This window comes from Syzygium oleosum, unplaced genomic scaffold (assembly GCF_021117445.2).
Source record: "Syzygium oleosum isolate NSW1041296 unplaced genomic scaffold, Sole_v2.1 Sole_v2.43, whole genome shotgun sequence".
Taxonomy (NCBI): domain Eukaryota; kingdom Viridiplantae; phylum Streptophyta; class Magnoliopsida; order Myrtales; family Myrtaceae; genus Syzygium; species Syzygium oleosum.
The window spans coordinates 1,573,344-1,645,432 of NW_026607527.1; the positions used below are offsets into that span (position 1 = coordinate 1,573,344).

Sequence of the window (72,089 nt, forward strand, 5' to 3'; positions counted from 1 at the left end):
AGATTTGGGCGAGCCATGTTAACCCCAGGCGAGGGTTAGCGAGGCCTCGCCTAAGGCTGGCGTCGCCTAGATCTGGGCATCCTCACCCAGGCCTAGCGCGGGTTGCTGGCCCTTGCTCAAGGTTAGCGAGGGCCAACCACCCTCGCCTAAGGCTGGTGACCTCCGCCGGCTCCTCCAGCGATGGGCGGTGGCGGTAGCGCCCATCGGCGAGGCTCATTCTCTCTCTCTCTCTTTTTCAATTCTATTTTTCAAAATAAAATGTTAGCCTTTTTGAAATTTTTAATCAATGTAAATAAGATTTGAATAAGAAAATAATAAAAATTCCATGTAGGAGACATAAATTAATTTAAAAATACTACGACATCATTTTCCGTTAGAAAAATTGATGGTATCAACGGAAGGACTTAATTGCACCAATTGGATTTGATTGCATTTTTTGAAAGTTTTAGGATTCAATTGCACTTTCGCAATAAATTTTAGGACTTCTAAAGAACACATCCCAATAAATTATTATCGTAGATATATTTGTTGCATGTAACTTTAACATCTTGTAATATATCTGTATGCTTTATATTTATTATAGTATACTTCATAATATGGTTGTTTAGCATAATTATTAATGACTCAATCGTATACTTTTTAATTATACATATTTCATTATTTGTTGCAAAATCATAAATAACACATTATGTAAAATAGTTTAATGAAGTATTTACTAGTCACTTCAATGTTTCATATGGTTATATCTACTTTAATAATCTTACATATATACACACACACTTTACTAATTTTAAATATAACAAGGAAACTATATCATAAAACAGCACAATTATTGTATTATCATGACCATCATAATACACATGAAGTATATTATGCGACGATCAACTACACATCATACAACTACATATAATTCATTACATGTTTAGTAACATAGTATTAAGGGTTAATCTATTAGAGAGCAAGGCATTTTTGACATTTTTTTATCACTTTTTCTTTATTGTTACTAAAGAAAATAATGGCTATTCAATCACTTAAATCCAACGGACTGAATTGTTTATTACATGGCAGCATTAATTATTACTACAACAATAACTGATCTTTTAAACCTGAACTTTAGAATCAAATGGAATTCACAGTTTTCTGTATATATGGAAAAGAACCTTTCATTAATTTATGGGTTGATACCATGAAAACCCTAAACTGATATAACTGCAATAAATTTACCCTAAAATAATTTTTTGACCACCAAAGCTCCAAACCGGTACACCCGTGACAAATATACCCAAAACTAATTTTTTGACCAACAAAAACCCCAAACTTGTACATTTGTAACAAATTTACCCTACGTTAGTTTTCGTTAAATTGGATTAATACCATAAAAAACACAAATAGGTACACTTGTGATAAACGAAGGGTAAAACTCCAAACCAATACACCTAACAACTGTCACTTGTCATCCAACTCAGGAATTTGATAGTAAAATTCAATGAAAACTAACAGATGGTAAATTTGTCACATGTATACCAGTTTGGAGTTATTTGTGGTAAAAAAAAAGTTAGTTTGGAGTAAATATGTCAGAGGTGTACAAATTTTGGGTTTTTCGTGATATTAACCCTTAATTTATAGACCATCATGTTCGGATACCGAGAGAAGTACATTTTGAGCTCAACAACAAGGTCTCTGCCAAGGAAGTTGTCAAGATAGCATCCAGCCCAAGGATCCGCCAGATCTTGGGTTGGGTCTCGGTCTGTCCGACACGAAGGTTGTCCGCTGCATTTTCCTAACGTTCGCACACTGTGTCGCAGTGTTGCACTCGATCCTGCTCGTCGTCGTTTCGATCAAATCGTTAATCGTTGCTGATAAACAAAGTCGCTCTTAAGGAACTGTTATTGTTCCGCCACACGCTCCCCCACGAGCTCATATACCGCTAGTCATGGCCACGGTTCGGAACTGGCGGTTCCGGTTCGTGGCCATGTATGAACCGGAACCGGCCGGTTCCGGGCCGGTTCCGGTTTCGATTCCTGCCGGTTCCGGTTATCTTGTTATTTATTTTTATATTTTATTTTTTTTTGGCCCGCTGCCTGCAAAGGCTGCCCGGCAACGGGCCACGCGGAGGCTGCGGGCGTGCGAGCCTGCCGCAGGTTTTCTATTTTTTTTTTATTTAATTTTTTCCGGGAACCGAAGCCGGGCTCGTAGGTCACGGGCCGATTCCGGTTCCGAACTGCGGGCCCGGGTTTGACCGGGCCGGTTACGAGCCGAAATCGGCCCGTGGCCATTGTCACGCCCCGGACCCCACCGAGCCCGCGACATCCCGTCCATGGTCGAATTGAACGCGACGTCCCAGGACGCGTCGCCGACCCAAACGAACATCAGAGATTAGGCACACGCGGAAACAAAATAAAACGACTCAGACAATTAATAATGACGAAGGGTTGGCAATAGCACGAAACAATAACTGTAATTCCTACACTTGACAGATACAAACCACGTTCAAAAAAAGGCAATCCCCAAGCTAGACCACAACAACATAACCACGTTCATCAAAAAGGGACAGTGGTTCGAAAACTTAACTCCTCTACAAAAAGGGGGAAACTCAAAGTACCGGGCACTTGACCCATCTTTGATCTCCGAGATACCCTTGCAGCGTCTCCAATCACTCATGGTCGCGGATCTGAAATGGTTATATAATAACCGTGAGAACGAGTCTCAATAAGCAACCCCCTATACCCCACGTAGGCCAATGCGTACCCAGACAAGTCGTACATGCAATCTACCCCATAACATGTAAAATTCGCATCATTGTACTTACCTCGTCATCAAGCCCATGCCAACTCTACACGTTAGTCACAACGTGATAATACAATAATAGTAATTAAATAACACATCACAATCGCTCAAACACCAACCACACTTGCACTCAATCCAACTAATTCAACCAGCCAATTCAATCACACGCTCAACCAGCCAATTCAATCACACTGAATTCGCATGCGTGGTCGAACATCTTTCTCACGACCCGCGCCACTGTGCCTCAGGTCCATTCTCACTGCCCGCGCCACTGCGCCTCAGGCCCATTTGGCACACCGGCCATTCATGCTTTCACACGGACCGCCGTCAACACGTCCCAAGTCCGTAGCCCTCCGATCAATCCGGGCTCAATTCTAATGACCGACGTAAACACGTCCCGGTCCAACACACCTTTAACGGGCCACCGTCAACACGTCTCAAGCCCGCATCCATTTGGCACACTAACCATTCATGCCTTCACACGGACTGCCGTCAACACGTCTCAAGTCCGTAGCCCTCCGATCAATCCGGGCTTAAAATCGACAGGCATACACACGCCATTCAATTCAATCAATTTCACGCCAATTGCATCAAACGATCCATATTCACAACTCAATCCAATTCACAATTCGCCACGTCAATCCACAAACCCGACGTTCAAGTCGGCCACATACGATCACCCAAATCATGCACATTATTTTATCCAATCCAATTAGCACAATTATATCATAATATAATTAAATTAAAACACGCCCTAGCCGCTCTAAACCCGAGACAAGTCTATAAAATACCCAAAGTACTAGGTAGGGTTTAGGAAGTCACTTACTTGTTTTTTTGGCCCGGAGAAAATTGGCTCGGGCCCAAAATGGCCCGGGTGAACAGTGCCGAACTAGGCGCGGGTGCGGGCCAACGGGCACGCTGGTCGGCCAACACAGGCACGGTGGCCGATCGGCGTGCCTAGCGCGCGGGTGCGATGGCCGAGCGGCATGCCCGGGGCACACGGCCGAGCGGAACGGGCGACGTGCCCGGGCGACGGGCCGGCTGAACGGGCAACGCGCCGGGGGTGGTGAGGGCGAGAGGGAGAGGGGGAGAGAGATTGAGGCTTAGAGGGGGTGACGGCGGCGAGTTGGCTTGACGAGCTGGCGGCAGGCGAGTTGGCCGGCAAGCAGCGACGACGGGGACAGCTGGGCTACGCGGCGGCGACTCGCGGCAGCGGCGGCGAGCCGAGCTCGCGTGCCTGGGAGGAGAAGAAAGCCGAGCCGAGGCGGAGCTACCGGGCGACGTGACGGCGCGACAACGGCACGAGGAGGACGTCGGCGTCGGCAGCTGGTTGGGCGGCGTCGGACGGAGGCGGAGGGGCGGTCGAAGGGCGGTCGACGAGCAGGATAGAAACGAAGCAGAACCAGTCGGGGTCGGGGAAGGAAGAAGGAAGAAGAAGAAAAGAGGAAGAAAAGAAAAGAAGAAGGAAAAAGAAAGGAAGAAAAGAAAGAGAGAGAGAGGAGTGGATGGGTCTGACAGGGGGGGACAGACGTGCGCAAGGGAAAAAGGTGACCGGGGAGAGAGAGAGAGAGAGAGAGAGAGAGAGAGAGAGAGAGAGAGAGAGAGAGAGAACCAAAAGTCAAACACAATAATCGTGATCCAACGGCCCACGTTCGAACTCGAAAATGATCTAACGGTCCACAAAAACCCTAATTAAAAAATAGGAAAAATGGTCAAAAGAAAATAACTCAAAATACACTACGAGGGAGGTCTACTAGTCCAAATCCGCACCCGGTCAAAAATCCACTTTTCACATATCCCGGGCAATCTCGAGGCTGGCCATAATAATATCGACACCGTCCAATTGAATTCGTCCCAGAACTCCGAGAAATTCGACACCAAAGTTTAGGCTTTAAATAACGGCCAAATTCGATCAAGTGCGATTCTAGCGAAATCTCTAATTTAAAAATAATAACCGAGAGTAATCAGTTCCCGGGCGAGATTTTACTATAAGCACACTGACTAATTACACGTTTTATAAATCCCAAAAATGGGTCGAAAATCGGAATGTCACAGCCATGACTATATACCGCTGTGTGGTCAGGTACGGGTATAGAGATTCGAGGATGGAATATGAATTGTTCGAGGAGATGTTGGTGAACCATTTGAAGGAATTTATATATGAGGAAGGGCTCAAGTTCAACGTTTTGCCTTCGCCTGAGAGTGATCAAAATGTAGAGGTAGGGATTAGTGAGGAAGTGGCAAAAGAGGTTGAATTGGTGGATGAGGCGCTAAGAGAAGGGGCAATATATACATAATGGGTGAGATTGAGATCTTGGCTTCGAACCGGTCCGGCGTGGCTCAGAAAGTGCCGATCAATTATTTTTTCAAGTGGATCTAAATATTTGTGAGGTGGCCGAAATTCATCTTCAATATCCCGCGGAAGTGGCTCATCAAAGTCTGGATTAAGGATCCCGAATTGGGTTGTACGTTGTTGATCATGATGCTACAAGAGCATATGTAATTGGCAAAAAGATGAGTCTCCTTTAACATTGGCCATGCACTTGTGTGTACCTTTAAGAAGGGTATGCTTAGAAAGTGAGATCAACCGTGATGTCTTTAAGAAATATTTATGATTCTATGAGTTCATGCCCTTTTAATAGTATCCCTTCTACTTGATGTTATAAAGGGATAAAGCCATGAATGATCTTTGAATCTGTTCACATTGTTCAATGATATCCCCCTACAAATTTAATGGACTAAATGAATGTGTTTTACTCCAGATTTCTAATCACGTGATCATGTTGAACCTCATGTTTCACATATAACTCCTTGTCGCGACCTACCTCACGAGGGCTGAACTCGGTGAAGCGGGTTTAGAGGTAAGTGTTCATGAAACGGTTCATATGGCACATCATAAAATACGGCTTACCGAAGCATTGATCTTTTGGTCATCCATATGGTCCATTGGTCATGAACGTGGATTTTCCCTAAATCCATACCTCGAGTGACAGCGGATCGATTTTATCTTTTTTTAGGAGTCGCCACTAGCCTAGGTCGGGGGTCAGCTACAGTACCCAACCGAAACGCGGGAGTTTCGTTTCGGTTTCTACGAAAACCAGAGATCATGAGTTCGGGGACTAGCTTACGTTAATATTTCTATTAACGCCCTTTCGGTACTGCTAAACTTATCATGGTTGTTATCTAAGCTGTCATGCATTTATTTTTTAATATTTTCATGTTAAAGTTTTAGTCCACTAAGTGATCATGCATCTTGTTTTTTGTGTTTTCATTTAAGATTCTAAACTAATCCTATCTTAGTCTCGAAAAGAAAGAAACAACCAATTATATTGAAAGGCATTGCGTAAAGTAAACACTCAAAGTATTAAAAGGTCGAGCTAATTTTAGGTGCGAGAAAGTAAAACCCGCAACTCGTCGGGTGTTTATTACAACACGAATTAAAAACCCGAGACATAGTTGGGAACAAATGAATTTGAACACAAATTGAAACCGGATCGGACATCGGTCTATCACCACCATCAAGTGAACACAAATTGAGACCGGATTGGACATCGGTTTATCGCCTTGGTCTTTTACAATTTTGGATTATCCCCTCCATGGACCGCCTCTCGAGTGTCAGTGTTTAGATTCACAACATATATTCACGACAAACAATGCACAAAGGAACAACCAAAGAAAAGCAATGGTGCAAACAATTCGCTAATCAAGCACGGGCCTTGTGATCGGCCTTTGTTTTTCATGCATTTCGATTCACCACCCACCTAATCATCTAACATTATTTGATTAATGGTTAACGATAATGGGCTACCATTTGCATTCACAAAACGGTAACTCATATCAATTAACCCCTAAAGTTGGGTTCTAAATGACCATAATAGGCTACCCACCGAACATGCACCGGGCCTAACATCCATCTAACAAACACATGCATAGCAATGAGTAAAACATGCATTCAAGCCCATGGGCCTTGTTTCTCAACCAATAAAGCAATGGGAAGTGGGCTTCACAAGGAGACCACTTATTCAGTTATTATCTAATTCGGATTACTTTTGTTCAGATGTGATTAACTAACCTAATGATGTACACATGAAGTGATTCAGGTGTCATTAGAAAGATTATGTCATGAGGATCAAAAGTTAAGAAGACCATTTTTTCTAAATCCCACCTATTTTCACGAAACAGACAATTTCACTCTCGGTGACAGACTGGACCCGGTTCTGTTAGGGATTTCAAAATAATGGCGAGAAAAATAACAAACCTTATTAAAACCGTGTGAAAAATTTTAGAAAATTATGATTCTCCGTGTGTGACAACTTTCATGTTTTGAGTTTTTGCTAAAAAAGTCCTCCAAATTTTTATAAAATTCATTTTTTACCGAGGACTCACTTGCAAATCAAATTTTAACCCGAGAAGACCTTATATGAAATTTTTAGAAAATTGACCCTTTAAAAATTGCTATTGGGCCCTCAAAATTTCCAGTCAACATAATGAGACCCCAATGAACAACTTTTTAGTTTTGAGTTTTCGCAAAGGAGGACTCTAACTTTATCAAATTCGGAGAAACATCTTTTGGATTCCAAAGGAATGAAAATCAGATCTGAACACAGATACTGATTATATCATAAAAATTCATTTTGAAAATCCAAATGAATTCAGATTTTGATGAAATTAGTATCACTGGAAATATATCGATCTCAGTGTGAACTTTTGTGAAGAAATTTTTTTCATATTTTGAACACATGAATTTATACAAATCGAAGAACACATGAAGGTCAGTCAGAAACTAGTCTGTCACCAGATCTATGCATATATTGCGTTGCAGATCGTACAATCCTAACATGCTTGGAATTTTATGAAAATTTTATGATGAACAGATTAAGATGTGTTCTACGACTTTCATGAAGAAAGTTTCTTCAAAAAACGATCATATAAAATCAGAAAAATCATAGAATAGCACAACGTCAATCAGGAAATCATCAGAACAGACTTGAACATCACATTCCAGATTCTGATCCTAACTTCCGAAAGAGTTTTGACCTAGTAAACTAAGTCTGATTGAGGCATACAATATATCAAATCGAAGCTTGAGACGTGTTTTACGACTCTCTAGTTTATCACTTCGCAAGATTTCGACATTAACAACTGAAATCAGCATCTCAAACATGCAGGTTTCTCTGTACACGAATTTACAACATCCAAGTGTACTTACCTTGTTCAGGAGTGTTGCTGAGCTCAAGTGAGCTATTTTGGCCACCGATAAACTCCGGAATGGCGCCAAATATAGCTCCCGATATCTACGTCAAAAGGTAAGAATATCGGCGTAAGATTGCGATCTAAAGATGAAGAAGTAAAATCAAGCTCAAAGTTGAACTCCAGTGGCTTTTCCGGTGAAAGCTGGCCACCACAGCTTCGTGACAGGGCTAAGGATGATGATTGCAAGCCTTAGACCGCCTAGGAAGGACGCCGGAATGCCAGAATCGCCAGAATCATCGGCTGGATAGATCACCGGTTCGGCTGCCGGTGATGCAACCGAGAGAGAGATGGAGCTGATCGGAGATGCTTCGGCCACCAGCAGATGTGGCCAGCCTTGTGACTGGCTTTAGGACGTCCAAGGGGCTACCGGAATGGCGACGGTGCGCCGGAAATCGGCCGACAAGTGGCCGGCGTGAGCAAAGAAAACTCAAGGCCAAGAGAGGGAGAGGGAGAGAGATAACGTGAGATGGAGAGAGAGAAAACAGTTCTGAAAATGTGAGAGCCTTTTAAATTTTGGAGGGAAAAAAGCCTATATACTCCCCTTAACCTTGAATCCTAGCTCTTAGATTGATCCAATGGGCTAAAATGCATCATTAATGATTAAGAATATTCCTTAAGGGTAGGAGTGTCAAAAAGACCCTCGCTGGCCCGGCTCGGCCCTAAAATTTAGGGTATTTTGGGGTTGGGCCTCAGTTTTTTTGGGGTAGGGCTTTTAGATATGAGTATTATTAGAATTAGGGTAGGGTCAAGCCCGATCCATTGACACTTCAAAACTATTCACTCTCCCCTTCTCTCCCTTTTCTCTCCTCTCTCTCTCTCTCTACGTACAAATCCCTTTCTCTCCCTTTTCTCTCTCCTCTCTCTCTCTCTCTACGTACAAACCCTAGATCTAGACAGAAGTCGCAGAACCACCAAACCCCACTCCCTCTCTCTCTCCCTCTCCCTCTCTAACCCTAGATCTAGACGAGGTTGTGGTCTGTCGAACGGCATGAAATCGGCGAGGAGGACGAAGAGGATGGCGCCGCAGGACCAGGCATCGGCCTTGGATCCATTGTAGCCGCGGCGGCAGACCACCTCTAGGGCGGTGTCGGCTGGGGTCCCGCAAGCCGTGTGGAGGAGCCCGTCCCCGATTGCTCAAGAAGTCTTCGAGAGGCCGAAGTCGAGAGACCTTGAGCGCACTGCGGCATCCGGGGAGTAGGTTACGTGGCTTGATGTCGCGGTGGAGAAAGAGCTCGCCGCGGCCAGCGAGCTCCATGACGAGGTAGATCTTGGTCCGATCACCGCAGTAGCGCCGGGGGTCGGAGGAGGGGAGCGGCGGCGGGGACTCGGCGGCCACCGTCCGGTTCATGCCCTCCCGAAAGTTGGGAGTTCTTTGGAGAAACGGCGCGCGAGGCGGAGGAGCCGCCCGTCCATAGGCCCTTCAAGCGAGAGAAAGGGGTGCGGCGCAGACGAGGCGCGGGGAGGATGTTTTGGCGTTGTGGCCGCAGCGACCCGACCCTACCCGACCCATCTCCCGAGCTAAATCTTGAATAGGGTCTTGGGTAGGGGCGGGGCGGGTCAAGCGAGACCCTCTATGTTTTGGGTCGGGTCGAGTATCAGGAAAGCCCGATCTGACCCGACCCATTGACACCCCTACTTAAGGGCTAAGGATTGATGACATGGCATTATGGATGGACATGATCAATTCTAAATGAATGGCTATGATTGATTTACTTACCCCCTAATTAATTTGCTTAATCCTTAAGGAAGGGCATTTTAGTAATTTCATTTAGGGGCATTTTCGTAATTTTCAATTGAGGGCATTTTTGTCATTTTCGGGGTCAAAGGGATGTGGCTGGCCTTGGCTGGTCGGAATGGATTGTGGATCGCCGGATTTTCGACCGGAAAATGGCCAGTCCGATCAGACCGGTTCAATTTGAATCAAACCGGGTTGAACCGGTTTATCCCGAGTTTGGCCAGGTTGAACCGGTTCAATCCTTGATTCCATTTGTTCCAATTTTGTACAATTTGATCTCTATCATGATTAATTGACCCCATTAATATTGAATTCGATCAAATTGGATTGAACCGATTTGAAATTCATGCACAAATTGATCCAATTTAACTTGTTTAGCTCAATTGTTCTTGAATTTGGGTAATTGCATGGCCAAGCTAGACTAACAAATTTAATTGAAGTTCAATTAATCAAATTGAGCCTCAATTCATCAAATTGGATGTTAGTCAAGAGTGGGTCAAGTTGAATTGCACTAATTGGACCAATTACTTTTAGACTTCTCAATCGTTAGATCACTAAATTGATCAAATTGGATCAAATTCATGTGAATCTTCCAAAATTGATTTTGAATTTGGATTTAATATAAGAAATTAGGCTCATTCAGGTCTCAATTGCGCAAATCATGAAGAATCGATCCAAATCACTGATTAGGGCTTAAATTGGGGATTTTTGCGTTTGGCTTGGAATCACAAAATTGGTTCCAAAATTGAAAGTAATACAACCTCTAGATCAAATGTCATGAAGGAAACTAACCTAAAAAATGACTAGAAATGAAGTAATTTCATTTTTGGCCGATTTGAACCAAATTCCGCAAATTGGGAAAAAGTTGATTCTAAACCGATTTTTGTAAAATTTCAAATGCCAAAGGCAAATTGAATGTAAAATAAGATGATTTTTGGATTTTTGTATTTTTCAATTTTTTTGGTCAAAGGTTTGACCAAAAGTTAAACCCTAGTTGACTTTTCACTAGGAGCTTGATTTTATGATCAAATCTTTGAATTTTTCTAGAATTTCCACTTCTAAAGTGAAATTGGACTTGAAAGGAATCTTTTTATGTGAAAAGCCCTAATTTGACCTGGGGTTGACTTTTGGTCAAAGGGTTGATAAAAAGTCAACTCGAAAGTCAACCGTTTGACTTTTCGGGTTTTTGCATGAAATGAGTAGAAAATTGTCTATAGAAGCTAGGCCAACAAACAGAATTAAAAAAAACAACACTTTTTGTTCAAGAAACGGGTTCTGTGCCGATCGGAAACCATAATCTCGAATTTTCTAGCTTTTAATGACGCGTCGGCTAAAAATTAGATGTCAACACTCCTATAAATCAAATGGTCATTTATCACCTTAGTCTTTTTCCTTTTGGTAATTTAGAACTGTCAAGAAGAAAGTACCTCTCACACCTAAGTGAGCTATGAAAGTAATCGTCTTACAACCGCAATAGCACAATGCAAGTAAAAAGAGAGGATTCAGAGAGAGCAATTTACACTAGATTTATTTGGAAAACCTTTTCTATGTGATAGGAAAAATACCACAGCATAACGGAATTCATTAATCAAGCACCCCACTAACATGCTAAAACAAGCTCCCCCTTCTACAAGCCACAACACCACCAACTCCAAATCAATTACAAAACATGTGATAGCCAATCTCTCTAAAGCAAACACAACCAATTACTAGGAAGTTTGGTACAATCTTGCAGAGGAACAATAAGAAAACTTACACTTGTGTTTTCAATTTGAGTACAAAGCAATCTTGATTTATAGAAAACCTTAAACCCTCTTTCTCTCTTTTCTCTCTTGTGTTCATGACCACCAGGACCACCACTAGCAAAAAGCTCTTCTATTGAAATAAACGCATTATACCGACCAAAAAAAATAAAATAAGTAAACGCATTATAAGGCAATGGGCTTAAGTTACAGCTCATAAATCTGGTTCATTTAACAAGCACACAATACCCTAATAGCAGCTATTTTTATAGATTCCACTTATAAAGTATTTTAATTGTTTTCAACTTAAAACATTTTTTCTTAGGGGAACTAGTTTGTTTCTATGTAGCCCCAAACAGTTACTTAATCAATATTTGTAGCTGACTCAAGTTCCTCACTTTCGTGTAAAAGAGCACATTGCAACTACTCACATAAGTTCATAAAATGTTAGTCTGAAATGGTTTTACACATAACTAGGTAACACACTCACCATCGGGCCAAGAAATGATGAATTTTCTTCCATGAAGGAAGGTTAATATCACTATTTATAAAAGCAAACTCCAGATATATTCAATCTCAAACATGAATAAGAAAAACTCTTAAACTCCATTTATATATGCAATTTCTTCCTATAGTGTTCTTTTTTAACCAGTGAGAAAATTGTCCAAAAAAATCATAAACTTAGCCCATTCAATCCTAAACCTTTCAATTGTGTCAATTTAGTCATAAACCTTTTGATAATTTGCCAATTTAATCACAAACCTTTTGACGATTTGTCAATTTAGTTCTAAACCTTTTGACGATTTGCCAATTTAGTCATTCTGATCAATTTTGGCGAGAAATCGCTGACGTGGATGCAAGTCATCATATGTGGCACGATCGGAGTTGATGTGCGCAAGTGTTCACATTTTTTAAAATATTTCTAAAATTTTTGAATTTTTTCTTTTTTTCCTTTTTCTTTTCTTTTTCTTTCCTTCTTCCTTTGGCCAGCAAGGCAGACGCGGCTAGCCTCAGGCAAGGCTTGACCTTGCTGTCGTTGGGCAAGGGTCAACCTCACCTGCTTGGCAAGTTTCGACCCTCGCCTGTGTGATGCTCCAGAACGTCACACTCGATACGTATTTCTTACGATTATTAATCTTTAGTCAAGCCGAAGCATAATCTAAACATTTATTAACAATGAAATTCGCAGTAATATAGTCAAAGTATGTCACGGCCCGAACCTTACGAGCGCGCGATCATCCCAGGACTTGTCGCCGACCCAATCGAAACACTAACGAGTAACGTATGCGGAAGCAACCTCGAACTCTCCGTACAACATATAAATAATGGGATAGTAGAGAGACAAAGAATACACATCAACAAAACACTTTTATAAACATAACATCAATTACAACACATACATTTGCAAGCCTTCTACGAGGCCACTATCTACGAACCACGCATAACAACAAGGATCGGGTGGTTGGTAAGCTTAATTCCTCTATAAAAAGGTGCACTCAAAAGACGCGGTAACTCGACCTATCCTCAAATCCCCGTAGTATCCTGGCAGCGTCTCCGAATCAATCACGGTCGCGGGTCTGAAATGGTTTGGTTATACAACCATAAGAACACTTCTCAATAAGTAACTACCTAAGCTTCGCTTAGGCCAAAGCGTACTTCTGAACAATTCTAAACATGCAATATCGACATCCAACATGTCATAACAATCACAGGTGCCCTTACCTCGCCTCGGCACATACGTGAGCCCTGCACGTTAGAATATCGCCATAACATGGCCAATTGCCCATCAAGCATGCGCAAAGCAATTCATGGCATGATCAAGCATAACATGGTTAATAATCTAGACGTACTCATCAATTAACTCAGGCAAAGCATTCCCCAATGCAAATCGCACTCATTAAGTCCATATTATTAACGACCCCTCGAGCCACCGAACTCCCGCCGGTCTTCTAGCGTAACTAGGCATCGTCCCGCTACTTCGGCGACGGCAACGTCCGGAACCCCCGCCCAGACGGCATTCCACAAAGGAGCATCGATCCGGCCTCTACCGCGATCGGCAACATCTAGAACCCCTACCTAGACGGCATCCGAACTCCCGCCGGGCATCATCTAGAACTCCCGCCTAGACGGCATCCGAACTCCCACTGGGCATCATCTAGAACTCCCGCCTAGACGGAACGTGTCGTGACCATGCACACACCTCAACAATCATTACCAATTCTTATCTTTGTAAATTAGCCTAATGTCAACTAAATTCGTCAAAATGCCACGATAATACCGAATGATTCTCGAAAGAGAAAAAAATCGAAAATGTACAAAACCGGGTCCAAACTGAGCAGTTGTGTAGTGGCAGAAATCCGTTTGAAATAAATAGTAAAACAATTCCAATAATTATGAAATTGGATATGTTGTACAAAACATCTTGAAGAACATTTTTCATGAAGAACACAAAATCCAGTTCTACTGTAAACACCTCTTTTTGTCACTTGAAGTCAGACGAAATTCAACCCGTCCGATTAGGCCGCCTGACCATCAAAATTCATCTCATTCAGTACCCAAATCACTTTGGAAAGGCTTGAAATTTTTATATGTTATAACCACAAATGTCCCCAACAATTTTTGTGAAGGAAGTATTTCGAAAATAGGTCTGGAAAAATTTATAAAAATTCGAACAGACCCGAAGGTCGGAGGAACACTGTTTCCGGCAGACTTATTTCGGTCCAAAGATGGACTTCCGAATGGCCTCAAATGATTTTAAAAAATTCCCAAATTAAATTATGTCAAACCTCAAGATGCTATGAACAACTTTCATGAGAACACTTCTTCAAATTCGGCCCACACAAGTCACATAAAAAATAGCAAAATCCAGCGATGCAGCAGCAACCCTACCGGAAATCAACCAACAAACACCACCAAGCAAACCAAGCACAACTAGCCACTAAACCAACTATCCACAGCCTCTAATCCATCCCTAACATGTCCATCAGTCACCCCTTTAGCCTAGTCAAGGGTTAGGAAGCCACTTACAAGAGAGCCTAAGCAAGACAACCTAGCAAGGGAGCAAACAAGAGCCTTGGCACAGCAAAGGCTACTCCGGCGACGCAACGGCGAGGGCGGACAGCGGTGTTAGAACATGTTGTATAGTTTTGTAGGTTTTCCTTTATATCTCTTCTTTCTCTTTGGTCCCACATAGGAAGAATGCTAGGCTCCTTTACTCCTCTAAACCTATATAAAGGCTTCTCATGTACATTGTTTCACATACCATTATAAGAGAACAAATACCATTCTCTTTTAATCTTTCTTTCTTATCATGGTATCAGAGCCAGGTTTATTGTCTTGAAGAGTATGCTCTGCGGTTGCCATCAATTGGATCTTCCGCATCAGAAATTAAGACAATGAGCTCATTATTTTTTAAAGTATGCTCTGCGGTTGCCATAAATTGGATCTTCCGCATCAGAAATTAAGATAATGAGTTTAGGGCTTTTGGGCCATCATCCTTGCTCGTTCTAATCCGCGCTTCTTCTTTCTCGATCCTTTCGATCACCTCAATCCATATTTCTAGCTTTGCTAGTGATTTCTTTTTCTATCGTCATGGGTGATTCTAGTGACCGTATTGACGTCAAACTCGATGGTTCAAACTATTCTCTTTGGAAACCATCGGCAATGGCAGCACTTGTTTACCGCGACTTGTTTGAGCATGTTGAGGGACTTTGTCCTTGTCCTGGTGCTCTTAAAAGTGACTCATCTGATGAAGTTGCGAAACGTGCCGCTGAAATTCGAGCATGGAAAGTTGCTGATCGGAAGGCATGGGCTATCATTTTTGGTTCCATTGATCCTGCTTTTCGCCCACAATTTTCTAATGTTGTTGAGGCGAAAAGTTTATGGGATCAACTTGCCAAGATGTTCACCCAGACAGGGGACATTCGAGTTTATCAGTTGGAGCAAGAAGTTTACAGTGCTACGCAAGGGTCTCGCTCTATTCGAGATTTCTACAATTACATGTACTCACTTTGGAGTCAACTGGATATTCTTGCTCCTATTCTCTGCCCATCATGCCCTGAACTGTACTCGGTGTCCATCTACTCGGCTTCAGACTCAAGATAGGCACCGTCTACATTCTTTTCTTATGAAGCTCGGCTCTCCCTATGAAGGTGTTCGCAGCCAACTTCTTCACCGCTCTCCAAGACCATCCCTCCTTGACGCTGTCAAAGAATTACAGTCTGAGGAAACTCATCTTGGTCTTCTTTCCTCCTCAGCAGTTCCTGATTCAACTGCTATTTTGGCTGCTCCACCACATGTTTCGCCTACAGTTTTGGCTGCTCCACCACGTCCTTCGCCTACTCGTGGTCCTCGCCGCCTTTCATGTACGTATTGTCATCGTCTTGGTCATGACGAGTCACATTGTTGGAAGAAGAGGAATGCTTCACGCCTTTTTGCATCACCACGAGTCACTACCGCATCTCCAATCTCTCAACCTATTACTCTGGTTTCTCCCTCTGCGGATGATCGTATTGCTGCTCTTGAGGCCCAACTTGCCCGATTGAGTCCTTCTCTACCCGGGTCTTTTCCCGATTCCGGTACTTCTACATCTCTCATCTGCTTTGGAAGCACAGCGCAGCCTACTCCACCTTCGGGTGATATTTCTACTACTTGGGTACTTGACTCGGGAGCCGCTAGACATATGTCTACTTCCGCTGTTTTTCTCACTAAGCTCTCGAGCTCAAGCAACCAGCACATTTCTTTACTGCTAATGGTTCTCCTCAACTAGCTACCCGACAGGGTACTCTTACCGTCTCTGAAGATTTCAATGTCCCTGATGTGTTACATGTTCCCTCTTTGGCTCTCAATTTATTATCTGTTGGACAACTCACCGATGCTGGATGTACTGTAAGCTTTACAAATAGCTCTTGCTTTGTGTAGGATCGTTTGAGTGGCAAGATGATTGGCAGGGGCAATAGACGGGATGGACTTTATATTATGCAACATCTCCATCTTCCAACTTCCTCTCTTCCTCATCCTGTGTTGGCTACCCTCGATCTTGCTCGGTGGCATCAGCGTCTTGGACATGTTCCGTCTTCTCGTCTCACCGTCCTTCACCATCAAGGTGCTTTGGGTCCTATTTCTTCTGGTAGTCTTCCTCCATGTTCTATCTGCCCTTTGACCAAGCAATCTGCTAAGCCTTTTCCTGTTAGTAACTCTAGAACTAGTGCGATCTTCGATCTTGTTCATTCTGATGTTTGGGGTCCTGCCCCGCTCTCTTCCAAGAGTGGTTTCAAATATTATGTATCTTTTATTGATGATTATTCTCGTTATACATGGGTCTATCTTATGCGTCAACGTAGTGATTTCTTTACCATCTATCAGTCTTTTACTTCCATGGTTTCCACACAATTTAATACAAAAATCAAAGTTTTCCGTTCAGATTCAGGGGGAGAATATCTCTCTGGTGTCTTTCGTTCCCTCTTAGCTAGTGATGGTACACTTCCTCAGTTATCTTGTCCTGGGGTTCCAGCTCAAAATGGAGTTGCTGAACGCAAGCACCGTCATATTCTAGAGACCACTCATGCTCTCTTACTTGGCACATCCGTTCCCACTGAGTTTTGGGCTGAGGCTCTTCTCACGGCTGTTCATCTAATTAATCGCCTACCATCATCTGTTCTCCATCAAGACACCCCGTTTCAGCGTCTCTACTCTTGACCTCCTAGCTATAATCATCTTCGAGTTTTTGGATGTACTTGTTTTGTCATTCTTCCACTCACTGAACGTACAAAGCTTACCGCCCGCTCTATCCCATGTGCATTCTTGGGTTACAGCACTGAGCACAAAGGTTATCGTTGTTATGACCCAAATGCGCGATGTGTACGTATTTCTCGTGATGTTACGTTTCGTGAACACATTCCTTTCTTTCCGACAAATACTACACCTCATGTTTCGTCTCCTATTCCATTTATGGATTTTCCTGTTGATCCTCTACCTGACCCTTCTAGTCCCTCTTCTACATCGGATCTAGATATATTGCCACCTTCTCCATCTTCACCTCTCCCTTGTACTGCACCTCCTGTTGTATCTGCCCTCGACGATTCTGCACAACTAGAGCCACGTCGTAATCCTCCTCGAGATCGGCGTCCACCTGCCTGGTATGTTGCTGCTACTTCTTATTCTACTGAGTTTGGATCCTTTTTAGCTGCTGTTCATGCTGTACAAGAACCTAATAGTTATCGCAAGGCAGTTCAGCATGTAGAATGGCGCCAGGCTATGTCTGAGGAACTCTCGGCTTTGGAGAGTACTGGTACTTGGGAGCTTGTGCCTCTTCCTCCAGGTCACTCCCTCGTATCTTGCCGATGGATATATAAGATTAAGACTCATTCTGATGGCAGTATTGAGCGTTACAAAGCTCGTCTGGTTGCTCGAGGTTTCTCGCAAGAGTATGGTATCGACTATGAGGAGACCTTTGCTCCCATAGCAAAGATGACATCTGTCCGTGCTTTATTAGCTGTTGCTTCAATTCGCAGTTGGCCTCTCTTTCAGCTTGATGTGAAGAATGCTTTTCTTCACGGTGATCTTCAGAAAGATATCTTTATGCAACCTCCGCCTGGTCTTGCTCATACCTTTGGACAGGTTTGCCGCTTGCGACGGGCTCTTTATGGTTTTAAACAGGCCCCTCGTGCTTGGTTTGAGAAGTTCAGTGATGCTATTCAGTCTGCTGGTTTCATTCAAAGTGAGGCTGATCATGCTATGTTTGTTCATACCTCTTCTTCAGGCTGCACTATTCTTCTTCTTTATGTTGATGATATGGTCATCACCGGAGATGATCGTGACCATATTGAGCATACCAAGCGGCACCTTCAGCAACATTTTGCCATGAAGGATCTAGGACCACTGCGCTATTTTCTTGGGCTTGAGATTGCTCGCAGTTCACGTGGTATTCTCATTTCTCAGCAGAAATATACCGCTGATATTCTGTCCAGGGCTGCTCTATCAGATTCACGTACTGCTGCCACTCCTATTGAGCTCAATCAGAAGTTTTGCCCAGACGATGGAGAACCTCTTTCTGATGTCACCCGCTATCGGACCTTGGTTGGCAGTCTTATTTATCTTACTATCTCCCGACCCGACATCGCCTATGCTGTTCATGTTGTCAGTCAGTTTGTTACTGCTCCTCGAACAACTCATTATGCAGCTGCTCTAAGGATTCTGCGCTATCTTCGAGGCACTTTATCACGTTCCTTATTTCTACCATCTTCTTCTGCTCTCAAGTTGCGTGCCTATTCTGATGCTGATTGGGCTTCCAATGTCACTGATTGCAAATCTATCACTGGTTATTGCATTTTTCTTGGCGATTCACTTATTTCTTGGCGTTCCAAGAAACAACATATTGTCTCACGCTCCTCTACAGAGTCCGAGTATCGTGCTATGGCCGACACTACTGTTGAGATTGTTTGGCTTCGCCGCTTACTTGCTAATATGGGAGTTTCACTTCTGGATCCTACTCCTATGCATTGTGACAACAGGAGTGCCATTCATATCGGTGCAAATCCAGTCTTTCATGAGCGTACCAAATATATTGAGATCGATTGTCATCTGACTCGTCATCATCTCCAAGCTCGCACTATTTCACTTCCTTTTGTTGGAACTGAGAATCAACTTGCCGATTGTTTTACGAAGGCTCTTACATCACAACGATTTAAATTTCTTCTTTCCAAACTCTCGTTATTTGATCCACCTTGAGTTTGAGGGGGGGTGTTAGAACATGTTGTATAGTTTTATAGGTTTTCCTTTATATCTCTTCTTTCTCTTTGGTCCCACATAGGAAGAATGCTAGGCTCCTTTACTCCTCTAAGCCTATATAAAGGCTTCTCATGTACATTGTTTCACATACCATTATAAAAGAACAAATACCATTCTCTTTTAATCTTTCTTTCTTATCAAGCGGATGGCAGCTCAGGTGGTCAGTGATGGTGTGGGGGTGATCGTGGGTGGTGGTGATGGCCGAGTGGTGGTGATGGCGAGAGGGAAAATGGGGAGAAAGCGTCTCGGTGGGGTGTTTGGCGCGAGTAGCAGGAGCTGCGGTCTATGGCTCCGGCATGTCTCCGGCGGCTGGAAAGGCGAGGCTGTGGTGGTTGACAAGCAGCTGGTATGGTCGGCTGGAATGGGAAGCAGCAAAAGCCGGAGGAAGCAGAAGCCGAAGAAGCAAGCAGCAGCAGCAATAAAACAGCAAAGAAAAAAAGAGAAGGAGGAAGAAGTCAGTAGATAGCAGCCACGTCAAGCATCATGGGGCAGCATGGGTCAACAGTTAGCAAAGCAACACGTGAAGGTGCAGCAAGAAGTCAGTAGCAAGAGCAGAAACAACGTGAGGGAGTCAGCGGGCGTGAAGGAAGAGAGGAAGTCAGCGGGAAAGTAGGTCGGCGGCGTGGGGGGAGCAGCAGCGACGTGTGGGAAGAGAGAGAGAGGAAGGACATGCGCAGGGGGGGCGGAAACGTGCGTGAGGTGGCGCGGCAGAGGGGAGAGGAGAGAGAGAACACAAGTCAATTTTTGTCCTCGAGTGCGATCTAACAGTTACGATTCGAATCCGAAAACGATCTAACGGTCCACGAAAATCCTAATTAATAATTAGGAAAAAAGGGCCAAAAGAAATCAAATAAAACACACTACGAGGGAGGTCTACTAGTCCAAATTCGTACCCAGTCAAAATTTCACTTTTCGCATACCCTGGGCAATATCGAGGCCGGCCACAATAATATCGACACCGTCCAATTAAATTCGTCCCGGAACTCCGAAAAATTCAACACCAAAGTTTGGGCTCTAAATAACGGCCAAATTCGATCGAGTGCGATTCTAGCGAAATCTCTAGTTTAAAAATAATAACCCAAGAGTGATCAGTTCCGGGCGAGATTTTGTTATAAGCGCACTGACGAAATACACGTTTTATAAATCCCAAAAATGGGTCGAAATTCGGAATGTCACAAAGTACTTCTGCAAATTATTTATATTACTTGTTAGATTTACAACCACTTCATTATTCACAAAACACAATAGTCTAGGTAGGTCAATGTTGCCTATCTCCAAATTACATTATGCTCCAAAAGATTGCATGTACATAGGTAGACTTTACATCCTAGATCGTCTATCTCCCCCAACGACGAGTCAAAAGACATCGCCATCGTTGTATAAGCCAAAATCCTGCAACGGCCCAACCAAGTCACCATTGAGGTTCACATACCACGCTATAAACCGGTGAGGAACCCACTCCGAGAGCCCCACATCAACCCATATGGTGGATATACATCTAGTATATACTATATCCGCCCCTGGGAAAAGCATATCAACGTACTAGCACTCATAGTGTTTAGGAAAACCAGCAAGCATTGGCAACAAATTGTCCATTCCTACACGTTTGAAAATAAAGGAATGAGCCAAGGCTCAGTAAATGAAATCTCTTGTTTTAAGTTAGGACAATCATCTTACTACTTCACCTAGTACAACAACATAAATGCATAATAACCAGTAAGTATGTTGAAAACATCAATAAGTGTTATACCTTTCCCATTTGGATATGCCACAATAACCTAATTACTTCACAATATTTCAATTCGGAAACAAGCATAGGGCATAACATATTGCACTCATATTCATGCATTAAGTTCATTATTTCTCCTCATAAACTCTCCCAGGGCATCCCGTACCACATAGTAGGGCATCCCAAAACTCCCAAGGCATCTCGACATACGGGGCATCCTGTACCATACAGCAGTGCATCTCAAAACTCCCGAGGCATCCTGTACCACACAGTAGGGAATCCCGAAACTTGGGGCATCGTCACCTTCTAAATTATGAGTGACGGAATTATATTATTCTTATACAAACCATGACAATAAATATTTACATGCATTTCAATATGCATACCCACCTTCTTGCTCCATCACATATTCCTCAAGAAATGAGATCTTAATCAAACAAACTAGTGGGAAACAATATATAGTAAGACTCATTAGTTAAGTATATTCAGAAGCTAGTTATATTTCCAAAAGTGGTTATGAGTAAGCCAATCACTATATTCAAGGATTAATTATGATCGTAAATATGGACAACAAATGGATATTTCTGAGTTTGGACAAATAAAGGAGTATATTCTGAAGACAAAGTGAATATTTCAGATTCGGAAGGTGATTACATTCGGTTTCAGAAAGAAAATATAATTGGGTTCATGAAGTAAAGTCTACTCGGGTTCAGAAGTAAACATGTTCAGATTCAGAGAGTAAAATCTACTCGGGCTCAGAAGTAAACAAGTTTAGATTCAGAGAGTAAAATTTGTTCGAGTTCAAAAGTAAACATGTTCATATTTAGAAAGTAAAATCTACTCGGATTCATAAGTAAGTAGGTTCAGATTCAGAGAGTAAAATCTGCACGGGTTCATAAATAAGCATATTTAAATTCAAAGAGTAAAGTCTACTTGGGTTCAAAAGTAGACAAATTCAAATTTAAAGAGTATAGTCTACTCGGGTTTAGATTCAAAGAGTAAAATCTACCTAGGTTCAAAAAATAGATTTTATGAACGACGGTAAAGTCTGAATTTACAAATATGACTTTTTTAAGTTCAAATTCATCATTTCCACTTACCAAATGTACGCCACTTTAAGAAAAACGAACAATCGCCTTTTAAACATATATGAGACCAGCAAGATGAATCCAACAATCACCTCAAGGATGACATTTCCAAGTTCAGGTTTATTAATTTCACTTGCCAACTATAGCCCACTTTAAGAAAACCAATCACACCTTTTGAACATGTACGAAACTACCAAAACAAATCCAACCATCACCATATCCACACTATTATCGCAAATCAAAATAGCATATCTCAAGCAACCAAATTAAAAGTGTCAAGTAGTTTGAACTAACTTAACTCTAGAATCTTCACTTACCTTGCGCAAAATCCGAACAACCAAAAGTTAAAGCCCCATTGTGGATCTTGGATCGAGTGGTGGTGAAAGTAGAGTATCTTTGAAAGTTGAAGGTAAAGAAGAGAGTTACTACCAAGATGAAAAATTTCCCTTCGATGTTATCAAGATGAAATGATGTGTAGGGGTAGATTTTAGGTGGAAGAATGCATACACTCATAGGTGGGCAATTCTTCACTCAATCACAGCTTAGTGTAAGAAATTAAGATATATTAGAGACGACTAATAGCGAAGGGTAATGATGGCTTATGGCTATGTGTCAACTTAGTACAAGAGGCTAAGCTTAAATGTGGCATGTGGCCATGCATTTTAGTCTCTAAATGTGGCATGTGGCAATCTATGACATCTTCAATTGCCACATGAGAGTTATGTCTCTTAAAAGAGGTTTTGTGATAAATTAAAAATAAAAACAGAATTGCCTCCCTTTGTAAACACCTTATTCTTAATCACTAATTAACTAAAGTTTAAACTAATATTATTACTCATCAATTACTAAGACGATGGTGAATAATTAATACTATTATAATATAAATGTATACATTGATGTATTTTAATTTGCAACACATTGAATTTGGACGATTTCATTCACGAAAATCATCCTCCGCGCCTCATAAAATTTACGATTTAACTAATATTTCTACATGTCCACCTGAATTCTAAATGAAACTGGAAATGGAAACTCTCGAATATCACATAAATACTAATTCGAAAATTCCGGATGTCATAGCCTGAGTCTAGAGAGGCTTGACCCTTGCTAGCTCCGGTGAGGGTGAGCCTCTCCTGAGGCTGGCAAGGTTCGACCCTTGCCAGCTTGCTGAGGCCTGGTAATCGGCGGAGGAAGAAGAAATAAAAGAAAAAAAATTCAATATAATTTAAAGGGAAAATGACACAAACAGTCCCTGAACTTTGATTCAATGTCCAATTTGGTCCCTGAACTTTTAATTTGTTTAATATAGTCCCTGAACTTTAACCCAATGTTCAATATGGTCCCTGAACTTTCAATTTGTTCAATGTGGTCCCTGAACTTCATAAAAATGTTCAATGTAGTCCTTCCATTAATTCAAGTTTAGGGACTATATTATATATTTTCATATATTTTAGGGACTAAATTGAACATTTACTAAAAGTTTAGGGATCAAGTTGAACAAATTGAAAGTTCAGGGACCACATTGAACATTGGGTTAAAGTTCAGGGACTACATTGAACAAATTAAAAGTTCATGGACCAAATTGCACATTGAGCCAAAGTTCTGGGACTGTTTATGTCATTATCCCTAATTTAAAAACTGCAAAAACTTATCCACGACAGCGACGATCGTACCATATAAGAGGGCTGACGCTGACTAGATTACCACATCAGCGATTTTCAGCCAAAATTAATTAAAAGGACTAAATTATTAAATCGTCAAAAAGTTTAGGACTAAATTGACATAATTGAAAGGTTTAGGACTGAATTAGCTGCACTATAATAGGTTAGGTTTTTTTCAAAACTTTTTTCGTTTTATCAACATCCATTATTTAATGAGTCAAAAATATTTGGAAAGAATGCCATTTTGCTTATTAAGTAATTATTAAGTTCAGCAGCGTGGTGAATGACACAACATTCACTACAAAAAAAAGTTGGTTTTAGCCACGAATTTTGCCACGAAAAATTTGGCAAAATTCGTCGCTAAAAGAATTTGCGACGAAATTAGCGATGGAAAAAAATTCGTCGCTAATAGGCCGTCATAAAATTTTGCGACGGAAAATTTCAATTTTCGTTCGCTAATTTGCGACGAAAAAATTCGTCGCAAAATTCGTCGCTAATTATTCGTGGCAAAATTCGTGGCTAATTTGTCACGAAAAACAAAATTCGTCGCAAAATTTGTCGCAAATTATTCGTGGCAAAATTCGTGACTAATTTGCCACGAACTTTATTCGTGGCAAAATTCATCGCTAATTTGCCACGAAATATATTCGCGTGACAAAATTCGTCGCTAATTTGCCACGAACTTTATTCGTGGCAAATTATTCGTGACAAAATTCATCGCTAAATATTCGTGGCAAAATTCGTCGCTAATTTACCACAAACTATATTCGTGGCAAAATTCGTCGCTAATTTACCACAAACTATATTCGTTTTTTTTCAAAAAAAATTTTTGTTGGTCACGAAATTGCGACGAAATATTTTCGTGGCAAAAATCGTTGCTAATTATTCGTGGCAAAATTTATCGCTAATTTGCGACGAACACATTTCGTGGCAAAATTCGTGGCTAATTTGCCACCAAATTTTTTTTTTGTCAGTTTTTTGCGACGAACTTATTCGTGGCAAAATTCGTGGATAATTTAAATTACCCACCAAAATGAATGTATTTCATTTTCTTATTCGATTTTAAATGTAATTTAAAGCAAAATTAATTTCTAGAATTTGTATTTAACATTGATTATGCACTTAAGAACATCAAAATATTATAATAATATGAAAATGAAATACATTCATCTACATTTTCCATGTACTTGAACATATAGCTCAATGTGATCAAACTATTATAATAATATGAAAATGAAATACATTCATTTACATTTTCCATGTACTTGAACATATAGCTCAATGTACTTGAACATCCTTGGCAAATCTCCCCCTCCGCATATCAACACATAGCTCAATGTACTTGAACATAATCCTCTCAAGGGTATTTTGCCATGCTCAGGATCTCTTTGAGGTAATAAGATCATGAAGTTCTTGCAGAGCATCTTGCTTCTTCTAGGATCCATGCAGAGCATTTTCTGGAATCCAGCAATTGCATCAGTGATAAGAATGCTGGATTGGCAACTTAATATCACTTCATACATTTCATTACATTGGTTCAGGGCACCAAAGGAGACATGATCTCGACCCTTATCTACAATTTTCAGTAGAGGATAGTCCAATACCAGTTTTTATAGGTTCACTGATAGCAAAACATACAATAAGGTCAACAGTGTAAAGATCACTCGCCTATCAAGGAATGCAATCAGACATCCATGAAGATATTTTTAACCCATCTTTGCAAACGCAGGGTGTAGTCCACTGTGAATAAGTCTAATGCATTAGCCATTTAATGGGGAAAAGACAAAGACAAGAAGTGTCGGGGTATCTGAGCAATATAATGCATAAAAAAATCCTAGAGGATGGATCAGTAAAAACTTCCGGCTGTCTCTCACCTTAAGCTCTTCACAAATGTCCAGTATTCTAGTCATGCAGTCTGGATCAAGACCCGCAGCATCAACAAACCCCCTCAACACAAGAATCGGGTTAACATGCCAGAGGTAAAGGATCATGCCGACACCCCCAGCATTTTTCATTATCATGGGAAACACGGCAAGGGAGACTTCAGACTGCAGGAGATTATATACAGTCTGCAAGCACAGGAATACATAGATTCAAATTCAGGATGATTATATCAAGACAAACGATGAAAAGTGTCAATGCATTTCCAATTGCATACATTAATATGTGCCATTGCAAGAAGCAAGACTTCTGGACAGTATTTGAGAGGGTATTCAAGCATTGCGCGAACAGATCCAGCGTAACCAGCCTCAGCAATTTGACACAACACATCTAAGAGGTCAAGGCACAACCAAGCATGATTTGCATGTCCAAGCTGGAGCTTATGACCATATATCGCATCAACATAAGCCTACACAGAATTTTACCATATAATTAGAACCAAATAAACAATAAAGGGAAGGATTACAAGTTCTATAGCACATACCAGCTGCCTCGCAGAATGAGCAAAGGTAAATGCTTCGGGAGGAGCTGACACAGCATATTTTAAGAATGATATCTGGCCCTCAATATTCTTCCAGACAGACCCACATATGGCCTTGAGAGGAAAAGGATCCTGCACAACCCAAGTTCAAGATTCCATAAACTTCAGCAGATAAGTTGCTAGGGCTCATAATAGAACTTCATGTTCAGGCAAAATAATTTCCAAAAACTAGACAAGACATGCAAACACACCTGACAAGCACATCGATAAACAGACATGAAGAAAGAAAATGCTTCCTCATTAGGCAAGTAGAATCCTTCATGATCCAGGCTTTCAATTACTGATAACCAATTGATTCCAGGCGCCTGTATTCAAAGAATTGCTTCTAAAAGTGTACTATACGCATACCATTAAAGCCAAAGATTGAATCAGAAATGTCAAACTCACAAGCTGCTTGATTGAATCTACGAGAATATCAATGTTCCAAGAGCTTGGAGACGGAAGATCAGACCAACTGCTGTTGCCAAGTGCCACAGCAAAACTCGAAGCTGTGCTGTGATTATCTTCGAGACCAACATGAGTACGGGCAATAGTACCTTCCATCTCAGAAAAAAAACGAATACTTGAATAAGCCAATGCACGCTTAAACAGATTATAGGAGAGATCAACACAAGAGAAATTTAATTATTCGGGAGAGTTCAGATTGCTGAACAAAGGAGCAAGTACCCATCAAAGAATATCCACACTTTAGCGAAATCAATAGCATAATAGAATGAAACATTTTCCCTGCCCATCGCCATTAAATAGCCAACCAGAGAAAACATCCAAGCTATATAGATGACTACGGCCACGAAACCGTCACAGCCTAACTATAGCAGGAGAAAAGAGCCACATCATGAGCGATCACTATGTAATGTACTTCTCATCTAAGCTATATAGATGTCTCAACCCCAGCAGCGTCTCGACAGGCACTCATCGCGCTCATGCGTAGCAAGCAACAAATCACGACACTGTCCAAGAAAAATCAAAAGCCCTTACCTATCGCTCCACTCTTCTCCTCCTTCTCTTCCTCCGCATCCTTCATCTCCACCTCCTGCACCTTCTTCTCTTCCTCCACCTTCTTAGCCGCCGCCGCCGCCGCCGCCGCCTTCGCCTTCTTAGCCCTCTCCCGCTCCCTCTCCTTCTCCCTCTCGACCTACCTCAGCTTCTGCTTCTCCCTCACCGCCCTCAACACCGCCGCGACGTCCCTCTCCGCCGCCTCATGCGCGAGGAAATCGCTCCGCTCGACCACGAACTTGAAGGCCTCCTCGATGAACCCCAGTGGCCTGGACGGATCGAACCTCGCGATGAACTCCGCCGCGGCAGAGGAGGAGGCCGAGGACGAGGACGAGGCCGAGGGCTTGGCCTCAGGTTGCTTCTCCTCTTCCTCCTCGAAGTCGGAGATGATCGCCATGGACGGTGAGCTCCGGGAGGGATCGAATCGGAGATTGCTCTTCTCTGGCTCGATTTCCTCTAGGGCTCCGGAGGCCACGGGCGAGGAGGAGTCGCGGGAGGAAGTGCGGGGGGAAGGGGATACCTAAAACCCTAGCGAGCGCGAGAGGTCTGGGAGTGTGGGGGGTGTGGGGGAGAGGGAAGAAGGAGAAGGAGAAGGAGAAGGAGAATGAGAAGTGGAAGCAGATCTGATTTGATAGAGAGAAACGAAAGAGAGAGAGAGAGAATGGAGGGAGAGGGCGGGCAAATTGGGACTAAGGCGCGGAACTCGAAATTTGCGACGGATTATTTAAAATTCGTGGCAAATTTGCCACAAATTTTAGCCACGAAATTAAAAAAATGCCCATACACATGTCTATGTTCATTTTTTTATGAAAGTCGTGGCTAAAATCCGTGGCATTTACCACGGATTTTAGCCACGAATTTCATAAAATGCCAAAAATTCATTTTTATGAAATTCGTGGCTAAAATCCGTGGCAAATTTGCCACTTTGGCCTTATAAGGCAAGTGAACTAAGAGATGCTCCATTGAATCAAAAACGATGGAGGAAATATCATTTTAAATTGCAAGAATAATTGGAATGTCTTTCTCCGGTTCTCCATGTGTGATGCTTTTAACATTGTTGAGCAAATATCATGAAGGAAATTACGTCGCAAAATTAGCGACGAAAAAAATCCGTCGCTAACTCCGTCGCAAATTAGCAACGAATAATTTTTCGTCGCAAATTCCGTATGCAAATTAGTGACGGATTTTTTTCGTGGCAAATTCCGTCGCAAATTGGCGACGATATTTTTTTTCGTCGCAAATTAGCAACGAAAAAAGAATTCGTCGCAAATTCTGTCGCAAATTTGCCACGAATTTTTTTTCATGGCAAATTCCATCGCAAATTAGCCACAATTTTTTTTTTCGTGGCAAATTCCGTCGCAAATTCGCGACGACATTTTTTTTCGCAAATTAGCAACGGAAAAAATTGTCGCAAATTAACACACGAATTTTTTCGTGGCAAATTCTGTCGCAAATTTGCCATGGATTTTTTTGTCGCTAATTTGCGACGAATTTTTTCGTCGCAAATTAGCGACGAATAATTTTCGTTGCTAATTTGCGACGGAAAAAAAATTCGTCGCAAATTAGCCACGAAAAATTATTCATCGCTAATTTCCGTGGCTAAATCCTTGTTTTTTTGTAGTGATTCATTGAATGAGTTAACACTGAACCTCTTGCTCGTATCGTGATACAAAAATTTCCCATTCAGGTGACTTTTAGGGTGCGTATGGTAACATTTCTGTTCCCGGGAACGATTTTTATTCAGAAATAGTTTGTTTTTTCTATTCCTTGAACGATTTTCTGAACAAAAGAACGTGTTTCGTAACTGCACAAAATTTCTATTCTTGAAATAGAAAAAGAACAAAAATGTATTTGGTAAGACCCTAAAAATTTCTATTCCCAATTTTTTTCATTTAATTATAAAAAAGTCAATCTAGTAACAATTCGTGTTTGGATAAAACTGGACTTTTGTAAGAACTCAAATGATCAAGATATTCTAAGATGGCTTCAGAAAATCCAACGTAATTGTTAGTGAAAGATGGATGGCTGGAAATAAATCTGATGATAACTCACAATATGATGATGTTGACAATAAATCTTTGGGCATTACAATAAACAAGTGCATAGAACTTTTGAGCTTTTAGGGTGTAGGGTATAGGGTGTGGTTTAGGGTGTAGGGTTTAGTGTTTAAAGTGTAGAGTTTAGGGTTTTATGGTTTAAGATGTAGGGTTTAGGGTTTTAGAGTTTATGGTTTTAGGGAGATTACATTGAGCTTGTTTCTCTTTTAGTAGAATTTTTTTTACTTCTTATTTCTGTTCCAAATATATTCTCTGGCAACTGATCTATTCCTGATAATAGAAAATTAACTGACGCACACAAACAGATTTATGTTTTTTTTTCTATTTCGGAGAACAAAAGAACAGAAAAACAGAGAAACGGAAATTTTACCAAACAGGCCCTTATCGTCAATTTTACATCATTATTCTCATCTTGGTCAAATCTTTGATGGAGTTGGGAAACATGTAATTTCATTTGGAATCATCGTAATATTAAAAGATCATTCAAAGTAAAGAATAATAAAAGTATTTGATTTTTTTAATCCGCCAAGTGTATTCCTAGACTTTTGAACTTCTTTACGAGGAGCTTGGCGAACCCCTAATGGGCCCACCTGGGAAAACCCCATAAACCCCCATTCGGAGGAGGAATATTTCGGACTCTGTAGCTTCCCATTCCATGAGAGAATGCTGGCCATTGGGGCAAGCCCCTAGTGGTTTTTTGTTTTGACTGAAAGCCCTTAGGCTACATTTGGTAGTCATGATAAAATTCAGAATAAGATAAAATTTATCCAATCATGTGTTTGGTTCCTACCCAAGACAAGATAAAATAGGATAAGAGGGATATAAATTTATCCAATGAAAAGGGGGGGAAAAGGGAAAAAGGATTTTTAATATTTTTAATATAAAAAAAAAATTTTTTTAAAAAAAAATTTTTTTAAAAAAAAAAAAAAAAAATTTATTATAAAAAAAAAAAAAAAAAAAAAAAAAAAAAAAAAAAATTTTTTTTTTTTTTTTTTTTTTTTTTTTTTTTTTTTTTTTAAAAAAATTATAAATTATTTTAAAAAAAAAAAAAAAAAAAAAAAAAAAATATATAATAATAAAAAAAAAAATTAAATTAATTTTATTTTTTTAAAAATAAAAAAAAAATTAAAAATAAATTAAAATTTTAAAAAAAATAAAAAAAAAAAAAAAAAAAAAAAAAAAAAAAAAAAAAAAAAAAAAAAAAAAAAAAAAAAAAAAAAAAAAAAAAAAAAATAAAAAAAAAAATTTTTTTTTTTTTTTTTTTTTTTCATTTATACTGATATGTCATTTATACCAAACAATGGACATAATAAGATGTGAAAAGATTTGGTTTTATTACGGTGATTCACCGAACAATTGATTAGATATAGCAAAATCTCAGGATTTTCATATCCTATCCAATTTATATCCTTCCTAGTTAGAAATATAGATGACCAAGCGCAACCCTATTGGTTAAAGTATTTAAAATTAAAGAACTACAATGGTAAACAACCCAAGTTTTGAAAATGAGTACTTTGAGTAACCACACAAATTGGTGCCTATCCTTATCCAAGCATGCGAGCTAGGTCAATTCTAGATGGCATCGGGTAGGACCCCTCCTTTGGATGTGTTATTCTTGGATAGATTAGACTCATACCCAATCCGACAAGTGGGCGGTGAGTGATCATCGAGGCAAGAGGGCTCAAACAAGATGTGTCTCCTAGCAGTCTTCTAAAATGGCACAGGGGATAGGAATAGATTGGTCCACACATTAAATAGAAGAGGGGCGCCGGCGATACAAGCGATCAGTGATAAGGATGTCAATGGTTTAAGAGTGGGAGTTTGTGAGTTACGACACCTCAAATCCAACATTGGACGGCTATTCCTTGTGATATTATTCAACGCAAAGACGAACCTCCAATCAAAGATACTTAATTTTTTAGGATTTGTTCCCCATGGATTAGACCTTATCATTACAATAATATCTTGGATCGTAAAAGTTTAAATTAGAATCAATAGCTAACACAAAGAGACGTGAGCTCATTGACATGGAAAAAACATAGCAAAACCGTCATTTTGCTGCATCTACGCCCTTTATCAAACTCTATATATTTAGAGATGGTGGAACAAGCACAATACTGTTTACTTTGGTCGCTACTTATACGTACACGCACGACTATAAAGAGCAGTATGCTAGTTTGAGGTCCTGCATGACTTTCACGACAACTGAAGCACGAGTAATGTGGAATCAAAGACATATCTAACGCTGGAGAGAGGGGGGAAGGGGCACTTTTTTTTTTATCAAAAGAAAATTTCATTAATTTTCAAAAAGATACATGAGAAATACATAAAATTCCCAAAAAACTGCAAACCAAAGCAAAATCCAGAGAGCTTCAAAATCAAAACAAGTTTCCAGGGATCAAGATGGATCACCAGAGCATGGTCACTAGGGGTAAGCACACACTCATCCTGCAAGAGCATATTTGTCACTATAGCAAACTCAAACGATCGGCAGTTGATTACAAAATCTCGCGTCACTGATGATGAGCACGCGCAGGATTGGGGATGGGGCACTTGACCCACCTAAAATTTAATATAATCATATTAGGCAGCAAAAAAAATTATTACAGGTAATACTTTCTTGATAGCCCATAGCTCCGGGTGCTATCTAGCCTGGACTAACTTTGTTATGAGAGACACGGTTTTTATTAACAGCCCATGTCGAAAAACCAAATCATTACTCTTGAAGTTTTCCCAAGAACATTTGTTATCCAATGCACCATAATCATGACACAAGCAACAACAATGAATGCCTTATCTCGTTTTGTTTTTTATAACACAAGGTGTATAAACTTATTGACTTGATTAATTATCTATCATAGATGCACACAAAACGCTCCACCTACGTGCATCGCTACCTATTCTATTCCTGCCAATTTTTTGTTAAAAAATGAACGTGTCTGATCTCTATGTAGGCCTCAAAACGTTATGCAAACTTGTTCTTTTCAGAAAGATGAATCACTCATCCTTGCGGTGCTCAAGTAGTAGCTAGCTAGCTAGCTAGGTTGGCATATAATCTGAGGCATTTTCCATGGTTTCGGCATCCACAGTCTTAAGCATGTGTCCATGGATCATTGGCAAGAGAGCGAGCTAGTCGGGGTGTGCAACCGGACCGGGTTTACCCGGAAACCGGACTGGCCCACCCGAAAAACAGGTCCGGGAACCGGTTCCAATTTGAACCGGTTTCATTTTTTGGGAATCGGTTAGAACCGGTCCGGTTTCCGGTTCCAAGTGAAAACCCACCCAGACCGGCTTTAGAACCGGTATTTTATGGTGGTCCACTTGCAATTTTATATGACCAGAATTTAAAGCATTCTATTATAAAGGATGAGGGAGATGATCATTATTTGTGGATGGTCTAACTCAAGGGCTTGTAAGCATTATAGGGAGCAATTTCCTTTTTCTTAAAATTTTTGTTTTGTAACGAAGAAACTTCATATCCAACTGGAACCTATGCTGTTTTATCACGTCCATTAAATTATTGGGACTAAGATAATATGCTTTTGTATGAATACTTAAGATTGTTTGCATAGTCAAACTTATAACCTTTGATTTGAGTTATAAGTTTTCCTATTTGCTACCCGGAAAAAATGAAACCAAAAAAAGGAACATAAAAAAAAGGGGTTCTTGGGTAGACCTTGTAACCGGACCGAAAAAACAGGGTAGGTTCCAAAACAGGGTTCAAGATAAACAGGATAGGTTTCAAGTTCCAAAAACTGGGAATCGGTTATAACATGGTCGGTTTTAGGTTTCAAGTCTGGAACTGACCTATCCTGGAATTGATCACCCCCTACGAGCTAGTGTTTGCATTCGTTGTCCATATATCTTTTTTGCTTGATCAGGCCAGCTGTTTCTTCCAACTAATAGAAGGTGTTTCACAGTACTCAAGTGACTTGTAGTTGGTCAATGCTTTTCTGGGATTCCACCTTTTGTCCCCCACTTTCTTCTTCAACACATTAAACAGTTTCTTGATGCATCTTCCCATGTGCAGCAAGCAGATCAATGCCTAGTGTCACTAAAAAACGAAACCCTAACGAGCGCGGATGATACTAAGAAGTGTGATATACCGTGCTTTTTTGAGGAAACCCTAACCCTAACCCTAATTCTCTGCAGTTGGGCTTTCTCTCACCGCACCAAGAAGCTTGTCTTAGTTTGTTAGGACAAGGATTTCCTCTTTTTTATAATGCCAATCAGTGTATAGTGACTGATTACTTCAAAATTGTTGGTTTAAAAACCCAACTCAAACAGATTTAGTTGACAGTCTCTCTCTAGTCTGTGCCTACTAATTAAAACAAATAAATAGTATGTTGATAAATCCAACATAATTCCATCTATATGTACTGAGTATACTCAAATTTAACATTCATGACCCAAGTTTCAGAACAAGTCTGATCTGAAGGAGAATTGATAAGATAAAAGCCCCATTCCACAATTGATATCTACATTACCGAAGTTGCAGGACTTGATAAGTTGCTGAACTAGAGTGCCATTTATTGGTAGTTCACTTGAGATACCTAAATAGGGAATTAGTTCTTTTGTTTGTTATTGAATCGATTATAGTGGAATGATACATCTATTTCTTAGCCTTGTAAGATATTTAAGATTTTAATCAACAGTACATACGATCTGAAAAAGTTTTGAATAATTAGGAATTCTATCTTCTTTTATTTTACCAAAAAAGTCGGAGGTACATAATTCGTATCTCACTTTATCATTATTCACTGAAAGACTCGAAATATACATCTCTTTGTATAAAGAAAATATTATAGGTTAGGATTATGCAGAATGCAAGCAATTATTAGGCAAATGATCACTTTTTGTAGTGCTTCTTTTTTCACCTTAAAGTAGAGAGAGAGAGAGAGAGAGAGAGAGAGAGAGAGAGAGAGAGAGAGAGAGAGAGAGAGAGAGATTGATTGGGGAGAAAGTAATTGAGCTTATAAGCTGAGCACTATGATTTGTAAGGATATCCAACGAATGAAACATACAGATTTCTCTCTCGACTTTCTATCTCTTCTCTCTTCAATTCCCTTCTCTTCTCACCTTATTCTGATTGTCATCTCGATTCTCATTGATAATCAATAGGGATCAATACAAAATACCAGGTGGAAAATAAGGAAATGGGAATTTAACAGTAATTTAAATCACTTGATTACAGAAAACCTAGAATAATATCTCTATCAAGGACAAACTTTCCAACTTTCTATGATACTTTTATACGTTTATCAGATCAAAGTGAAACATGAAAGCTGAACCAGTAAATCCTCTCATCTCCCTGTGCTTTCAGACCTCAAACTCTGGGATTCGTGACTTGATTTCGAAATATGCCGGTGAATTAGGTGAACACCACTCCAATTAACTCTTGGCTGAAGGCTATGCAGATAAATCTGGAAAAACCAAAACTACACTGAAGCGTCTGAAAGTAAAAGCCCAGATATGCAAAATTACCTCCATGAGTGTCATCATGATTAAAGCTAGAAACTATATATATCGCTTGTCCTAATACCTTCCCTCTTATCCTCAAAACAGCTTTTGAGATTGATCTATATCACTCCTTTCATCGATTTGAAAGTTTGTTGAGGTGGAGGTTGAAGCCTGATTGTTCCCTATTGGTAAGTCATTCTCTAAGATAAAGATTGCTCAACACCTTTTGATACGCTACTATTGTTCATCGCCTTGTCTTGATTAGCTTTATCCCCTTCAAAGTCCCTATATCTATGCAAATACCTTCTTAATGGACCGGCATAATTGTCGAAACCCAGAGCCTCCATAGCCCAGCACATATCATCGCCGTTCACAGTCTTCCTTCTCTCCTTCCGGCACTTCTCGGAGGCTTCACTGGTCACGAAGCCAATGAACTCTGAGACACATTCTTGCATCATTTCTTTCGCTTCCTTTGAGACTTTTGCATTGGGAGGGAGGATTTGCTTCATGATCCGCCCCACGTTGGCTATTGGGAGCAACCTGTCTTGCTCCTTGATGCTTCCATCATCAGCACCGATGTTATCTTCCATTTCTGGAGGCTCACTCACAAAAGTGCAAGATCCCCGTTGAATTTAGACTCTGTCTTCCAATGTCAAAGGGCTTCCGTCTATGGTATGCAAATGCACGAAGTTAGCCGTCCGACTTAATATATGCATTTAACTTATGATTTTATGTCTTGTCCATTTTGGCATGTGATGACAACATACCGGCTCCACACAAATGGCGGGTCTTCTGGCACAAGCTCAATCTACTGGCCAGATGATCATGGCTAGAAACCATGGGGTCGAAAATTCTAATTATATGGTTGACTGTGATTCCACGGCATATTGATTGGCTTTGCCCTATAAATCATAGCGAAGGAAAAAAGAAAGCAATGTACTTTCTTTGATGTATTTTACACCTCATATTCCTCGAATTTTAAGTGGAGGATAAGACAGAATGTGGAGTCAATTTCTTAAATCTTTAGGCTTCAAATATGCTTGTCGATTTGGTGAGTTTTAAGGTAGACAAGTAGCCCCAGCTTTCCTCCTCTTTAGTCCACCATTGAGTTTACAACGAGTAAGTTATTTGATTAGCGAGTAAAGCTTAAGTTGGTGATTAATTGTCATCCACCCAAGTTTTAGCGTGGATTCAACCACCACTACTCTACTATAGAATCTGATTAACCAATAAGTTATCAACTGCGTGGCATCTACTCTTGCTTGTGTCATTGAAAACGACATCAAAAGCATAAGAATACTTTAAATAGCATGAAATTTGGAGGGTTTTGGTGTTTGAATCCTTGGGATGGCGTATTTAATGTCAATTACCTCAGCATCAAGTGCAACTCAAGCATCTCTTTTGTATTGAGAAGATTTGGCAAGTCAGAGGTTGTCCTCGGTTTCATATATTCTTCACTTGGCAAGTACGTTTATCAAGTTAATTAAATCAGCATTTCTAATTAATGTGAAAAAAGAAGCAAAAATGAGATTAGCTGCTAGCCGGCTTGTTACTCATATTGATCCAGTATTTCACATTTTTATTTTGTGATAATGTATATGCTTGTTCCAAGGTTCGCTAGTTAGGTAACCATTTAATTGGGTGACTGCTTAATAGTTTGTGTTTTCTGAGACGAAACCGTGTGATTCTTTTTTGAAAAAAACTATGGTGTAAAATCGAAGGTCACAAGAATATTTGCTGTTGCTGTCTCTCACTATCAGTTACTTCTTGGTTCTCCTGATTCAGGATGCTCTGATACTTCTTTATCTGTTCTAAATAATACTTTACAGTAACATTGCCTTCTCATTTACAGCCAAGCCTTATTGCTCCTATTACGTATGAGGAGATTAAGGAGGTTTTGATATGTATCTGTGCGGAAGATGATCATGCTACGAAGATCTTTGAGTTACAATTGCTGACCTCGACCCCCAATCGAACACGTGATTGGTAATCTCAGTATGAACGCGACTCGTTGATTTGCAGAACTGTGTCAACCAATCCACGCTATAACGCCACGAACAAGAGAATTCGCGATCTTGCTCGATAAGTTGAATTCATCGCCACAAGGGAGCCTTGATAAGATCTAGTCCTCAAGAGAACTCAAGAAGAAAACTTCTTTATATAAAATTCTGTCTCCGCCTCCTAGAAATCTATAAGCAACCTTATATAGGGTGCTAACCCTAATCCTAATCCTACTAGGATTAAAATTACAAAAATAACCTTAATTGCTAAAATTCGTCCAAAAATGGAAAAAGGCCTAAAAGTTCATCTAAACAACTCCAAATCGCTAAAAACATCATCAATCACTACTAAAGTAGTTTGTATTATCCGTTTCAATGTTAATTTTAAGTTTTTGGTCCATGAATGGGGACAAAACGCTAGGATCAGATGCCTTCTCTATCTCATTTCATACTTTTGCATGAACTGTTATTAGCAAAGATTTCTGTGATGCAATCTCTGATATTTTTTCCTCTTCGAAGTTATTGAAGAAAATATATGGAACAGCTATTTCTGTAGTTCCTAAATAGCAACTGCTTTGACAATTGCTGATTTTAGGCCTATATCTTTCTGCGATGTTATTTATAAATGGAGTACTAAGATCCTAGGTTGCAGATTGAATAAGTTTTACCTCATTTCATTAGGATATATCAATCGGCATTTGTTAAAGGAAGGAGTATTGGGGATAACATCTTGTTGGCCCATGAACTTGTCAAGAATTATCATAGGGCTGGTACATCCTGAAGGTGCTTGATTAGGGCTAATTTGAGAAAAGCTTGACTTATTAAACTGGGATTTTCTCCTAAAGATTCTGTAGGCAATTGGTGTGCTTGTTTCTTTCCTGACTTGGATTAAGCTGCATTACTTCTCCCTCTTTCTCCACATTGTCAATGGTCCCCTAGAAGGTTTTTTTGTTGTAAAAGGTGCTTGCTATGGAGGTTCTTTCAAGAATGCTCAAAGCAGCTGCTAGCAGGGGCACAATTAAGTTCCACCCATCCTGTTCTAAATCTCAGCTTAATCACCGTTTTATTGCTGATGATTTGATGATTTTCTTTTCAAAGGTGATGCTGCATCTTTAAGGGAGATTCTTTCTAAATTGCAAGGCTTCAGGAATATGTCTGGCCTCCAATTAGCCCCTCCAAAGCTAAAGTTTTTACTCCCGCATATTCTGATGAACAGGTGAAATATTTGCTTTGAATTTGTTTTAGCAGAGGGCATCTTGTAGTTAGACACCATGCAGTACCACTCGTATCCGAGAGGCTTGCATATAAAGATTCTAAGCCTTCGGTAATAAAACTACAGCTAGATTCACATGTTGGACAGTGAAAAAGTTGACATATGCTGGCAGGCTTCAACTCATCAAAGCTGTTGTCTGTATAGTCTTGTCAACTTCTTGGTCCCGGATTTTTCTTCTTCCAAAGAAGGTCATTGAAGCAGTTGATCAGAAATGTATGTCTTTTCTTTGGAAAGTGCAACTGGGTGGTGCTAAAGGCTTCGGAGTGAAATGGGAGCAAGTTTGTCATCCTAAACATGGAGAAGGAATTTTGTCTGAGTTTCGTTGCTCAATCTCCTGCTTTGACTGAGGAGCGGTTGCCTAGATATTGTGGCTTGTAGTGGTATTTGGTCAACCCACTTTCTTGCTGATGAGATACAGCTTTAAATTGCCCATAAAAATACTATGGTTTAGTTCAAAGATTGCCAATAGATCGAAAAGCATATTTGCACTGCAGTTATTGTCGTTTCATGTAGGCATTTGACTGGCAAAACTCGGAGGAATACAACATGACCAAAGATTCCTTTGTTCCTAGCATCGAGAATAAATCCTTGCATTTATTTAATTCTTGTCCGAGGAAGTCAGTGCTTCTATTGGCCTCTCATTCTTGGTAGAGAGTAAAAACATAGAATATATTCACTACTGCCAAGAAAACTACTGTGTAATAGTTACCTCGTAATTCGATTTAAGTAAGTCCTTAAACTGCTTCGTCTAACTCTGGGACGTTAAATTTGGGGGCATTCTCGGGGGAAAGAAAAGAAAAAATTTCTCTCCAATTGGGGGTTAGGCGTGTAGGTACCGACACGTTAAATAGGGAACGCAGACTTGTTAGTCCACCTGGGTATACACCTAGACAGGCGGGGCGGCCCCGGTCGAAAACTTAGGCTTCCCCTGCTTTTGTGAGGTATCTTCGGTAACCACCTCCAAGGATCCAAGGCAAGCCTCCGATTCTTTTTTTTGTTCCTAGCATCGAGAATAAACCCTTTGCAATTTTTTTTTTCGTGTCCGAGGAAGTTAGTGCTTCTATTGGCCTCTCATTCTTAGCACAAAGTAAAAACATAGAATATAATCACTACTACCAAGAAAACTTCTATATAATAGCTACCTTGTAATTGGACCAAAGTAAGTCCTTAAGCTGCTTTGTCTGACCCTGGGATGTTGAATTCGAGGGTATCCCTAGGGGAGAGAGAAGAAAAATTTTCTCTCCAGTTGGGGGGCTCAACGTCTGGGCACTGGTATGTTAAACAATAAACACAGACCTGTCAGTCCACTAGCTATACACACCTAGACAGGCAGAACGCCCCTAGTCGGAAGCTTAGACTTTCCCTGCTTTGGTGAGGTACCCTCGATAACTACCACCAAAGATTCAAGGCAAGCCCTCGATTATTTTTTTGTTCCTAGCATTGAGAATAAACCCTTGTTTATTTTTTTAATTCTTGTCCAAGGAAGTTAGTGCTTCTATTGGCCTCTCACTCTTGGTACAGAGTATAAAGCATAGAATATAATCACTGCTGCCAAGAAAACTTCTGTATAATAGCTACCTCGTAATTGGACTTAAGAAAGTCCTTAAACTGCTTCGTCAGACTTTGGGATGTTAAAATCGGGGTTATTCTCAGGGGAGAGGGAAGAAAAACTTTCTCTTCAATTGAGGGGCTAGGCGTGCGGACACCAACACGTTAAACAGGGAACGGAGAGTTGTCAGCCTACCAGGTGTATACACCTAGACCAGGCGGGGCGGCCTCGGTCGAAAGCTTAAGCTTCCCCTACTTTGGTGAGGTACCCTCGATAACTACCACAAAGAATCCAAGGCAGGCCCACGATTATTTTTTTGTTCCTAGCATCGAGAATAAACCCTTGCATTTATTTAATTCATGTTCGAGGAAGTTAGTGCTTCTATTGGCCTCTCATTCATGTTCAAGGAAGTTAATACTACCAAGAAAACTTCTGTGTAATAGCTACATCATAATTGGACCTAAGTAAGTCCTTAAACTGCTTCATTTGACCCTGGGACGTTGAATTCAAGGGAGAGGAAAGAAAAATTTTCTCTCCAATTGGAGGGCTCGGCGTGTGAACATTGGCATGTTAAACAAGAAATGCAGACCTGTTAGTCTGCTAGGTGTACACACCTGGACAGGCAGGGTGGCCCCTGTTGGAAGCTTAGGCTTCCCCTACTTTAGTGAGGTATCCTCGCTAACCACCACCAAGGATCCAAGGCAAGCTCTCGATTATTTTTTTGTTCCAAGCATTGAGAATAAACCCTCGTATTTTTTTTAATTCTTGTCCAAGGAAGTTAGTGCTTCTATTGGCCTCATTCTTGGTACAGAGTAAAAAACAAAGAATATAATCACTCCTGCCAAGAAAACTTCTGTATAATATAGCTACCTCGTAAAATATGTGCCAAAACAACCTTTGTATTAAGCATGATGTTACGTGAGATATTTTTGTTTATCCATTTTTTAAAATTTATTTATCTGTATTACTTCACTAGGAAAGAAGGTTCGTTGTATGTAACCAGAATTTATTTCTATAATTGAAAGTTTCCTCAAGATTTCAAGAAAACATTTTTTATTTAATTTTTTTGGTCAGGTACATTTTTTTATTTGATAGATTGACATGAGATGGAGCGTCTTTTTATATAGTGGTGACAAGGCCCCCATCGAGTCTCCATCTTTATACATTAATTTTCAGATAAAAAATATTTCACTCTTTTTTACTTTATGAGTTTAACTTAGAAACATGATTGGTTACATCAATGACCATTACAACACGTATTTATTCCAAATTTGTCACATAATAAAGGAGTTTACTCATAATAATAGGACGTACATAATGATATAATAATTATGACCATAATATGTAATAATAATTATGACCATAAATTGACAATTTAGTAATATGACAATTAATCATTTAAATAATCATGATTAAATATTATACGTAAAAAATACCTAGATATCTATAAATAGTTAGTTATTGTAATTTCATTTGGTGAAATTATATGCTATATATTAGTTTTAGCATAGTTCATAATATAATAATTTAGCATAGTTATTAAGACTCGTTTGCAGGATTCCAAGTGATACTATACATAACAAGTTATGCACAATAATTTAATAAATGACATAATTATCGGTTAGTCAATTCTATATTACATATACTTGTATATACTTTAATAAATTTACACACACACACACACACACACACATATATATATACACTTTAGTAATTTCACGTATAATAGGGAAACTATATTATAACATAGCAAAATAATTGTATTGTCTTAATAAAAATAATACATATCAACTATATTATCCAATGATCAATTACATATATATATATATTAAGTAACATAATTATTAAGTGGTTAATCCAGTAGAGAGTAAAGTATTTTTGACATTTTCTATCACTTTCTCATACACACAACGCCGGTACATTTTGCTAGTAAAAAATAATAACGATGGTGTCTAGAACGGACTAGAGGTGTTAGATAGATGAGGTTGGGGTTGTTTCACAGCTCAAAGTCGAGAGCAAATTTATAATGTTCGAGATCGCTGTCACCAACATACTTACTAATCAAATAAATTGCGGGCTAACTCTAAAATAGCGAAAGTTGGGTACCATGCACATGGTTTAGGCAAACAAGTCATCAACTTAAGTTGATCCTTATATAGTGATTGCTTTTAATTTGACTCAACTTATCACATCATGATGGATTTAATGATGTAATGTAACTGGTGTTCTTTGCCAAATGGATGATATGCTCAGGCCATGAAAGGTAAATTTGTTGTAAGAATCATAATGACCACTGCCGTTGCCTTACTCTTGGTCAATATTACGTCCGAGAAATTCATGATTGCCAACGTATATGAGAGAGAAGCATTATGTTTAATTGCTTTTGAAGACATCATCAATTCCGCATCATATGATGGAACAGGGCCCCACCCTACTAGGTAGCCTCACGGGGCAACTAGAAATTGAAATTTAGTGTTTTTCATTAACGGCCAAGTTCATGGTATCACTGTTAAAATGGTATAATTTTCTAAAAAAAATTACCTGATCAGTCATAAACTTATTATACAGATATCAATTCAATCATAAACTTTTCGATTTTGTCAATTCAGTTATAAACTTTTGTGTGAAATTCCAATTTAATCTTTCTGGTTAATTTTCGTTAGGAATCGTTGATGTGGCAATGTGCCACATAGGATGGCTAGCAATGTCCGCACCGCCACGTCAACAATTTTCAACGAAAATTGATCGAAAGGACTGCATTGAATTTCTTGCAAAATTTTAGGACTAGATTGGCAAAATTAAAAAAGTTTATGACTGAATTGTTATCCGTATAATATGTTAAGGACTAATTGGACAATTTTCCCTATAATTTTCAAGTTGCTTTTCCAAGGGAATCAGTTTATGGATTGCACTGGATCCTCTTGATTGTTTTTGATAAGTAGAAGGAGATTAATGGATGACTAGCATTGACAACCCCCTAAGCTTTACTATAGGGGTTTCATACCACCGAAAGAGAATCCAATTTGAATCATAATTACTGCTTATTTTAAGCAAACTCGTCAACTCTACCACACCATTGTTATAGTGTAGCAAAGCAAGGATTATCCTATGCCATGACATAATCGAACCTACACTGCAGATGAACCAAGGTTTCCTAATGCCGAGGAGTGACTAGGGAATTTGGAACATGTGATCGGAGGGCCCCAAACTACTTGCGAGTATGCCTTACGCTACTAGGTCAACTACCAGGGCGGTCAGGATTATTTTAATTCGGAGAAAAAACAAAGAAGACAAATTATCAATCCTTAATAGATTGACGGCTTGACGCCTCCGGCACCTTGCAATTTTAAATTATTTCGCTTTCAATCCTTTATTTTCTTTTCTTTTAACATAAGGAAAAAAGACCATAACATAGCTTCTTTTTTTGGTCGAAACCATAACATAGCTTGATAGGGTGAAAACGATATACGCGAATACCGCAATTTCAAAACACACAAGTAATGCACGAGCGATACACGAGGACTACAATCAAGAGAAGCTCTCAATCTTCTATCTCAAATTCAAAAAGATGAATTGCCTTTTCAGGAAATGAATAACAAGAATACAGTAGGAAATTGTTAAATCCAAATCTTAATCTATTCAGACGAATGAATATAAAATAACTCTTAAAACTATATAAACGACAAGTAAATCATAAATCTGAACTAGGAATTTAGTGGGTGATGATGGGTCATCTATTGATGAGGTTAGATTGAACAATTTAGTTTGAAAAATATATCTAATAAATATGCTTTCATGGCCCACGTCTGTTGAGCACAATGATTCTTCTCTTTTTTAAGTATGTTGCATCGAATTAGAGTTTTCCCAAACGGGTTGGTGGCAACTGACACAGCGAACGACGGAAAAGATTAGGTGCAACGCTTAGTTCCACAACCTTGCCAAGTCAAGGCAAAAAGACAATGGATAAATTAAGAGAGACTTTTTACGAAATTTTACTGAAATATGACTGAAAATGGACCGACCACTAGCCTACACCACCTATTAATAGACATGAGACTTCTTGCTAAACAAATTAACGAGAGATAAAAATATTAACAGTGAAATAAAAGGAAAGTGAATATCCTTAGTTAAATTTGTTATTTGATATACCCTCCCAAGAAAGAAATTAGATTCCTTAAGGAAGTTAAGTGGTCTTACAAGGCGGCACCTCTGCCTAGCACAGGCCCTCTCAAGCTCTACCAATTGCAACTTTATTTTCTCAATCAATTATTTATGAAGAATTAGACTAAGGAATTGCCACTAACTTATTTTGGGCCGGTTAGAAACCTGAGTAGGATGCGGGAGTACATCTTACTCCTACGAACTAGAGATTCACGAATCCGGGGACTTGATTACGTTAGATAAATTTAACACCCTTCCAATACATTTTCTCTCTTATGTGAAAACGTGTGCTTGCAATCTTTTTCGATTTTATTGTCATAAATCATCTAACATGTAAAAGGGTAATCATGTATGGTGCGCAAACAATTAATGTAAACGACCAAGCTATAATAAAGACGAAGTATTTATCACAGCCAAAGATATAAAATACGAGGGAATTTAAAGATTCCGAGCCGCATTGGGCAACATTAAGCATGACTTTGTTATTTAGCTTCGGAACATGGACCCGTGAGCTAAAAGTCAAAATGGTGAAGATGCTATACTATAATCTATGCATGCATTAGCGCCTACCCCTACTATGATGAAGCGTGGACTATCTAATTATGATTCATTTATCGCTCTAATGCGAAACTAATGTAGATGCAACTTAGTCTGAACTTTTTTTCTTGATTTAATCAGCATAATAAATATGAAAGTGAACCCTAGAACGCTACATGGCCGTGAATATGCATTGTGATGTAACATGTATGAAGACCACATTATGAGACCATGATATGCATGAGACTAAGCTAAGGTAAATAATTCAATTGAAACATTCATAATTGCCCTATTATAAACTCCTAGATGTTGAATGATATGGATATCAAATGATATGAATTAGATTAACATGAGTTAACCCGACAACGCAACCTAAATGCCATTTTTCAAAACGGTCAATTTGAGAAAAAAAATGATAATTTTGCTACATCTACATCATTATTCAACCTACATATATTGAGGGATGTTGGGACAAGCACAATATAGACTACTTTGGGGAAAATTACCAAAAAAGTCCTAAACCTTTTGCAATTGTGCCAATTCAGTCATAAACCTTTTTTTTTGGCCAATTCAGTCCTAAACCTTTTGCAATTATGCCAATTCAGTCCATCCGGCCACTTTGGGCCGGCCGGCGCTGACGTGGACGCCGGGCGGCTGATGTGGCAATTTTTAATAATTTTTTTTCTCTTTCTTTTTTTTTTCTGGCCTATCTTCTTCCCCGGTCGCCGGTCCGGCGACTCGGCGCGAGGCGAGGCCGGCGAGGTCCACCTCGCCGGCCATGGCGAGGCTGGCCCTCGCCGACGGGAGAACCCGACCTCGCCATGATCGGGTGAGGCCTCGCCGTCGCCGGGCGAGGTCGAGCCTCGCCATGGCCGGGCGAGGTCGAGCTCGCCGACGGCGAGGCCTCGCCCAGATCGGCGAGGCCTCGCCGTCGCCGGCGAGGTCGACCTCGCCCGGCCATGGCGAGGTCGACCTCGCCGGCGATAGCGAGGCGGCCCTCTGCCGGCGAGGGCCAGCCTCGCCCATGGCCGGAGAGGTGGACCTCGCCGGCCTCAGCCTCTCGCCGGTCGCCGGACCGGCGACCGGGGAAGAAGATAGGCCAGAAAAAAAAAGAAAGAGAAAAAAATAATAAAAAAATCGAAAAATAATAAAAAAAAATTGCCACGTCAGCCTGCCAGCGCCGCCCTGCGTCTACGTCAGCGCCGGCCGGCCAAAAGTGGCCGGATGGATTGAATTGGCACAATTGCAAAAGGTTTAGGACTGAATTAACACAATTGCAAAAGATTTAGGACTTTTTATGACTTTTTTGGTAATTTTCCCGACTACTTTGGTTGTGGCTCATTCTTACATGCGCGACTATAAAAGGTAGTATGCTAGTTTAAGGTTGTGTACGATTTATCTGTTGGCATAATGATTGAAACACAAGTAACAGGGATTCAAAGACACATCTAACGGCAGGAGGGGAGGGGGGGCACTTCTTTTTTTATCATAGGGAGGGGCGCTTCACCCGCCTAAAGCTCAATGCGGTCATATGAGGTCAGCAATAAAATTATTACGTATATTATTTTATTGATAGCCCACAACTCCAGATGCTATCCAGCCAGGACCAACTTGATGAGAGAAACGATATTTTAACTGAAAATTTATCATCCAATGCACCATAACCATGACACGAGCGATAGTAATGCATGCCTTACCTTGTTTTTCATAACATAGGGTGTCTAAACTTGCCAACTTGATTTATTATATATCACAGATGCATCGCTATACCCATTCCATTCCTTTCAATTTTTTGTCTTAAAATGAACATGTCTTATCCCTATGTAGACCTTAAAACATTATGCAAACTTGTTCTTTTTCACAATGATGAATCACTCATACATGCGGTGCTCTGGTAGTGGCTAGCCAGGTTGGCATGTAATTTGAGACATGTTCCACGGTTTTGGCATCCTAGTTAGGTAGCTAGTTGGCATGTCCCATGCATCATTGGGAAGAGAGCTAGCTAGTGTTTGTATTGGTTCTCCATACACCTTTTTTGCTTGATCAAGACTATAGTTTCTGTCAACTAATAGAAAGAGTTTCACGGTACTCAAGTGACTTGTGGTTGGTCAATGCTTTTCTTATATTCCATCTTTTGTCCCCCACTCTCTTCTTCAACACAATAAACAGTTTCTTGATGCATCTCGCCATGTGCAGGAAGCAGATCAATGCCTAGTGTCTCTAAAACCAGAAACCTTAAGCAGTGCACAAGATACTAAGAAGTGTGATATACCATGCTTTTTTTAGGAAACCCTAAACCTAATTCTCTGCAGTTTGGCTTTCTCTCACCACCCCAAAAAACATGTCTTGGTTTTCTCAGATTTTCCTCAGTTTTATAATGGCAATCGGTGAAATAACCACGCAGTCAGTGTAGGGTGAGTCCAAAATTGTTGGTTGAAAACCCTTACTCAAACAAATTTAGTTAACAGCCTCTCTCTGGTCAATACGTACTAATTAAAATAAAGAAATGGAATGTTGATAAGTCCACAATAACCCCATGTAGATGTACTGAGTATGCTCAAATTGAAATATGACATGACCCAAGTTTCAGCACAAGTCTGGCCAGAAGGAGAATAGAGAAACTTGATAAAGCCCCATTCCACAATTGAGATATATATTACCGGAGTAGCAAAACTCGATAAGTCGCTGAACTAGAATGCCATTGTAGTCCAATCGAGATGAGAAATCTATGAATAAGGAATTTTATCTTATTTTATTTTAAGAAAAAATAAGAACTACATAATTCGTATTCCATTTTATCAGTGTTCACTGAGAGACTCGATATATACATCTTTATGCATAACAAAAATGTTATTAGTTAAAATGCAGGCAAAGGCACATGATCATTCTTTGTGCTATTTCTATTTTCATGTTAAACTCAAGTGAGAGAAATTGGGAAGGAAATGAGTGAGCTTATAAGCTGAGAATTATCACTTGCTATCCAAAAAATGAAATACGCGAATTTCTCTCTCAAATTTATATCTCTCTGCTCCTCTCTTCCCTTCTCTTCTCACCTTATTGTGACAATGATGGGGATTCTCATCTGATTATCAAGTGGGATCATTGCAAAATAACAGGTGGGAAAAGAGAAAGGAGGAACTTAAGTAACAGTAATTTAATATAACTCATTACAGAAAACCTAGAATACGAACTCTATTAATGCCTCTATTAAGGACAAACTTTTACACATTTCTATTATACTTTTATAGGTGTATCAGATCAAAGTGAAACATGAAATCTGATTTGCTAACCTTGTCTTTCCTCTTCCGGTGAACTGTTCTCTGAACCAGTAAATCCTCTAATCTCCATCTGCTTTCCTCATATTGAAAGTAGCAAATCAAGGGTTCCATTTTAAATTCTGATTTCAGACTGCGAGTGCCAAGATTCGCGACTTCATTATGAAATAATACCAGTGAATTAGGTGAACACCACCTTAATTAACTCTTGGCTGAAGGCTATGCAGGAAAATCTGGAAAACAAAGTCTAAACTAAAGCATCTAAAAGGAAAAGCCCAGATACACAAATTATTTCCATGAGTTTCATCATGATTGAAGCTAGAAACTTGATATATATCTGTTGCCCTAATACCTTCCCTTGTATCCTAAAAATGGCCTTGAGATTGATCTATCACTCCTTTCATCGATTCAAAAGTTTGCCGAGGTGGAGGTCAAACCCTGATCGTTCTTATATTGTTGAGTGTTTCTATATGACCAAGATTGCTCAACACTATTTGATTCGCTACTGTTGTTCATTGCCTTTTGTTGATTAGGTTTATCTCCTTCTAAGTCCCTATATCTATGCAAATACCTTCTTAGCGGATCAGCATAATCGTCGAAACCCAGCGTCTCCATAGCGCAGCAAATATCATCGCCGTTCACTGTCTTCCTCCTCTCCTTCCGGCACTTCTCAGATGCTTCGCCAGTCACGAAGCCGATGAACTCTGAGACACATTCTTGCATCGTTTCTTTCGCTTCCTTTGAGACTTTTGCGTTGGGAGGGAGGATTTGCTTCATGATCCGCCCCACGTTGGCTATTGGGAGTAACCTGTCTTGCTCTTTGATGCATCCATCGTCGGCACCGATGTTATCTACCATTTCTAGAGGCCAAAAGTACAAGAACCCCGTTGAATCTAGACTCTGTGTTCCAATGTCAAAGGGTTTCCTTATGTTGTATACAAAAACAACGAAGTTACTTGTCCGACTTAATATATATGTTAAATATGTGATTTTATGTCTTGTCCGTTTTGGCATGTGATGACGACGGACCGGCTCCACACAAATGGTGGGTCTTCTGGCACAAGCTCGATCTACTGGCCAGATGAACATGGCTAGACACCATGGGGTCGAATAGTCCAATTATATAGTTGATTTTCATCCCACGCCATATTATTTGGCTTTTCCCTATAAATCATAGTGAAAAAAAGCAATGTACTTTCTTCAATGTATTTTACACCTCATAGTCCTCAAATTTAAATGGAGGATAAGACAAAATGTGGAATCAATTTCTTAAGTCTTTAGGTTTCAAATATGCTTGTCGATTTGGTGTGTTTTAAGGTAGACAAGCATCCTCACCTTTCTTCCTTTTCGTCTACCAATAAGCTTACACCGAGTAAGTAATTTGATTAGTCATTAAAGCTCAAGTTGGTGATTATTTGTAATCCACCCAAGTTTTAGCGTGGATTCTGTAAGTTTTGGGCTTTAACAGAAGAATAAGAAAACAATAAGCCCAAGTCCAAGTCACTTAAGCCCATTCTAAGTGTTTTCTTGTGCTTCAGCTTGCTTGCAAGTAAATAAACGAGCAGAGAAAGTAATAAGAAGAAAGGAAGATAATGAAAGGTGTCGTTCAATAAGAAAAGAAAAGAACAAGAAAAATGAAGAAGTGGTTACATGCACGCTCAAGACGTCTCGGCGAGTCAAAATAACAACCGTTTCGCTTCGCCCAGTAAATAATCAAACTCTTTGTTCATCTAATCAACGTAATTTCGAAGTTAAATAATAAATTCGAAGATATGTGCATTTTGAATTGCGAGATTCAATCGAAGAGTTGTTAAGCTATGGAATTATATGAAAAATGATAATTTAGGGCTTTGTGGAGCCGTAGAGTTTGACGAAAATTTATTCTTAATTATGGTTTGTTCATAAAGAATTATTAAAATTCCGCACTTAAGCTTCACATAGCGGATAGCTTTGAATAACTGTTATGGGTAAGTATTTTTTTGGCGCATAGGAGTCGTTTTGTCGGTGATTAAGTTTAGTATAGTCAAGTAATAGTTAGGGTAGGTTGTTACTTGGTTTTGATATAGTTTTCGATTAATTAATAGGAATATGAGTTCGTTGGCTCGAGTAACATTTGTAATTTGGTTTTTAACTTTCCAAGTGAGTGGTGCTTATCTCTTCTTCGATTTTTCTAAAACTCATGTCTTGACAATGATAAGAAGATATATTATGAGTTAAAGAGACATCATATGATTTGATATTCCTTTTAAAAGAAAAGTTGTGATTAGGATATATTTGATGCATAAAATTGGATGAGACATTTAGTACCCTTTTGTTTATTTGAAATGGAAAAGTATCTTTTGAATATAGTTTAAGCTCATTACCTGTGGATGATTTGTGAAACCTTTTATGAATGAATTATGAAAAGTTTCCGCTTTATGAATATGGTTTATGAAAGGTACTTTGTTCAATGAATGAAAAGTTACATATTTTGGTTAATGAACCTGAGTTTTGAGATGGATTTTGGATTTTGATTTGTGGGTTATTGAAGAATGATGTTAGTGAATTATGCTCATGTCGCTATGATTAGAACACATTGAGGGGTTAAGTATGTATACTATTGTCATGACGTCCTTATGGACCAAACCACGTGCTGATATAAGTGAAGACCTAGCCAAGGGGAAAACTTGGTCCCCTTTGTCACGGGAGTTAAGCATGACCATAGTTAGATACTGAGTACTAGATTGATCAATGCAATGACGGATGTTTGATTTAATAAAGATTAATCAATGGAATAAACCATTAACGTTTGATTTGCTATTGTTAATTTGATATATAATTTTAATACAAAGAAGTTTTGTTGAAATTATATAACTCATTTTTTTGATATTTTATGTATATTGTATACTGGATTTGAGATTGATAAATTATTATGATATCGTTTTATAAATATGCATAGTGAATGTTCGATCTGTTTAGAAGAGATTTGTACTACTCACTGAATTGTGATAGCTTATTCAATTATTCAGCTCATTAAAAATTCAGCTAACTACAGGTAGTAGGGTTGAGCACCAGTCGAATCAAATCCGAGAAACGAATCAGAGTGCACCGGCCAATTCTGGATGGTTCCCGTGGGAACCAATTTGATTCTTGGTTCCAAAATTTAGAACCAATTCAAGTCCCGATTGCGCTAAAGGAACCTAATCGGATCGACTAGGAATCAGCTACCTTAAAATAGAATTTAGGGCTCGAACTTCACTCTTCAATCTTCAATTCATCTTCCTTAGCTGTAGTAAGATACTAGATTCACTCTACTTGGAATTTAATGTGGTTCAATATGTAGTTGAGTACCAAATTTTCGAATGACCTTTCTACCTCTTCCTTAATTGTTGAAGTTTGTTTACTTTCGGCTGAGTCTACGAATTTTATGATGGTGGAGACTTCATGTTTGTCTGATTGCGAGTTTTCCTGTTATGACTCACTACATAAAAGCATTACAAAAAAAAAAAAAATCGATTCTAGTCCAACCTGGGAATCGGATCGAGACTGACTGGTCGTGTATTGATTTCAAGATGAGAATCGACCCATCCTGGAACCGATCACCCTTAGCAGGTAAAACGAGAGCATTTACGTTATCGGCAAGACATTTTGATGGTGTGATTTTTGGGTATGAGTTGTTTATGTCTGAATGAACCTCTAAGTTTAGTTGCTAGTTGGAGATGTACATATTATTTTGACAGATTATAGAAACTCTAATCTTGTAACCATATGACAATTTAATAATATATGGATGGATATATTTTGAGAACAGGTTGAAAATGGTTATGTTTGAGGATGCGTCCTTCGCGTAAGAGGACGGCTGTGTCGCTAACCCTATTCTTGTAGTGTTAGGGGTGTGACATTGGTAACAGAGTTTAGGTTATAATTTTATTAAGTCTAGATTTTGTGGGACGTTCGAAGGTTGTGTGGTAGTTTTTGACGCAATAATTTTTTTAAGATACTATGGTGTAGTTTCATTCTTGGATCCTTGTAATTGGGGAAATGACACCACAAGTGCCATAATTTTCATACAGTGTTCACTTGAGTGTCATACATTTTTATTTGATTACTGAGTGTCATAGCTTATATACGGCACTCACTTGAGTGTCGTGTAACTTTTTGTAGAGAAAACCTCCGAATAGATTTTGAAGTTGACAAAACTATTCGTGTGCATCTTGTAAGTTTGATAAATGCCTTAAAGTATTTTGATTTAGGAAGTTATTCTTGGAAGAAAAGCATATAGCAATCTTGTTCAGATTGTGAAATCACTTTAAGAGGTTCAAACTTTATACTGCAGATGAAAAAGTTCAGACTTTGTACTACAAGTGAAGAATTTCAAACTTTGCATGAAGAAGTTTCAGACTCAGAGAATAACTAATGTTCCCATCCTGACACAAGTTCAAAACATACAAAATGTCTAGTGATCTGGCTCGGATTTCATAATTAGAATAAATTGATTGACCACATTTTGAAAATTATTTTGCAACAGTTTAATATGCAAAACAACGTAATTGATTACCAATCAATCTCGAGGCAAGTTGTTGATGCAGCCTGATGTAGGCTACTCGAACGTTAGGATCGGGAGAGTGACTTGCACACGTGGAATAGGACGAACAGTAATTACAGTCCTACGTAAGCTCGGGAAAATGGATGTAACTTCGTCGATACAGATCGGAATGACCTGATTCCAAAGCCAAATGAACAAAGACTTCTGGATTGACAATTTCTCTGTTTGAGTTTTCTCAAATAAGCACTATAGGAAGGGTGAAATCGGGGTGGAAATGGACGGATGTAAATAGACAGAACAGAGGAAAAGATAGAAATTTGTTGGTTGCTCTTCCAGGCCTCCAAGGAAGTGGATAGGGCACCGATTCTTCTAGATCGATGACTGCAACTCTTCAAGGATGCAGATTTGAAAACCTTTGACTCTTCAAGGATGGAGTGAAAACTCTTCTAGGTTTCAGGGGTACGAACTCTTCAAGATTCAAGATAATTGCTTGATGCAAAATTTTCATTAATCAAATTCGTCTGCCATTTACAGAAATTTGATGGCCTTTTAAACAAAGCAAGAAAAGCAAACACATAGGAAAATACTAAAGTCAAAACCTAGAAATTAGAAAGCATTAAAGAACATAGAAACTAGAAACATTAAAAATCATCGAAACTAGAAAACATTAAAGATCATAGAAACTAGAAGCTATTAAGAGCAAAACATTTTCCAACGTCTTCATGGTTGTCCCAAGGTGTTTCCTCAAGCGTTTTGTGTTCTTCGATGCAAATCCATCGAATCGGCAACTTTCGATAAGAGGCTCTTGAATGCAGGTTCATCGAATCGGCAACTTTCGACGAGCTTGAATGCGGGCTGATCTTCTTGGCCGAGTGAGCTGGTCTTCAATGCGGATTGCATCATCCTCCCCTTCTTTAAAAGAATTCGTCCCCGAATTCATGTCATCATCGGAAGAATCACCCACGTAAGGTGTTAAATGCCGAACGTTGAATACGTTGTGTATCATCATATGAGAAGGAAGCTTTAATCGATACGCATTAGGATTGATGCGCTCAAGGACTTTGAGGGGACCAAGCTTTCGATCACTAAGCTTGTTATAGCTTCCGACAGAATGGCGCTCCGATGGCAAATAAGCCCAAACAAAATCTCCAGGTTCAAAGATAACTTCACGCCGCTGTTTATCGATGTCCGCTTTATAGGACTCAATTTTGCTCTCCAACCTTTGTCGCGCCACACTTTTTTGGGACTTTCGGAATTTGCGCGCTAAGGAGGTATTTTCGTGTAAGGGTCTCTCCCAGACCATACCTCACATGACAGCGGATGGTATTTTCCTATTTAATCTAAGTTTTCGATTTTGGAGTCGCCACTAGTCATTATTGGTAGGTTGACTAGAAACCTAATTGGGGTATGGGAGAAATACCACGATTCTACGAACTAGAGATTTTGAGTACGGGGACTTGGTTACGCTAATGATCCCGAATCGAGATCCCTAACACCCTTTCGGTACTTAAGAACGATATGATGTATAACGTGTTACGCAAATTTCCGAGGCTTACCTAGTAATCCTATCCATTCTAATTGCGGGGAAAATCAATCAAGAATTAAATGCGCAATCAAGGTCAATCAAACCAAACAATCCTAAATTGTCTCTAAAAATAAAATCCAACCAAAACATTCAAACCCTAATGAAGCCCTAAAGGCTTTTTCATTTCATGATTTGTGTTTTTTTTAGGGTTTTAGGGTTTTTTAGGGGTTATAACCTCTGAATTTGAGATTTTCTAAAAAGCCACTTGGGCACTTCCAAAAAATTCAAATTTCACTTTCTAAGGTTGGCCACAGTGTTTTTAAACCATTCTGTGAATTTTTGAAATTTTTGATTTTTTTTTGAGAATTTCATTAACTGAGAATTGATTTTTATGTTTTTCTAAAATTTTTTTATGGATTTTTTAATTTTCCAATTTTTTTTAATAGATTTTCTGAATTTTTCACATTTTTTATTTGTGTTTTCTGAATTTTCTGGATTTTTATGAATTTTCCAAATTTTTTTTGAATTTTTATGAAATTTTTGAAATTTTTATGAATTTTCCGAAATTTTCTAATTTATTTATTTATTATTTATTAATTTTCCCGCTGAAAAAATGAACCGAACCGACCTGGTTCAACCTGGTTCGGCTTGGCTAAATTGGGCCTCGCCGGCGCCAGCGCCGATTGTCTCCTCCAGTGAGCACAACGCCAAAACGGCGCCGTTTTTGGCATTTCTCATTGGGGTGTTTGGTCGAGCACTTGGTAGGCATATTCCAGATTTAAGTGTTATCGAGGCCGCCTGTTCAAGCCCCTCTCCGGCGACCTTCGGACGACTATTCGCCATTCCGATTGATCCATTGTAATGTCCATGTGTTCTATTTTCAGTTTAGCCTACTCGGAACACTGCCGGACATTCGCCGGCCGGCAAAAAATCAACCTAAACATGCAAACCGTTCTTCTTTATTTCTCAAAAATGTAAATCATCACATCGATCGCCCTAACCGTCTAACTCGATTCAAATCAAGGATAAAAACATCAAATAATGGTTAAAGAGGGCTAACTTGGAAGGCCTATGGCCATAGGGCGCTCCGACGAAGGTCCCTCGAGCTCCGGCGAGTGGTTTCAATGGTGACTGAAGTGGTTTATGCAAGTTTAATGATCAAAATGCAATCAAACGACATAAAACTTGATCAGAAACAAGCTTTGAACATCTAGAAATACAAAATTGCGAAGAAAATCACTAGAGCAATAAGATTGAACTGAATCGTATATTCTGGAATTTCATCAAAACTGTGACGAAGATTGAAGTTTACCTTCTTCGTTCGACGATCAAACGAGGTTATTGAGCTGATCGGTCGTTGTAGAACTCTTTCTAGACACTCCGGCTTCTTGTAAGTGGCTTTGGCTTTGCCTAATGGGGTTTAGAACCGCCGGCCGATCAAGATTTCGGGGCTCTGATAACCAACTTCAACACAGAATCTCCAAGTATGGAGATCCACGATCGGCACCGATTTGCCGGAGTTTTTCCGCTGGAAAAACGCCAATCGCTCGGCCCTCGAGAACTCAACACACTTTGTTCACTAGTTTTTTCTCGTTTCTCGCTCTAACTTTCTCTCTCTCTCTCTGTGGCATTTCGTCGAACACGCTCTCTTATCACGTTCAGTTTTTTCTCTCTTTTGTTGATCGATTTTTCCCACCCAAAATCCGTTTCCACCGTCTTCCGATCGGTTGGAATGTCTTTTTAGCGTCAGCTGGAGATTCTCCGGCTGGCCAACTTAATTAAAACGTGTTAATTTGATTGGAGAAGGTCGGTAAAGTCGCGGGTCCGAGAAGATATTTTCTGGGTTCATCACGTTTTGGGGCGAACCGGGTGAAGAAGAAGGCTGACCCGGGTCGGGTCGGGTTGACTCGACCGACCTGGCAGTCCCGGTTTTGATTAAAAATTCAAATTGAGCCCAATTTCAATCGAATTTTCAAAATTAAATCCCAAAATTGAATTCCTTATAACATTCTAAACCCAAATATGTGATTTTTCCAAATTTTTGATAAAATCATGTCCAAGATTTTCGAACATTTGTATTCGGGTTATTGGGATTTTGTTCAATTCAATGCCTTAATGAACTGATTAGGCAATATTGATGCCAAAATTGAATTACCCACATCTTATTATTCTTAGAAATGATGGTCTCATGGTTCGACAATTTCGAATTGGACACGATTCCCAATTTGGATTAAAAAATTCCTAATTTTCAATTGAATTTTGGGGTTTTCTGATTTCTTTAACAAATTGTGCAATTGGACTGACCGTTATGTAATTCAAGGTCCCAAAATCATTTCTTATGAAGACACTATGACTTAAAAATGACTATAAAAGATCTAATTGCATTTTTGGTCTAATTCGGGTTCGATTTTGCCCAATTTTGGGAAAACACATGCCCTATTGAGATTTTCCAAAATTGATGATGCATTAGTGAAATTGAATTTAAAAGAAGACTAATGATTATTTTTATGGAATTTTCTGATTTCATTTGCTATTTTTCTTGATTTTCTCACTCATTTGACTAAAAGAAATTAAAGAAAAAAATTCAGGAAAATGCTAAAAAAAATCATTTTTGGTTTAGAAATAGGTTTCTAGGCTTGGCCAAGATTCCTAATCCTAATTTTGAGATTTATTAAAATATGAAAAAAAATGAGCTAAAAATCAGGTGTCAACATCCTTTGGCGTACATCTTCATTAATTGTTCTCATTTGAGAAAAAATATCGTAGACTTTACTGTTCGATTTCTCAGCAAAAGAAATTGGTGCAAGCTCAAGAGCAGAGTTCGGTTGTCGTCCATATACGATCACAAAGGGATTATATATAGTGCTACGATTCTTAGCACAATTATATGCAAATTCGCCAAGTGACAACCGTGTCTCCCAAGAGCAGGGATTATCATCGATCAAAGTCCTCAATAGATTTCCCGATGTTCAATTGACAACTTTAGTTTGGCCATCCATTTGGGGATGAAACACAATACTATATTGCAGTTTAGTACCGACATTCTTCCACGGTTGCCGCAAAAAATGACTAAGAAATTTAGTATCCCGATTCGAAGTAATAGTCTTCGGAATACCATGCAATTTATAGACTTCCTTGAACTCTTCCAAAAGAGGCTGAACTTGATGGGGTATGGAAGAGGCGACTTCATTCTCCACACCTGTTTTGTTAATTAAAACATACAAAATATGAACTCCTTTCAAAGCACCTTTCACATCCTTCATCATAAGCAACGTAAGGGATGCGGAATTTTCAACTACATGAGTTTTTAGAGGCTCCTTACTAGGTGCCAACATAATCTTCTTTCCTCCAAACTCAAAAGAATATGTATTACGATAACCATCATGATTAGTTCTCCTATCAAATTGCCACGGTCGGCCAAAAATAATGTGACTGGCATCCATCGGTAGAACATCGCACCATATCTTGTCATAATAAACAGAACCAATGGACATATTAACAAGGCATCGTTTGGAAACGATTACCTTGATGCCTTTCTTCAACCATGACATTCTGTAAGGCGTGGGGTGCGCTTTCAATTCCAACTTCAGCTTGTTTGCCGCTACTTCAGAAATTATATTCTCACAGCAACCAGAGTCAATAATTAATTGGCATACCTTTCCCATAATTGTGCAAGTGGAATGAAAAATATTGATACGCAGCCACCTATCTCTGGTATCATCTCAAGGAGTGAAGAAAATCTTTCTCACCATGAGAAGTTTGCCGGTATCAGCATGCACTATTTGTTCTTCAATCGCAGCTTCTTTGTCATTATTCAACTCTTCTTCAAGCCGGTCCTCCACATTCTCAACAGAATCAGTATCCACCAAGAAGGCTTTTCCGGTTGGTTGATTCTTATTGACTCGACAATTGCTAGCACGATAGCCAACTCCCCACAAGAATAACAACGTATATTAGACATATCTTATTGCTTCGAAATGTTGGGCAGAGTAGAAGGCTTACTAGCGGATTGCGTCGTAGCCTCGGTAACGTTGGCAGTGCCGGTGGTATGCCTAGCAGTCCGACTCGGCAAGGTAGAGGACTGCTGCCTTCTAGAGCGAGAGCACTCCACTTTGAGTGCCCGTTGGTGTGCATCTCCTAAGTCCCAAATGTCGAGGACTTCTAAGGCGTCTTGGATGTGAAGTTGAAGACCATTCAAGTATTTGTTCACAAGCGCCTCCTCCGAATCCTGGATGTTGTTGCGAATCACCAACTCATTGAATTCGTTGGTGTATTGGTCCACCGTTCGCGTACCTTGTCTCAGATTTTGGTACCGTTGGTAGAGCTCCCTCTTGTATCCTTTGGGAAGAAAATATTTGCGAATCTTGTCCTCCATCTTTCTCCTAAAGCGATCGGCGCTTTGCCAATGGATTGGCGGGTTTGCTTCTCATGTCTCCACCAAGCAATGGCTTTGCCTCAAAATCTCATAGCAATAATCCCGACTCAGCGATTCTCCGGGAAATTCTAATGCTCAAAAACTTCATTCACAAGTGTCAGCCAATCAACAATTTCATCAGGAGAATCAGTACCTGAAAATTCTGGGACATCTTTCTTAACTTCCTTTTCCCAATCCGGCTCACGAATATTTTGTAAACGAGGTCAAGCATTCCTCCGACCGTGAAAAGATTGAACACTCTCCGAAGATGAAGAGTCACCATAGGAATCTTTGGTCCTGGAATGGGGTGGAGGATTGTTTGCTTCAGCGCTCAAACACTGAACCTCTCGTGTCAATTCGTCGATTTGTTGTTGCATATGTTGCTGCAAATTGTTAGCGAGCGTGTGCACTTCATCTAGGGGAATGGTTCTACCGCCACGATGTCTGGCTTGTCTTGGAGGCATTGTCCTCTCCTCCAAAGCTCTGATACCAAATGATGCAGCCTGGTGTAGGCTACTCGAACGTTAGGATCGGGAGAGTGACTTGCACACGCGGAACAGGACGAACAGTAATTACAGTCCTGCGTAAGCTTGGGAAAATGGATGTAACTTCGTCGATAGAGATCAGAATGACCTGTTTTCAAAGCCAAATGAACAAAGACTTCTGGTTTGACAATTTCTCTGTTTTGAGTTTTCTCAAATAAGCACTGTAGGAAGGGCGAAATCGGGGTGGAAGTGGACGGATGTAAATGGACAGAATAGAGGAAAAGATAGAACTTCGTTGGTTGCTCTTCCAGGCCTCCAAGGAAGTGGATAGGGCACCGATTCTTCTAGATCGACGACTGCAACTCTTCAAGGATGCAGATTTGAAAACCTCTGACTCTTCAAGGATGGAGTGAAAACTCTTCTAGGTTTTCAGGGGTACGAACTCTTCAAGATTCAAGATAATTGCTTGATGCAAAATTTTCATTAGTCAAATTCGTCTGCCATTTACAGAAATTTGATGGCCTTTTAACCAAAGCAAGAAAAGCAAACACATAGGAAAATACTAAAGTCAAAACCTAGAAACTAGAAAGCATTAAAGAACATAGAAACTAGAAACATTAAAAATCATCGAAACTTGAAAACATTAAAGATCATAGAAACTAGAAGCTATTAAGAGCAAAACATTTTCCAACGTCTTCATGGTTGTCCCAAGGTGTTTCCTCAAGCGTTTTGTGTTCTTCGATGCAAATTCATCGAATCGGCAACTTTCGACGAGCTTGAATGCATGCTGATCTTCTTAGCCGAGTGAGCTGGTTTTCAATGCATATTGCATCAGTTATTTTCTAAACAGAGAAGCTCTATTTGTGGAAACCAAGACTTTGGTTGTGCGGACGATTAGATTGAGCGGGGATTCAGATCTTGTCCCTCAACGGCTACTCAATCTTCTTGATATAATTCTGTCTAATGAGTAGATTGGAAGACGATCCTCTGGAGACTGTCCAACGGTTAGATTGGAAGTGGGGGAGTATAAAAGGAGACCAAGGTGCTGAGGAGGAAAAAAAAAAAGAGAGACGAGGTCCAGAATGTAGAATTTCAAAGTTTGAGTGATCTTCTATCTATATAAATGTCTTTCGTGAGCTTTAAAGTGTAATCTTTGAAAGAGATTGAAAATAGTAATTGAGTGAGATAGTGAGACCTATCATACACTAAGGATTATCACTCACAGTTGTAACCTCTTGATTGATTATCTAGTGAAATCCAGCCAGTAGGTTGTCAACGTGAAAGAGTGAACGTATGCTTGATCTAAGCCAAATCACTATAAGTCTTGCGTGCATATTTTCTCTTCCCTTAAAGCTTCTTATATTTATTACATTGCACACTTACACAAATTGCTATCAAAAACTATTTCAAATCTGAACGTTATTCAGATTTTATTCTTGCTCTTTTACTTCCACTTTAAATTGATCAAGAATTATTTTAAAATCACATATTCACCCCCTCTAGATGATTCTTGCTAGCCATCTCATTTTTCATTTGATCACTTGAGTACCATAACTTTTTAAAAACGTTCACCGCAAATGCTATACCACGTTGGATTTCAGACACTTGAGTGAACATTTAAAAAAAAATTGGCACTTAAGTGATTGATTGAAAGTTATGATACTCAAGTAAACATATTTTAGAAGTCGTGGCACTTACGTAGTCGAAAAAAAAAGTTATGGCACTCTAGTGAGTACCGTACGAAAGTTATGACACTTGTGATATCCTTATCCTTAGGTAATCATGACTTCTGAGTTAGAGACGCTTGTTTCTCCTCGTAAGAACGATCAAGGAAAGCAAATTATTACCTTTACTACTAGGAATGTGCTCGGGGCTATCGAGCTGCGGCCTCGACAATAAGACGAGACCATAACAATGACACGAGGTCGGACTATCAGAAATAAGAGATGAACGCCAGAAGCCATGACCCATAGGAATATATCTAGAGCTTGTCAAGTAGTGCTTGATTTTCATCGATAATGGAAAGAGTTGGGTAGAACTAGAGTTGTTGAATTTGTGAATGATAGAGAATGTACTTTCATCCGGTTTATAAGGTGAAGCCACCCACTTACGATGGGAAATCTAATCCTCTCATGACTGAGTGTTGGATAAGAAAAATAGAGAGATCTTTAGAGTTGAAAGAGTTTCTATTAATCGAAAAGTTGACTTTGCCACCTGATATTTGGAAGGCGAAGCTGAATATTGGTGGAAAGGGAGTAGATATACCCTTGGAAGTAGAGATGAGACTATTTCTTTGAAAGATTTCATAAAGGCTTTCGACACTCAGTTTTTCCCGGAGTCTTTCAAAGTGTAAATGAGGGGTGACTTTAAACATATTTCATAGAGCAACTCTATGGTTATGAAATATTCAGGCTGATATAATCAGTTAAATAAACGTACGGAAAGTTTTGTGGCTAATGAAATAAAAAAGGCTAAACATTTCGAAAGAGGGCTCTGACTCGAGATCCGTTCCACAAGCATGCCTTTTGTACTAACAACTACAAAGTTTTGGAACGAGAAATCAAGGTTGAACAATACATTTTGGAATGTGGCATAGAGGGTGCTCCTCAACAAAAGAGGCCCAAGTTCATTAGTTTCCAAGAAAGCTGTATAAGTGGTAACAACAAGCAAAAAGACGTCAAGCGGCTTGGAAAAGTTAAAAATCCAGCTATTCAGGGCCCTTGCACCACCTGTGGGAAATATCACAGTGGTCAATGTTACTGAAAAATAGGAATTTGCTTTTTATGTGGGAAGATGGGACACATGCGGCAGGATTGTCCTACACAAATGGATGTTCCAGCGGATGATAGATCATGTTTTTTATGTAGGCAGGCTGGACATTTAGCACATACTTATTCCATGAGGAGGAATCTGCCTTCAGTTGGTAAGCCCTAGGAAAAAAGGCAAATGCAGAGAACAAATGGAAAAGTTTTTGCTATGACGGAGGAAGATGCAATGGCATCTAATGCAGTTATGCAAGTAATGTTTCTATTGCCTTGCGATATGCTTACGCATTGTTTGTTCATGATGCTATGCATTCCTTTATTTCTACTAACTTTGCAAATAAACTTGATGTGTCACCTGAACCTCTTGAGTGTAAATTGCATCTTGATACTTCAAGTGGTAATTTCTTGAATGCTGACTGTGTGTGCTCAAGAAATGTGTGTTGATGATGTAGTATTGCTTATAGATCTAGTAGAGTTAAATATACGAGATTTCGATGTTTTTTTAGGAATGGATTGGTTATTTACATATTTGCTACCACTTATTGCTATTAAAAGAAAGTTGCCTTTCGACTTACAAATCAGCCCGAATTTTCCATAAGTTATAAAGGCACTTTTCCAAAATTGATCTTAGCCCTGCAAGAGAGGAAACTTTTGAGGAAGGGTTGATGTGGTTATTTGGCTTGTGTAAAAGACACAAGTAAGGATGTTGTAAAGATGGAAAATGTTCCGATTGTCTGAAAACTCTTAGATGTTTCCTGAGGATTTACCGAATTTGCCTCCTAATAGAGAGATCGATTTAGGTATTGAATTGATACCTGGTACAACACCAATCTGTAAGGCACCATATTGGATGTCACCTTCTAAATTAAAAGAATTAAAATCCTAGTTACAAGAGCTTTTGGATAAGGATTTCATCAGATAGTGTTTCGCCTTGGGGAGCTCTGGTTCTGTTTGTGAAAAAGAAGGAGAATAATATAAGACTTTGTAGAGACTATCAAGAACTTAACGAGGTGACAATAAAAAACAAATATCCTTTACCCCGGATTGCTAATCTGATTGATCAACTTTAGAGAGCTCAGGTATTTTCTAAAATCAGCTTGCTTTTTGGGTATCATTAGTTGAAGATAAAAGGAGATGATGTGCCAAAAACTGCTTAGAGAACAAGATATGGCCATTATGAATTTCTTGTCATGCCTTTTGGATTAAAGTAAGCACCTACTACTTTTATAGATTTGATGAACAGGGTATTCAAGGAGTATCTAGATAGATTTATTGTGGTATTCATTGACGACGTTATGGTGTTTTATGTTGGAGAAACATCTCTAGGAACTTCGATGATTCCAAAAGTATCCTTGATATGATATATACTATAATTAGTGCTTATGTTTGTGATGATTTCTAAAAGACTGTGATGATATCCATGGTTACTATAGAGCACAGCTTGAACTAAGTAGGATGCTGAAGCTCTTAATGAGATATGGACAAATTAAATATGACATTATGTTCATAAGAATTTGGTGAAAATATGATCATTCACTTATCATCATGAGATGTCTAGTAGCTGATTTGCTTAGTAACTTCATTGGAAATGAGATCGCAAGTTAGTCATGTATGACTTGTTCGTAAACAGCATCAACTAACTGGTGATAATCTGCTCCTGATGATTTTGAGTAACATATGTGAGAATATAAGTCATTGATGATGCTGGTGTAATGTTCACTTGAGGATGATCGCTAGAGACAAATAAAAAATAGGGACAAGTGCACTACAAGTCCTAGAACTTGTTACAAAAGTGAAAACTTGTAAAAAGTGCAATCAAGTCCTAAAACTTGTCAAATTGGTTCATTTGAGTCCTAAACTTAACACCATCAAATTTAGTAACGAAAAAGGCTGACGTGGCTTATTTCAATCATTTCTCTCTCCTACGTGGCAAATAGTCTAAAAAAAATGGTCCACGTGTGCAAAACCACGTCGTTTTGGATGTCCCTCTTCTTAGTTGAAGTCGTCTCCTTCCTTCCCCTAAACAATGCGTCTCGTTCCTTCTCGAGCGACCATGTCAACCTTGAGCCCTAAATTCAACCTCTGCAACATCTTTTCATCTTTGTAAATCGAATTCCTCTTAACACTAACCTTTAAAGTCAACACCATCTGTCACGCCCCGAACCCCCGTCGAGCCCGCGACATCGCGCCTCCGGTCGAACAGAGTGCGACATCCCAGGAATAACGTCGCCGACCCAACGATCCATCAGAGTTAACTCGCGGCGGAAGCAATCAAAATCCCGGACATTAAAATTGGAGAACACCAGGAATGAACAAATCGACAAACCACCAAGCATATATTACACTTCCAAATATTTACATCATCCGCCAATACAAACCACAAAATAATTTATAAGCACACCGAACTATGAACTCCAAACCACCAAAATATCAAGATCAGCTCTCTAGGTCAGCACTATCCAAAAATGGGGCGCATCCTCCTCCAAGAACTATCCCCTACGCCCTCTCGAAGGCGTCCACTCGACTCACTGTCCTCGGCATCACCACCTGAATCCTCCGCACTGCCCCGCTCACCCGACGACCCGAGTCGACCTCAATCTCGACATTCAGGCGGGGGGCTCTGAAATGGTTTGGTCGAAACAACCATGAGATCACATCTCAATAAGTCACAACCTAAGCTCAACCTAGGCTATCACGTAATTCCAGACACATCCAAACACGCAACCAAACAACCACACAACCAGCAATCAAACATTCACACATACCGGACTCTCGCATACGCACCATGCACGTTAGCCCACAATCCCAACATACAATTCTTGCACACATGCCATCACACACTTTCCACATATCAATACACACGCCAATCATACCACAGCAAGTACATCACAGCGCGCGCGTGCCTCGATTATAAAGCAAAACCTACTTGGGCACGTCCCATACCATGCCTAGCAGATTTTACCCCATAATCGCGCCGCATCACGCGATACAAACACAATCGCACACTAACTCACACCATGCATCACTTTCACAATCCTCACATGTCAAGCCAAATCCCGCTCGTTCTCAACCTTTCCACCACTACCGCGCCCGCGTAAACGCATCGGGCCAACGGTCTTCGACCTCGTCGGGCATCGACACCCCGTCGGGCCGGGCATCATCACCTCGTCGGGACGGCATCATCCCGCGTAAACGAACACGCCTCAGGACGGAATCCTACACACACTTTCCTTCTACCGCGCCCGCGTAAAACGCATCAGGCCAACGGTCTTCTGGCTCATTCAGGCTCAATTCCCGCCACAAGGGCAGCAACCATTCAACCTCGACACCCCCACCATTCCGCTCATAAAAACGAACATCCAAAGAATCGGGGTAAAATTGGGCAGTTTATACAGTGACCAAAATCCCATCAAAATAAATAGTAAACGAACTCCAAAAATTCTAAAATTTGGACACATTGCGTAAAACATCTTGATGAAAATTTTCCGTGGAGAACTCGAAACTTAGTTCCAACTAGAAACACCTCTTTTGGTCACTTGAAGTCAGACGAAAATCAACTCGCTCCAACAGACCGTTTTGTCCTCAAAATATATTTATTTCAACACCCAAATCACCTTGAAAAGCTTTGAAGTTTTTATATGTTATAGCCACGAATGTCCCCAACAACTTTTGTGAAGGAATTATTTTGAAAATAGGCCTGGAAAAATTTATAAAAATTCGAACAGACCCGAAGGTCGGATGAACAGTAAATCGGCAGTTTTATTTCGGTCCAAAGATGGACTTCCGAATGGCATCAAATAATTTCAAAAAATTCCCAAATTAAAATATGTTATACCTCAAGATGTTGGAAACAACTTTCATGAAGAAACTTTCCTCAAATTCGGCCCACAAAATTTTCTACAAAAATAGTAAACCGAGCGGGTACAGTAACCGTGAATCCGCGATTCACCCCGAACCTCACGGATTCAAATCCGAACCGATTTCTACCGAATTCCAACCGCCTAAACTCATTTCCCGACGTCTAATCCAACCCGCAACAACCGCTAATAGTCATGATCAGCCACCAATAACCACGATCAACCACCAAAAACCATTATCGACACCTTAATCAACCTCTAAATCCTCTAAACCATACCCGACGAGTCCGAAAATACCCGACGTCCTAAATAGGGATTAGATCGCGACTTACCCGAACTCTAGACTAACTCGGCTAGAGCGGCAAGGGGGAACGGCTGGCCGGCGGCGATCGGCGGTGGCGGCTTGCTCCGCGATGCTCCGGTGATGATCGGCGGTCCAAGGCCGAGAGAGATGAGAGGATTTTTGGTGAGGGAGAGAGGGAGAGAGTTCTCTGTTGGGGGGGGCTGCCGTGAGAAGAGAGGGAATGAGGAGAGAGAGAGAGGAGAGAAACAATTAAATATTTGGTCCAAGGTTTGACCATTTTTTTCTTAATTCCAATTTTGCCCCTAAAACACTTGGTCCACATTCTTCCAAACCAAAATATCTAAGGGCGTTTCTGTCCAATATTTTGGGGCTGATATTTATCCACACTTAATCCCCAAATTCAATTTCCAAAATCCCCAAAATTCGGAATACCCAAAATAGGCCTAGGGGCAAAATCGTAATTTTCCGGTCCCGGGCGAAATTCAATTTTCGCACATACGTGTTCCATATGTGCGTGGCCAACATAATATGGCGTCAGAATCGCGAAATTCACTTTCTAAGTCCTCGAAAATCGATCTGCGAAGTTCGGGAATAAAATAATATTATTTTTCCAATTTTTGTCGAAATTCTAATTTTTGGCCGTAACCACTCCAAATATGCGTGGCCACTCTAAAATGACCTTGGCCTCGAAAAATAACCTCAAACGACCTCAAAATCCAACATCGGTGTCCACGGGGCAAACCGTAATTTTTCCGGCCCGGAACACCATCTCTCTCCATGTCAACGAAATTAACACTCATCTCTCGTCTCCCTTCGAACACCAAGCCCCAAATCAAGTTCGACGATCTAAAATTCCCTCACAATTTGGGTCCGAGTTGGAGTTCGACACCCATCGTTATCTGGAGTTCAATCGAGGTTTGGAGTTCATAGAGTTCGAGTTCGACACTTATCGCGAGTTCGAGTTCTCTTCCTTGAAGATTGCGAGTTTGTACGAAGACCCGTCTCATGGGAGTCTCATCGGCGGATCGAGATTGCGAGTTTGTATGCTCTAATGCTCGCCTAATGCGCGCTCAAGGTGTTGTCACTCGCATTTCACTGTTGCATGAGTTCGTTCTTGTCTGGAGTTGTTAATGCTGTTTCATGTTAGAGACTTTAAAGTTGTGCTTTTGAAAAGTTTTTGTCTGTGATATGGGGGGAGGGGGGAGGATGAGTGGGAGTGGATTGTTGTTTTTAGTCGAATGATTGGTTCACTTGTTTTCAGTGGTAGAGTTAGGATGAATAGTTTTTAGAGAAATTGTTATTGCTAGTGGAAGATTTGAAGTTCTCTACCATTTCCGTTAGATATGTTGTTCTCATGAATTCTTTTGTTGAAGTGGTTAGTGTTTTGTTGTGTTGTGTTGATTAGGAATACATTTTTAACTATCAAAATCCAGAAAAACGATCCCTTTGTAACTGTCCATTTCAATCGTCCCAAGAGAACCCAAGAAGAGGCACATGTTGGTCCTTTTTCTTGGTCACAGGAATACATTTTTCAATAAGGTTAATACCACGAAAAATCCAAAACTGGTACACCTATGACAATTGTACCCCAAATTAATTTTTTGACCACCAAAAACCCCAAACTGGTACACCTGTGACAATTTTACCCTGTGTTAGTTTTCGTTAAATTTTACTATTAAATTGCTTTTTAAAATGACATGCAGTAGTTGACGAATATACCAGTTTTGGGTTCTACCCTCTATTTATCACAGGTGTACCAGCTTGTGATTTTGTTTTGCATTAATCCAATTTAACTGAAACTAACAGAGGGTAAATTTGTCACAAATGTACCAGTTTGGGATTTTTTGTGGTCAAAAAATTTGTTTGGGATAAAATTGTCACAGGTGTACCAGTTTAGAGTTTTTGGTGGTCAAAAAATTTGTTTGGGGTAAATTTATCACAGGTGTACCAGTTTTGGGTTTTTCGTGGTATTAACCATTTTCAATATGCATGTAATTGTCTTCCATGTGAAGTGTTGGTCCATTTTTCCTTTGAAGCATATGTTTTACAGCTGACTTAGTGTCAAGTGAGGATTTATGTAGTTCCACCTTTGTCGCCATGTACTTAAAATTTATATTTCCATTCAACGTGTCCTGTCAAGATTGTTCATATTCATTTTTTCTTTGTTCATAGCTCTTGCTTGATTTGATCGAAATTGTTCAAGACCATGGAAATATGTACTGGACAACAACAAAATGATAACAAATGAATTTTCTCACGAGAAACATGCATTGAACTGTTTCTTTTTCTGGACAAATCTTCTGGTTATGCAACACATTGTGCTAATTTGCTTTTCCTATGTTGATTGTTAGTCTCCTTTTAAAACATCTTCAATTCATAACTTTAACATAATTTGACGATTGAAAGTGTTCTTTGTTTTTGTTTCCTTGTAGGTCCAATGGCCGAGAACAAAGTTTATGTCATTGTTTTCTTTGGAGGTAAATTTTAAGTTGGACCACTCTTGGAATACGTAGGTGGAAGGGTCGACGTTGTTGAAATAGGCCTAAGTAGGGGTTCATTGTGTAATATAATTAAAGCTATTGAGGCTTTAGGTGTGCGTGAAATAGAGAAACTCTTTTATAGAGTTCCTGGAAGTAGTACTCTTGAAGACGGGCTAACTCTTAGGCCTTTATGGAATAACTCTGATGTGATACATCTATTTTATCATCATCCGTAATCTGAAAATATTGACCTGTTCGTTGAGCATGTTGATGAGGGTGAGGATGATGATGCATGTAATTTGGTGGATGTGGAACAGTCGAGTAACGATGATGATTTTGAACTCATTGATGCAAGGAGAAAATTAAAGGAATTCTCAGCAAGACATAGGCTCAAAATTGGCGCTAATAGTGAGCCAGCTGGCACTTCCCAATCATTGGTTGTTGTTGAGGCTTAGTTGGTAGATGCTTCTTGATACGAAACAGAGTACCATCATTCAGATATGAGGAAGAAAGTCTTCATTCAGGTTTAAATGATGAAGGTGACAAGGAGGTTGATGGTGTTATTTCGAGTAGGTTCCCATCATATGAGCAAAATGGTACAAATTCGGTATTTATTGTCGACATGACATTCAAGGATGCAATTGAGTTCAAAAATGCAATTTTGAGGTACTTTGTGGCTGAGCAAAGAGCAATCAAATACACCAAGAACACAACTAAATTTGTAAGAGTGAGGTGTGCCCAGACAAATTGTGATTGGATGATTTATGGTGCTCTTAATAGCAGAACTGGGTCATTTCATTTGAAAAAGTATATAGATGAGCATATATGCAATATCACTTTCGAGAATAAGAGAGTGTCTAGTGCTTACTTAGTTAAACACTTCATGATTCTCATTTTTGCAATGCCTAAAATCAATACAGCTGAGTTGAAGAAATTAGTTAGAGAACAGTTGGGAGTAAATGTCACTTTGAGTCAGTGCAGGAGAACAGAGTAAAAGTATTCAAGGAACTGCAAAGCAATTATCTCAATAGACTAAATTAGTCAGAAGCCTTAAAGAAGTTCTGCAGCATCTTCCTCCCTTACAAATCCCTTCTACTGGGAGGAGAATTCTATAGACAGATGCTAGTGATGAATATTGGGTTGTTATTCTTTTCGAAGAAATTAATGGCAAGCATAAAATCTGTGGACACAAAAGTGGAAGATTTACGCAAAGCGAAATGCATTATCATTCTACTTTCAAAGAAATCTTGGCGATAAGTCTGGCATGAAGAAGTTTGAATTTTATCTTCTTGGACATCATTTTCTAGTAGAACTGGATATGTCGTCTTTCTCCCAAATGCTGAAGTTCAAACAAAAGCAAATTCCTCATCCCCAACTCTTCAAATAGGCGGAATGGTTTCCAAAGTATTCCTTCGAAACCAAGCATATATCAAGAAAGAAAAACGTGCTTGCTGATTTCTTATCACGGCCAAAAGAATTTGCTACACCAATTACATCTATAAACATGTATGTGTTACGAAATCCATTTGGTGGATTTAAAGCAATCAAGATGAAATCTCCTTGGCCCAACAAGCAATACCCGTCAGAAGCACCTATATACATCTAAGACAACGCTCTTTTTAAAAACCTGCCATCATAGATATGGAAATATCAAATGCTGATTTTCAGTAAGTACGAAGGATTAAGTCTCAGACCGAATGGATTATATCCAAAATATCATTTCATCCATCCCATCTCCCTTAATCCTGAAGACGAGTTCCTAGAAGAATTCAAATGGTTTTATTGGTATTTGACCAATCCTTATACCATATCTATTGAATTTCCAACAATCTAAATGATTTCTATCATTGGCAACATTATATAGGGACAAAAAAAGTTTAAGCATTTAGGTGACATACTTAACTGGTTCAAATCATTGAGAGCTTCGAAATGTACGTCCAAATAACAACTTAGAGCCTGTCGACCCAATCCAGAATTATATACGACAGTCCTATTTCATAGGCCATGGTTGTTTATTCGTACAAATGGAGATGTAAGCAAAACTCTAACTGAGGTAGGGGTAATAACATACAAGCCTCATCCAATTCCAAAAAAGTTTTTTAAAACTCTCCCCTGCAAAATCTCGGCACTTCCTCTGGAATACAAAAAGCTCCAAAGACTTCTATGCCAATACAACCAAGTGATATCACTTGAGGTATGGCCAACAAGTTTTAGCATCGCGTCTTGGGATCATCCCACTAATCACAAGTATCATATATGCAAGTTGATATAGATGCTGCTGCATCGTCGTTATACCAAGAGGCCTAGTCCCCATCTCAAACTCTCAACCACAAGATCCATGGGGAGGACCATTATCGCAAGATCCATATGATTACAACGAGCTATAACTTGCACTCAGTTTAGGTCTTGATTAAAACAGTCCGTACCTACAACTTGGGAACCTACCCCAACGAGATGTTCCTTCACGTTCCACTGATGTTGCCTCGAGTTTTGTAGACGTTAGAGGTGATCGATTCCCGGTTCCCATATTGGGAACCGGGGACCGGTTACTTAGGGGTTAGTTTTTTTTTTTTGATCAAACACTTAGAGTTTAGTTCACATTTTACTAATTTTTGTCAATGAATTTATGTCAACAAAGTTCACGTAGGGTTTTGTTTATATTTTACTAACTTTTTTGAAGAAAAAAAATTAAAATATATATACATAGTCGGTTCGGTCTGATCCAGTTCCCCCTTGGAATTGGGAACTGGATCGCCCGAACACCGGTTCCACTTTTAGGAATCGGGAATCGGACTGACACTCTCGGGAGCCGGACCAAACCGGTCAGTCCGGTCCAATCCGAGTAGTCCGTTTTACACAGCCCTAGCGGACATTCCATCCACTTCCTATGAGTCTCCACAGAAAAGACAAAAATCCTTAGAATTTCGTGAGGTGGTGGCCCTAGAAATCTCAAAAGTTGAACGACTCCTTAGAGAATACAGAAGACAGAAGAACGAAGACAGTTCAAACAGTTCCGATGATGACAATACATAAGAGCCGATTCACAAGTACGACATTTGTAGGCATAGAAAGCATGTTTGAAAAAATTATTCGTTGTCGGAAATTACTGAAGCAAAATTATTGTAGCGATGTATTGTAGCAAAAATACTGTAGCAAAGTACTATGCAGTCACTATTCATCACTGAAGCGGTATTGCAAGTTGAAAAAAAAAAAGCCGATCAAAGTCATAATAAGTCTGTCAGTGGTTTGTCAGTGGCTTGTCAAGCTATAATGAGTCTGTAGTCCAAAAGGTTTGTGTATAAAGAGTCCGTGGCAAAATTATTGGTGACCTCCAGAACTTCACCAATAATTAGTCACCTGTGCCTATATAAGGTCATGCCTGTAATATTTGAAAGCAAGATCTGCTCCCCAGAAAAGCCTTGAGAAATAAAACTTGTGTGCATTATGAATCCTTAAATCTTCACTCTGCCTTTCTACCTTGTATAATTCTTTAAACAAACGTATGTGTGCTGATTAGTCCTAATAGTATGCTCTGCACTTGCTGTGATTTCAAAACCTCTATATCAAAATTCTACTACCAAAGAGCAGTTCTAAAGTGCGAATCAAAATCCAAAAGGAGGGTTTGGTGGCTAAAAGGCAGTCTTTTTTATAAAGGCCTAGAGAGCCATTTATGTGTGGGATAGCATACTTGCCACAAGCCTTGTCTTCATTTTCTCTGATTTGCATCTTAGCACCCTTTCACTGATATCAAAGCCATGTCTTTTCCATACATCACTTCTATAAGTAGTAATAACACACTTACCTATTTTCATTTCTCATGCAAGCCATGATAACACTCTTAGAGAATAGGCAAGTGAACATCGACAACTCAATTAACAGACAACGTGATCATCGACAACATGAACATCTATAACTCAATTAATCGACAATGTTAACATCCACAACTCAAAGATCTACCATGTGATTAATCGACAACACTTAGCTAGTACTTCGGTAACTTAATCAAATTATAAAAATATCACTTTCCGATTGAGTATTCGTTGTTTCCACATTTTTCACACAAAAATTGTCATCACATCGTAGAGAAAAATCAAATACCCCTTAGGAAAACCATCACACACTTCCTAAACACCTCCTAAGCTTAACAATCCAATTCAAGCG

The 72,089-nt window shown here is 39.6% G+C and overlaps 3 protein-coding genes and 1 long non-coding RNA gene across 5 annotated transcripts; 1 reads left to right on the forward strand and 3 right to left on the reverse strand.

Moving 5' to 3' along the window:
- Positions 1-24,916: 24,916 nt before the first annotated feature.
- LOC115667214 (uncharacterized) lies at positions 24,917-27,413 on the reverse strand. Of its 2 annotated transcripts, XM_030588826.2 has the most exons (6): positions 27,244-27,413; positions 26,653-26,801; positions 26,457-26,570; positions 26,209-26,337; positions 25,942-26,133; positions 24,921-25,852 (listed from the first exon to the last, which is right to left on the reverse strand). In XM_030588826.2, exons 1-6 carry the CDS (start codon positions 27,287-27,289, stop codon positions 25,544-25,546), a joined length of 939 nt encoding a protein of 312 aa, XP_030444686.2. In that variant the 5' UTR covers positions 27,290-27,413; the 3' UTR covers positions 24,921-25,543. The 2 variants fall into 2 exon arrangements, with proteins under 2 accessions (XP_056162283.1, XP_030444686.2); XM_056306308.1 differs by lacking the exon at positions 26,457-26,570 and having other exon boundaries at positions 24,917-25,852.
- A 7,040-nt stretch (positions 27,414-34,453) lies between these two features.
- On the reverse strand, positions 34,454-36,238 carry LOC115691398 (nuclear transcription factor Y subunit B-5-like). The gene has a single exon (XM_030618014.2). The coding sequence runs from the start codon at positions 35,366-35,368 to the stop codon at positions 34,979-34,981; it is 390 nt and encodes a 129-aa protein (XP_030473874.1). The 5' UTR covers positions 35,369-36,238; the 3' UTR covers positions 34,454-34,978.
- On the forward strand, positions 34,882-38,544 carry LOC130136170 (uncharacterized). Its single transcript, XR_008815198.1, has 2 exons — positions 34,882-34,966; positions 37,877-38,544. It is a non-coding gene; the product is annotated as an uncharacterized LOC130136170 (long non-coding RNA).
- Positions 38,545-47,981: 9,437 nt separating this feature from the next.
- On the reverse strand, positions 47,982-48,431 carry LOC115691406 (nuclear transcription factor Y subunit B-5-like). Its single transcript, XM_030618026.2, has one exon. It carries the CDS (start codon positions 48,429-48,431, stop codon positions 47,982-47,984), a length of 450 nt encoding a protein of 149 aa, XP_030473886.2.
- Positions 48,432-72,089: the final 23,658 nt, after the last annotated feature.

Bases quoted from the DNA above. Each gene is read 5' to 3' on its own strand.
- LOC115667214 (XM_030588826.2), bottom strand. From the start codon at position 27,289: ATGAAGGATGCGGAGGAAGAGAAGGAGGAGAAGAGTGGAGCGATAG. The intron at 26,802-27,243 runs GTAAGGGCTTTT...CTGAGATGGAAG, and splicing joins GGAGAAGAGTGGAGCGATAG to GTACTATTGCCCGTACTCAT. The intron at 26,571-26,652 runs GTGAGTTTGACA...CTTTGAATACAG, and splicing joins TAGATTCAATCAAGCAGCTT to GCGCCTGGAATCAATTGGTT.
- LOC115691398 (XM_030618014.2), bottom strand. From the start codon at position 35,368: ATGGAAGATAACATCGGTGCTGATGATGGAAGCATCAAGGAGCAAGAC.
- LOC115691406 (XM_030618026.2), bottom strand. From the start codon at position 48,431: ATGGTAGATAACATCGGTGCCGACGATGGATGCATCAAAGAGCAAGAC.